General features: G+C 29.5%; 4 protein-coding genes and 1 pseudogene across 5 annotated transcripts in view; 2 read left to right on the top strand and 3 right to left on the bottom strand.

The window, feature by feature from the left end:
• Positions 1-9,432, top strand: part of LOC111276782 (electron transporter, putative (DUF179)) — a 9,793-nt gene extending 361 nt beyond the window's left edge. The window contains exons 2-4 of one of the 2 annotated variants that reach the window (XM_022862607.2): positions 1-233; positions 7,011-7,162; positions 8,636-9,432. The exon at positions 1-233 is cut by the window's left edge and continues 78 nt beyond it. In XM_022862607.2, coding sequence (XP_022718342.1) covers positions 1-233; positions 7,011-7,162; positions 8,636-9,313 — 1,063 coding nt within the window. In that variant the 3' untranslated portion in view covers positions 9,314-9,432. Of the gene's footprint in view, positions 234-7,010; positions 7,163-8,632 lie in introns of both variants that reach the window. The other variant, XM_022862606.2, reaches the window with a different exon arrangement.
• Positions 9,433-11,791: 2,359 nt separating this feature from the next.
• LOC111276783 (Protein kinase superfamily protein) lies at positions 11,792-17,474 on the bottom strand. The gene is made up of 7 exons (XM_089764330.1): positions 16,941-17,474; positions 15,645-15,929; positions 14,911-15,228; positions 13,919-14,146; positions 13,638-13,738; positions 13,072-13,435; positions 11,792-12,376 (listed from the first exon to the last, which is right to left on the bottom strand). Exons 1-7 carry the CDS (start codon positions 17,472-17,474, stop codon positions 12,242-12,244), a joined length of 1,965 nt encoding a protein of 654 aa, XP_089620456.1. The 3' UTR covers positions 11,792-12,241.
• A 5,589-nt stretch (positions 17,475-23,063) lies between these two features.
• On the top strand, positions 23,064-26,845 carry HSD5 (hydroxysteroid dehydrogenase 5). Its single transcript, XM_089764339.1, is given in 7 exon segments — positions 23,064-23,254; positions 23,420-23,612; positions 24,087-24,172; positions 24,405-24,536; positions 25,008-25,134; positions 25,137-25,171; positions 26,516-26,845. Coding segments are annotated over 7 exon segments (1,071 nt in total). The 5' UTR covers positions 23,064-23,086.
• Positions 26,846-28,657: 1,812 nt separating this feature from the next.
• Positions 28,658-29,465, bottom strand: LOC111277676 (ethylene-responsive transcription factor ERF020 pseudogene; annotated as a pseudogene).
• Positions 29,466-66,807: 37,342 nt separating this feature from the next.
• On the bottom strand, positions 66,808-69,714 carry LOC111277675 (Rieske (2Fe-2S) domain-containing protein). The gene is made up of 3 exons (XM_022864073.2): positions 69,151-69,714; positions 67,325-67,585; positions 66,808-67,220 (listed from the first exon to the last, which is right to left on the bottom strand). The coding sequence occupies exons 1-3, from the start codon at positions 69,547-69,549 to the stop codon at positions 67,032-67,034; spliced, it is 849 nt and encodes a 282-aa protein (XP_022719808.2). The 5' UTR covers positions 69,550-69,714; the 3' UTR covers positions 66,808-67,031.
• Positions 69,715-72,089: the final 2,375 nt, after the last annotated feature.

Raw genomic sequence — 72,089 nt, 5'->3', positions numbered from 1 at the left:
GAGCGCAACTGCTCGGAACCCTCCTCCTGCTGGTGTTGGTGGTGGTGGGGCTTTGTTGTTGAAGAGGAATTCGATTACTGAAAGACCCAAGTCCTGGATGATTGGAAAACTCGGAGTCTTCGAGATCAGGGTTTCAAGGCGATGCCTTTCTTCATCTGTCCATCGTTCTTTCTCCATTAAAGCTATGGCTAAGAAGAATAATCACGATAATTCCTCTTCCTCTTCTTCTTCTGGTATGCCTTTTTTTTTTTGGATAAAGAAGCAGCTTTTGGCCATTTTCAGTCATAAGTTTTATATGTAATTGTTGAAGCTGACTTGTGTTTAAGCATGATTGGTTCAATTATGAGGGATCTTGAACATCAAGGGATAGTGACTGACCATTTAATTGAAAAGCAAGGGTAATGATAGTTTTGAAAGGTTGAATTAGTAATTTGATGTACTAGTCTTAACTGTGAAATTGGTTTTGTTCATTGGGATTTCAGTTTGTACTAGTTGGCTTATATATGAAGTTATTAAGTCCTAAATGTTGGAGTCTTTTTCTTATTGGAGCTTGAATTGTAGTTTTGGTACTGAGTCATGCTCTATAGCTTGTTTTGGTTCAGTTATCAGTGATAGTTAAGACCCTTAGTTATCCTGGCATTATAGTTCATTTCAACTGTTGCTTGGATTGTTTGTTGTTTCACTTTGTAAAGAAAAGCAAGTGGTTAGCGATCTGGGACAGCATCTGCTTTTGTTCTTAGTGTTTGGGTTTCATTATCCATGATGTAGCATTTCACTGCATACTGTCTTACTAAGGGTTAGTTTAACATTGAGGTAGAAAGTGGCTTTTGCGTTAAAAAACTGTTTTTTTACCCAACCTAAATGCTAAGCAACACAAAAAAAATGTGGTTTTTCAGTTTAAAATCTGGTTTGTAAACCCAAACCAAAAAGTTAATAAAGAGGTGCTTTAGTTTTCAACCATAATTTCTGTGGGTAAAATTCCTCATATCTCTAAACTTTTATTATTTTATGCATATCTTTTTGGACATTTTATTTCAACACAATACTTTTTCATAGTAATGCCAAACAGTTAAACTTCTTAAATCATATTTTTCTCACCACACTTTTAAATACACTTTTACCAACCCAAATTTTTTCCAAACAACAGTTACACTAAACTAGGCCTAAGACTTTGGGTAGGATGAATATTTTAACTAAGTTTATTTTTGGTTTGGTCTAAAAGAGGAGACATTTGATGGATTCTTGTCTTGAAATCTAGCATGGCTTCTATTCTCATGCATATGGAAAATATATTTCCTTAATTTACGTCTTGAATTATTATTATTATTATTATTTCAAAATTCTTTTTTCTTTCTTCTTTCATTTTTCTATCACACAGTGGAATTTGATGAAATAATTTTCTTACAAAGGAAACCTTGGATAGTGACCAAGGACTTCTAAAATTTATTTTATTTGTTTGTGTGATCTTTGCAAATTAAAGGGTGCCATCATCTTGGATCTCTCTATCCCTCTGCTTTGTTGATTGTGATGAGATTGACACCTCAGAGGAAAAATACTAGGGAAGCTCCTTTTTTTGTTTTTGAACCAAATGCTACATTTTGCTTGTGTTTCAACATCAAGGTTGATCTTGTCCACAGGACTGTCATAATATTAAATGCTTTCTTTGATATTATTTTATGTGAAAATAGACACTGGAGATTTGCTTTTCTTGATGAATCTAAAGTCCCCATCTCTTTATTGAATCATGTAGGAAGTTAGTGTATCTATTCTTTGGCTTTTTTGTTCTTTCTCCATTTCTTCCAAAATAAGCAAAAGTTCATGAAAATTGTAAAAGAGAAAATGTTAGTGGGAAGAGTATTAATGCAGTAAATGAAAATGCGATAATAACCCACAACCAACCTGATAAAATTCATTTGGATTTGGTAGATGCTCTTATAGCACCTTACTTTTGGTCCTCAAAACTTTTTCCTTGATTTCAGCCTTATATTTTTCCTTTGGTCCCTCTCAGTTTCTCTCTCTCTCTCTTGTTTCCTTAATTCATCCAATTATAACTGTTAGTGTATGCGAGTGAGTTGGAATATTATGAGAATATTCCATGGGGGAGAGTTTAGAAGGGATTAATTGAGAGCATTAATGTGTAATTTGTAATTGATTCTTTTTCCTTAATATTGTCTATATAATGAAAGGTTAATCCAAGGGATTAGTAAGTTGTTCTCTAAAGTCTTAATTCTAACATGGTATTAGAGCTAGCAATGCAACCCTAGCCGTTGTTGCTCCCTTTCTATCTTTCCCCAAACCCCTCTGCGATAGCCCCTACGTCACCCCCCAAGCCATCGCTACTACAAACTTTAATCTCACAGTCCTAAAGCTGTGTACTTAAAGCCTTTCCTTCCTCTTCAACAGTCCCTCATTAGTTGAAATGGGGTCGCCCCCTTATTCTCAAAGGTGGCAAGAAGAAAGGGTTGTGACCTTTTCGTGAATGATAGATTAAAGGAGATAGGTTCTTCCTAGTGTAGAGCGTGGCTGTAGAACTAGGGATGGAGTTCCTGGTTGCTAATTAAGGTCCCTGATTGAAAGATTACCAGTTGTGTTTTGGAGGAAGAAGGTTCTATTGCCATGGCCAGGGAAAAGGCAATCGCATCAAAGGTGATGACTCAAGAGATTATCACTAGCTCACGGTTGTCGAATAAGGAACTTGATGACTCAATTACTTGTCATGGAGCAAGATTGTGTTGGTGAACTTGCAAGGTCTTGGAAAGGCTCGATTTCTAACAAATGAGCCGCTAGCAAAGGAAAGCTCGGAGTATGTAGCGTGGGAGCAAGACAATCGGATACTTGGACAATTGTTCAACTCAATGGAACGACAAGTCAAGGTGATGTTCAATATACCTCATAAGGAACTTTGGGATGCTTTAAAAATTGTTTATGCAAATTCTGAGAATTGGTAGGATCTCAGATGTTATTAGAGCATGGACTAAAATGGAGTAGTTTCGATAAAGGCTTGAGGGAATATTTTGCTATGTTCAAGGAGGTAAATGACGAGTTTAATGAACTCATGCCTTTGTCTACCGATCTAAGGACAAATCAAGAGCAACAAGAGGCTTTAGTTGTAGTGTTTTTCTTAGCAGGGTTGAGAAAGGAGTACTCTAGTGCTAGTACTCAAATGTTAGTAGCTAGAGATCCACTTTCTTTATTGGATGCTTATAAGTGCTTGGGTAGTGTTACCTAGCATGATCCTCCACAAGGAGACAGGGTAGTATTTGTGGCCCTACGGCTTGAAGGGCTAGCAACACGTGGAGGACACGGTGGACGAGGTAGAGGACGTGGAGGTGGTAGAGGAGAGCCACGGTCTTGTTATCATTGTGGATAGCAGGGACACTTACAAAATGTTTTTTTGCATCTTTGGGGCAATTCTGGCCCACCAATGCCATATGTGATTGATGCTGCAGTTCAACCCTAGCAGCAAGAGAAGAAGGGAGTTTAGTTATTCTAGGATGAGTATGATAGGCTTATTTAGATGCTTCAAAATCAAACTTCAATCTCTTTTCTAACAGTAGCTTTTATACAAGGTAAATCTATTGCATGCCTGGCTACCCCTTTAAGGACTTGGGTGATTGATTCAGGAGTTTCGGATCACATGATGGGTACTACAATTACTCTTTATTCATAGACTCTTATAACGGGAAACATTTTGTTTTGGTTGCTGATGGAAACTCTATAGATATTGTGGGAAGTGACAAGGCTTGACCTATATCCATGTTACCTTTACATTTTGTGCCGCATGTCCCTTCTTCTCCTTTTAACCTACTTTTAGTTTGTCAGATTACTAGGAATTTTAATTGTAGTGTCTCCTTCTTTCCTATTTATTGTGTTTTCAGGATCTGTTGACGAAGTAGAGTATTGGTAGGGGAAAGATCGAAGGAGGTCTTTATGTGCTTGATGACATACAGAAGATATAGTTTGGACTAATGGCATACTTAGGAGAATTGTTATTAGCTTATGAGTTTCATTATTGTTTTGGTTATCCATCCATGTCAACTTTACGAGCTATATGTCCCCATTTATCATCTTTTAGTTCTGATTGCGAATCATGCAACTTTGCCAAACTGCACAGAGTGTCCTATCGACCTCGATCTAATAAATGAGAAAAGTTTTCTTTTGCTGTGATTCATTCTGATGTATGGGGCCCTTGCCCTATTATATCGAAATATGGTTATAGATACTTTGTGACATTTGTTGATGATTATTTACGAGTTTGTTGGTTGTACTTGTTGCGGAGCGGTTCCGAATTATTCTTTGTCTTCACTACTTTTGATGTAGCAATAGAGAATCGATTTGTTAAGTCTATCAAAATTTTATGGAGTGATAATGGGGGAGAGTATTTTTCTACAAAGTTTGTTCAATTCCTAAATGCAAAGGTATTGTTCATCGGTCCTTGTGTACAAATACCCTGCAATAAAATGGGGTTACTGAAAGGAAGAATTGCCATTTGTTGGAAGTGGTTAGATCTCTTGTTTCAAATGAAGGTCCCTAAAGTGTTCTAGAGTGAAGCTATCCTCATAGCATGCTATCTTATAAGTCTTTTGCTGTCTTTAGTCCTTGAAGGAAAAGTTCCTCTTCAAGTGTTGTGTCCTGATCATCCCTTATTTTCAATCTCCCTTAAAGTGTTTAGGTGTACATGTTTTGTTCATGACGCTCGTTTGGGTCGCACTAAATTAGACCCACGTTCCCTTAAGCATATCCTAGGTATTCACATGTCTAGAAAGGGTATCGATGCTACTCTCTAGACTTGGATCGCTTTATTATTTTGGCAGAGGTTGCGTTTGATGAGTTGGTTCCTTTTCCTTCAATACTACAGTCTCATCTATCACCTATCATATCAGAAGAAGATTTTCTCATCTATCAAATACATTGTACATTGATCAATGCATCTCTTTCTGAGGCATGCCCTGATGCTCGATTTAGTTGTATGTATACTAGAAGGACCTACGTAGATTTGCTTGTGGAAATTTCCTTTGTCAAGGTAATCTCTTCGTTGATGGATCCACCTTGAGACACTATAGCTGAGGATGTATCAATTGCTCTAAGGTATGCGAACTTGCAGAAAATTTCCTTTATATATGCCCTTGTACAAAGGACTTTTTGCCCAACTTCAAACTTATATTGCCACAATTGATGCTATTACTGTGCCGTGTACTCTTCGTGATTCTTTTGTAGATTCAGGATGGCATAAGGCTATGGAGGATGAGATGATGGCCTTAGAGGCCAACCATACATGGGACTTGGCTTCCTTGCCAGAAGGGAAGCAAGCTATTAGGTGTAAGTGGGTATACACCACAAAATTGAATCTTGATGGTTCATTGGCTAGATTGAAGGCAAGGCTAGCAGCGAAGGGATATGTGCAAATATATGGAGTAGATTATTTTGATACCTTTTCACCAGTGGCAAAGATGACATTTATTCATTTATTTCTCAATTTTGCTGCTACACATAGACGGACATTACATTAGTTGGATGTGAAGAATGCTTTTCTACATAGTGACTTGGTTGAGAAAGCATATATGGAGCAACCATTGGGGTTTGTTGCACAGGGGGAGTCTGGGAAGGTGTGTCGTTTGCGTAGATCTTTGTATGGCTTGAAGCAATCTCCGTGTGTGTGGTTTTGGCAAATTTAGTGCAACTCTTGTTTAGTATGGCATGCGGCAGAGTGAGAAGGATCATTTAATATTTTATATATCTACAAGTGCTAGCCTTATATTGTTTGGAGTGTATGTAGATGATATTATCATCACTGGTAGTGATAGTGTAGGGATTGACAGAGTTAAGATGTATCTTAAATCCTAGTTTGAGACCAAGGATCTTGATCAATTGAAATATTTTTTGGGTATTGAAGTGGCAAGGTGTAAAAAGGGAATCTTTGTATCTTAGAGGAGGTATGTGCTAGATAATTTGAGAGATGTAGGTTTGTTCCATGCCAAGCCAAGTGACCCACCGTTTGATCCAGGTATCAAGCTTTCTCCAAAAGATGGCGCTTTAGTTGATGATCCCACACGTTATAGGAGACTAGTTGGAAAATTGAATTACCTAACCATGACAATACCTAGTATATCTTTTCTAGTGAGTGTAGTTAGTCAGTTCATGGCAGCTCCCAGAGATACTCATTGGAAAGTAGCTATGTGTATCTTTCGATATTTGTTGAGAAATCCTAGAATGGGGATACTCTATAGTTCTACTAGTGATAGGGGTATTTAAGCCTATGCAGATGCAGATTGGGTAGGCTCTCCCATAGATAGGAAGTTTATGGCTGGTTATGCTATCTTCCTTGGGAGTAATATGGTGTCTTGGAAAAGCAAGAAGTAGCAAGTAGTTGCTAGGTCTAACTCAGAAGTTGAGTACGGAGGCATAGCTTTGGCTACAATAGAGGTATAATGGATGGTTCAATTCTTAGATGAAATTGGGCTTTCGGGTCAGACCCCTACTGTGTTATGGTGTGATAATTAGGCGGCAATTCATATTACTTCCAATCCAGTATTTCATGAAAGAACCAAGCATATAGAAGTTGATTGTCATTTCATCAAGGAAAGTTGCAGAGTGGAACAATATTATTGAAGTACATGTGCACAAGGGAACAACTAGCTGATATTCTCACGAAATCACTTTCAGGAGTTCGAGTTAACTATATATGTAACCAGCTGAGCATGACTGATATATATACTCTAACTCTAACTTGAGGGGGAGTGTTAGTGTTTGCGAGTGAGTTGGAATATTATGGGAATATTTCATGTGAGAGTTTAGGAGGGATTAATTGGGAGCATTAATATGTAATTTATAATTGATTCTCTTTCTTTAGTATTGTCTATATAATGAAAGGCTAATCTAAGGGATTAGTAATTTATTCTCTAAAGTCTTAATTCTAACAATAACTTGGTGTAAGATATTGATGCTTAAATTTGCATTTGAGAGTTTTTGAATTTAACATTGTTTTGGAATGTTTTTGATAATGAATCCAGGAAATGGTGATCAATCTATTCCTAATGGAGACAGTTCAAGAAGAAATAATTCTTCAGACAGCAATAAATCTGATGACTCTGCTTCCCAGAAGTCCTACAATGCAAACACCGACTGGAGAGAGTTCAGAGCAATGTTATACTATAATTATCAGGTGATATTTTTTATTACCTGAATTATGTACCTGCTTGTTCTCCAGTAATTGAGAGTTAAAATTATTTAGATAGTTATCTTTTCTCCCTTCTAATCAGTTTATTATAATTTTTGTCTAGTTTGGATCACAAGATCCCTAGAAGGTCCAATGTCAATAACTTCCATTTTATGGCTCTTCTCAGTTGATGGACATGAATAAAGAATCTACATGAAGTTTCATGAAGTAAATCTGTAGATATTCAACAGCCCAATGGGGACCTTGGAAGCTTTTGGGGCAAATTAAAGTAGAATTTTGGCTTCTCAGATATATATATATACTTTTAAATCTTAACAAAGTTACCACCCTCATTGTTTCTAACATACAAATGGAGTCTAGCTTAACCTACAGTACCCCTCCATTAGGAAATTGGCAATATTGGGGAAAAAGGAAGTAGAATCCTGAATATCCAAAAAAGGCAAAAAATTCTCTTAGTGTCTCTATGATACAGATTAGTATGGTCAAGGTGTGCGCATGTGTACTAAGGTGCAGCACAAGTCAAATAAAATGCCTTGTTCCCCCTCAGACGAGGTGCCATTGATCAGTTGCATGCCCTTTGTGCCTAGGCTTGCTATTTTTTTTTTTTAAAGGCAAAAAGTGCACCTGACTTGAGTGTCTTTTGGTTTCTTTAATTTTTAATTTCTTTGATCAGGTTTTTTTTTTTTTCAATTGTCAAAGTAAAAAAAAGAAAAGAAAGATAATGTTATCTCCATTTACAAGGATAAAATATATTGTCCATGCACAATCTTTTATTGAAGATTGAAGTGAAGGAAATTGCACCTTCTTTGCCCACTTTACTTGATTATGATAATTGTTGATCTTTGGAACACATTAAACAATGTAAGATGTAATTATTTAATGTCTTACGAACAAAATCATATTATTAGTACTGTACATAAAATTTTTTTGTCTTATATATGTTATTTATCTTTTAAAAATCAGTTCTTATTTTACTTGGCAGCTGCTCTTTTTGTGCCTTATGGCTGGGGCCATGTAAACCTAGTTTTGTGCCTTTCACTACATTGATACAGATGTAGTCTATTTCTTAAACCTAAAGTTGAATCTGGTCATATTGGTAAACCCCTTTGTTGCTTTTTATCACTTTCTGCTTTGGATATTCTGCATTTGGAAGCAAAATCTGTATACTTAATTTTATCGTTATTATTATTATTTTTTTAATTTTTAATATATTTTTTGCAAGAATTGCCATCTATCTTGACTGGTATTTATGTCCAATAACTTTCTACGTTGCTCCTGCAGAAACATAAGAAAATTATTTAGAGCAAAAAAAAGGGTTAATTTTTCCTTTGCTGAGATGTTGGCTATACTCTCCTTTCCTCAATGTCAGTTGGGTTTAGGGGAACATAACAAGCGTTACAAGCAATGTATAGAAAAATTTGGAATTCTTGCTCTAAACTTTTGCATAACTTTTAGCAGGTAGAGAAGTCGGAGTCAGATGCTCATGAACAAGGTGGGATGCCTCATGTGTCGAAACCTCTTGGTCCAAAATGGGCCCACCCTCTTTCAGTGCCTGAGACCGGCTGCGTTCTTGTTGCCACAGAGAAGCTTGATAGAATTAGCACTTTTGAACGATCGGTGGTTCTCCTTTTGACATCTGGAACCAGACATACACGAGAGGGGCCATTCGGAGTTATTATCAGTCGCCCACTTCACAAGAAGATCAAAAACACGAAACCCACTGTTAATGAATTAGCTACTACGTTTCCTGATTGTTCTCTGCACTTTGGGGGGCCTCTTGAAGCGAGTATGTTTCTTTTAAGAGTGGGAAAAAATTCCAAGTTTCCTGGGTTCGAAGAGGTGATTCCTGGCCTCTGTTTTGGTACTCGAAATAGTTTGGATGAAGCTGCAGAGCTGGTGAAGAGAGGAGTGCTCAAGTCTCAGGATTTCAAGTTCTTTGACGGTTATGCTGGATGGCAGCTGGTTCAGCTGAGAGAGGAAATTGAATCAGGTTGTTGGTATATGGCTGCATGTAGCACGAATCTTATTTTTGGAGATTCATCTGATTCTTCGTCAGAAAGTTTGTGGAAGGAGATTTTGCAGGAAATGGGTGGTCACTACTCAGAATTGAGCCGGAAGCCTAAGCAAGATATTTAGGTACCTACATGTTATCTGTGATTAGAGAATTAAGAAATTAATCTGGAAGTTGACTCTTGATGTGTAGGTGTTTATGAAACCAAATGTACATATAATTTAAATGGCTTTTTTACTCGGTAGATCCTCATTCTTCTTTTCTTCACTTCTCTTTCTATCTCTCTCTGTTTTTTTTACCTTTTTCTCCTTGATAAACTTTACTGCTAGTAATATTTGTATTTAATAGTATGTATACCTTTAAATTAATTGGCATGCATAGTGTAATCAAAGACCTGTTTCCAGTATCGTCAACAAGTTTGATTTGGTTGAGTTAATAAGGGTTCAATATTTCTTTTATAAAATTTAAAATTCAATTTCTGTTGTCATTTTTTTATTTTTATTTTCGTGATACGTAAGTCCAATATAAGTTATTTTTAGGTAATGTTAGATATAGGATGGTCATTTAAAAAATCAAGGTAATTTATGTAGGATGATCAAATCTTCGTGTTTGATAATTATTTAATAATTTTACATGATAATAATTTTGAATTATCGAGTGTGATTAAATCATTATTTTAAAAAATAATATAATTTTTATTCGTAGGGATAAAATTTTTATAATTGAATTGAAGTAATATATAAAATTAATAATAATCAATTTATATATTTAATATGTGTATTAAAAATTTATTTTTTAAAATTAATTGTTATTATTTTATATTATAATTTTCAAATTTTTAAACTAATATTTATGTAAAAAATTCAAAAATATTTTGTGGGAACTTTTAATCTTTAAATTATTTATAATATAAACTTTTGATTTTAATATATTAATTTTATTTTTTAATTCAAATATTTTTTTACATAATTTATACTACAAAAATTAATTTATTATCAATAAATATATTTTTAATTTAATAATTTAATTATATTTATTATGAAGTAAATATAATATTACTAATATTTTATATCCAAATTATTATTTTTAAATAATATTGAAATTATTAACTTGTATACCTATTATTATATGTATAGTAATTTTGATATTTTTAAATAAAATAATATTTAATTTTTAATAATATCAAATACAAAAATCTTTAATTACTAAGAACTAATGATTTTTAATCAAATTAAGTGATTCAAGATCATAAATAATAAGATTATTTTAGTAATAAGATTATATCTATGATTAAATTATCATGATCATTTTGAAAATGATACCAAACATTAAAAAAATCCTCTCACCTCCTGTGCCAAAAAGGAAAAAAAAAAAAAAAAGACCCCCCTGCCTTCATTATTTTGCAATGTAAAGATCACTTCCTTTTCAAACCAGCCTACGTAAAGATCGTTTGTTCTAAAATCAATGATATTAAAAGCACACTCACAAAATTTGTCATTTACAATAATAGCATACCTTCTGAAATAATCTAATTTTACTATTATTTAGTATAGCTATAAAATTCAATAAAATTGAAGTACATTAACTATTGAATCAAAAGTTATAATATAGTTACAAATTTCATTTTAATCTCCAAAACTATTATTGCCTATGTTGTTTGATCTCCCTTTTTTTTTTTTTTTACATTTCTGTTTTCTTGAAAATTATTCTCTTCATCAGGGATGCCTAGTGTGTGGAACTATATGTGCCTCAAAAGGATCGTTTCTTATCTGTTGATGCAACCCACATCAGGTAAATAATACTCAACAGTAGGCTGCTAAATATGATAATTTTATGTACTTGTATTGTATCAAATAGATATAAAATATAAAAATTATCATACCCAATGTATAATATAATTTTTTATTTTTTATCAAATTCATATATAATTTTTATTAAAATTTTAAATAATATTATTTTCGTGTTTTTTTCGTATTATTTTCATGTGATGTCATTTACGTGTTTAAAATTATCATTTACAATTATGATGTTTTCAAGGTTCTTAAAACTGAAATATTAGTTCCTGCTTGAGACTTCCGTTTAAGATGTTGAATCAATTTCAAGACTTTGGATGCTAGATCTTCAGTTCACATAAATTTAACTTAAACGTGTAATCGAGTCAAATCAAATTGATATTATAAGAAGCTCAAATTCGATTTAAAATTCGTTACTTAAAATTCGATTTAAATTTGATCAATTTTTAATTTTTAAATTTAAGCTTTACTTGAAATAAAAGTCAAATTACTCAAATTTACTTGATTTTAAATTTGATTATTTGTATTCGAATTCAAATTTAAATTGATATATAAAAACAAAATAATAAAAATATATATTAAAATAAAAAAATTTAATTAAATTCGTGAATTATTTGAATTAGATATTATAATGCTCAAACTTAACTTGTTTGATAAATCGAGCAACTTAAACTCAAATTCAGTTTGATAATAATTAAATTGAATTCGAATTTTATCAAAGTTAAACTCAAATTGCTGGTGTATCATTTATATATACACCACTATTTGAACCATGTTAGCTGTTCCTTCCGGGCTGCGTTGATTCAGCTCCTCGTAGTATAGGATAACATCTTCAGCAAAGGCATTAAAAAACAAAAGAGATGCCAAAAACATGATATCTTTTAGATACAGCGAATCTCGGGAAGAAAAATTTACATGGAAGGTTAATGTTAGCTTCCAATCACAACAACCCAATCCAACTATACAAACCAAATTCCTGCCCGTTACATGACATGCAAGTACATGAACAAATCCCCCACAACATTGCACACCAACTTTGAACAATTTCATGAAATGTAGAGTCTCGCGACCCCAATTTCAGTATAACATCTGAATCTCAGTGTGTTGTGGCTATGAACGAATAAGTTTACGAGGGTTGCAACTTGCATTTGCCGGTGAAAGCAGTCGGAGAACCTCGGAGCAAGCGTGTTTAAGAATCATTCTCCATTTGTTCCTATAATGTTGAAGCTGAGTATATACATTTTAATTTTTATTGGTTCCTCACTTCTCAAGACGTGCTTTACGTACGGCCTGCTGGATTTGTCTCTCGTGCTCTTTCAGTATATCATCAATGTTTCCCCCAGGAGGCATCAGTGGTCCAGAGCAGTGGATCCTGTTTTTCCTTTGTACATAACCCTGCAATAACACAGCCAAAGAATATATGGCTTGAGAAAATCCATCAGTAAATGAGGAAAGAAAGCAAGAAAATCAGAAGGATAATCATATCAGATGGGAAAAATACACTAGATAAAACTTTACTCGTTTATGCAAGGGGCACACTTTAAACAGCTTTGTCAACTGAGAAAAACAAAAACATAAAAATAGATAATCTGCAATCTGTTTCGCAATCTCAGCTATTGTCAGAATAAGATGTATTGAGTTTTACCGATTAAAATTGCATATATATATATATATATGTATATTGTACAAGTGATGCTAAGTCACTTGCAGATAGCAAAGACGTGATAGTCTCTGAGTTGGCTAGGAAGATTTATGTTAAAACCAATATTTGTTAGATATTTCTATCAGAAAATCAACGTTTGACACACCTAATGTTAAATAAACTCATCTAACATGTCAGATACTTGCACAGACAACGATAAAAAGAATTTCACTTCATGAGCTCGGACATTTCCAAATTACGACAGCACATATTGTTGGTGGTTACCATTATTATAGCCTATGAATTCATGTATGGGGTTCCATATCTCATTCGATGTATGTAATGATGATTATGATGATCTGACCAAAAAACGATGATGGTGATGACAATAATGATAACAATAATAGTTACAAGAAGGAAATGTAAGCAGAAACAGTTGGTTATTTACCGATGCTGGATCTTTGTTTGATGCTCTATCATCTTTCATATAGGTAGTGTTAGCTGCCTGTGGCTTCCGTGTATTACGTGTTCCTAACTCGCCACTATTTCTTATAGAACCTGCCTTATTCCATGGTCCTGCTGCAGTAGGGTGGATCATTGAAGAGGAATGAGATAAACCAGTCTGCGAAGTCACCTTGTGTGGATCAATTAAGAAGCCAGAGGCACCTTCCTCAAGATGGTCATATTTATAACTGGTGCTTGTTTTGGACTGTCCCTGAGAAATGAATTCTGGTGTTGGCACTCCCTTAAATTCTCTTGAACCTCTTCTAACAGATTCAGGTCCTCGTCCCTTCACAGCCTCTGCTCTTTTCCTGAAGTTACAAGAGAGAAAACATGTTTAGAAAGAGGGGTCCAAAAATTTTCCAAAGATGAAAAAGAGAAAAAGTATGGAAGATCATGTCTTTCACTCTTAGGCATCCATCAACATGGGATATATGCATCATAAGACTATATAGTTAAGCCAATGGAATTGAAAAGTGCAACAAGAAATATTAAAGGCCCCAAAAAACATACCTTCTTGCTTCCTCGTCACGATGCTTGGCATCTAGTTCTTTGCTTGGAGGATATTTTGGCAAATTTGATGGATCACAAGGGAAAGGCTCAGTTCTGAAGAACTGAAAAGGCAAAAAAAAACAAAAAGTAAAAAATGTATTTTAAATTCCAATTGATAATTCAAACAATCAACAGTGTAGCAGAAGAAGGTTAAAATTCACATCAAGCTGGAAATTTATATTTCAAGAAGAGGAGAAAATACTAAACAACCATAAAATGCATATAGATGGTTGTCCAAATACCTCACTTCTAAGTACTGAACCAACTGATCCTCGATCCTCCGGTTCCGTTGCGAGTAGTTTATCAACAAGAGCCAAGGCAGAATGAGGGAAGTTTCTGAAAGTCTCAGAAATACAGCGCTTGTAAGGTTGTTGGGGTTTGAAACTAGTTGCATGTGGAAGTTTTGTTTTCTGCCAGTACTCCTCAGAGGGTGAACCGCAGAGTTTAAAGATCTTATGCATTTGCTCCACCTGGAAATTATCAGACAAAGAAGAAGGAAAAAAAAAAGTGATCACCAAAGTAAAATGGAAAATTATGGATGGATATGTGAATCTTTTACAATGCAGCCCTACTCAACGCCTTAATCTCAAACTAGCTATTATGGTTGGCTACAAAATTCTTTTCTCTCCATACAGCTCAAACTAAGCTACATTTCTTGACAGAACTAAGATCCTTGTTTACTCCAACCATTAGAATCTTTTTCCTACCTCTACCTTTCTTCATTTCTTCTCCTTACATCACATCGTCTTATCTATTGGAGGCTCTCTAAGTTAAGTTCATTGCTAATTGGCATAACATGTTTTAGCAGATAAAGGGCGGTACAGGACCTAAATAAACAGATTCTTCTGAAATCAGCATAGATGATGGTGCTGAACAATGTGCATTAGTGCTATATGTACTCACTAACCTTGTCTACGACAAAGTTGTAGGACAAAATTCAGACAGAAAGGAATGAACATAAGTACTAAAGAAAAACATGGAAACTAAAAGAAAAGAAGAAAGAAGAAGGAAAAGAAAATCTTTGAGAACTTGACTGTCGGGATTTTCTTGAACCTGACTTTTTCGTAACTTTTTGTTTGGGTTTGTTCTCTTTTGATTTATTTTCTTTGTTTTAACTCTTTCAATCTGTTAGCATTCTTCTTCAGAAGAGACATAAAGCAAAATGAAAGTGCATTTGCAACAATATGCAGAATCAGTTTTGTAATCATATTCCAACACATAAAAAATTGGCTACCTCTGTTCTTCCGGGCATAATAGGCTTCCCAGCGAATAATTCAGCAAGGATGCAACCAGAACTCCACAAATCTATAGCAACTCCATATTCAGTGGCCCCAAGCAAAAGCTCAGGTGCCCTGTACCAAAGAGTTACGACACGACTTGTTAGTGGCTGCTTTTGATCAGCCCGAAAAAATGTAGCCAAACCAAAATCTGCAATCTTAAGAACTCCATTGTTGTCAATTAGAAGATTTGAGCCCTTGATGTCTCTGTGCAGGACACCACGGCTATGGCAGTGTTCAAGGCCATGAAACAGTTGTTGCATGTAACATTTAATCTACAGAAAAGTCACATATGCCTCTTAGAAGACCAACAGCAGATATAACATGAATAAGATGTTTTATTATCATTGCAAATAATAATAATAAGAGAAGAAAATATGCCGTAATGAGAATTAGCAGATTACTACTTATATAAAGTGCAGGGATCATAAGGCATGTTTAGCAAAAGCATATTGAAGTCTCCATCAAATTAACACTGTCCTGCCATTGCTAGATTGGTAGATTAACTCACATAATTATGTTGCCTCCTCAAAGTGAATTTAATTTAAAGAAAAATAAGGAGCGGAAGCAAAGACAAAGTAGGAAAATATTTAGATTTCATAAGCACAAAACGGTTGAGGTTAAGGATAAACCCAATCAAACATTGAGTTATTCTATAACTGAAATAAGTAATAAATAGAGAAGCCAGTACCTGTGGTTCAGTGAACTTGATGCCAGGAGTTGCTGCTAGCCCAGCAAGGTCATGCTCCATGTACTCAAAAACAAGATACAAGCTGCATGACATCTTTGAAGTGACTAGACCCTCAAGCTTCATAACATTTGGATGGTCAAGCTTCCGTAAAATAATAATTTCTCGAGCCATAAAACGGACACTTTCTGGATCCATATTAACAAACCGAACCTTCTTCATGGCAACAATTTTGCCAGTTTCTAGGTCTCGGGCCTTATATACACTGCTGTAAGTTCCTTGTCCTATCTGCATACACAACTTAGTATGTCAGTATGGGCAACAAAAAACATGTAAATCCCCAGATAATTTAACATATTCAGATGATAAAATTTTGTAGCAAACAAGAGAATCCAAGATAATCGACAATTTGCAGAGACAAAGATGATTTGAAACATATATATATATATATATATATATATATATATACAATAGCAAAAATTCTAAAAACTGATGTTATTCCAATATCAACCTGCATCAAACGCTATGCTCTACCAACAATTAGTGCAATTCATCCATAGTATTCATCAGCAAGAATGAACCCCTTGTAATATGTCAATTGTTGCTCTTATAATGGAATGGACATAATTATAAAACAAAAGGATAGAAGATTAAATTTGAATTGATAGTACACTTGCCTAGTAATTGAAAAATGAATATCATTTCAAAATGTATCCACACGTCTGTATCAATGATTGTATAGATCTGTATATAGAATCGTGTGATGAATTTTAGGATCGCAAGGTTCCAGTAGATTGACATGGGTTTTCTTTTCCATGATATTTAGCTAACATGAACTAATGCATAATCTATAAGTGATCAGTACCAATAATTTACTGGCAATGTCTACCTCTTCAACATATTAAGCACTTTTAAAGAGAAACGATAATTCAATTATTCATGCCTGCTCCATTTTAAAACTTTTCCTGTATTATCAAACTAGTATTCACGAAGTCGAATGTCATTGCTCCATAATGTCTTTCAGATTAATGAACATGCAAGTTATTGGAAGAATGAAATAAATGCCTTCATATATATAACTACGATTTTTATGTATGCAACAGCAAAGGTACATCAAATGCCAAGAAGAAAACTACTATCCAAGTTTGAAGATAATTGATCAACATCCTTCAATGATAACTACAATGCTCAAGATAGTTGATCCAATATTTCTAGATAAGAACCAAATTGAATTGAAGAAAAAGCAAAAGTTGAACTGATTATAGAAAGGCCTGGAAAAGAAGCAGCAGGAGTACTTACTTTGTCTAACTTCTCAAAAGATTCCATCCGCCGAGGCAGCCATCCTTTAACAGCTTCTCCTGCAACTGAAGCTAACCATGATGGCCATCCAGCAGCAACTAGTTCTCCTTCAGGCCCATGAGGGGTGCTACGTATGCTACCCATCTGCGGGAACACCCCTGCCACCATATCCACTTTTAGCAACGTTTGATGACTTTTCCTGGGCATTTCTGATATCAAGGATTTCTTGTCCCCTTCATTGACTGAAACAAGAGCAGACCCCAAACTGGGTTTGGATGCAGGACGTACGGATCCATCGTTGCCACCTCTAGCAATTAAAAGTTCGTTTTTCTGCGTGGGTGTAGGAGCAACCAATTGCACTGATGCCTTGTCGTTGCTGTTGTTGAAATCTTTCTCATTTTCATTGTCGTTAATATCCTCATCTTGGGCTCCTTTTGAGCAAATGCAGCCCATAATCTCTCCTAAGCAATCCCTTGTTTTTGAATAGCTATGCCGCAAATATGCACAAAAGACAACGATGTTTTTACCATGCATTAAACAAAAGGGAAACCCTGAATAAATCTTGGGATTCCCAGGTCCACCATCGTTTCAAATTCCAACCTCACAACATTATTTCTCCATTTTCAGTCGCACCAAGCATTTAAACCGTTTCTTGAGAAACAAGTTTTTCTTTACATTTTCTATATGAAACACCCAAGATATAAAAGAATCTCAACAATGAACCAATCAAAATCTGAGGAATTGGAGAATGATCAGAAGGAATAAACTAATAATAAAAAACAATATTTTCTATCTAATGTTGGAAGAGAAATGAGAAAATGGGTGGTAGAGAAAAACTACAAATCCAAATGCCTAAGGGAAAGGAATGAAAACCCAGACCAAAAATCCCAAGAATGAACACAAAAACAATCTAAAAGAAAAAAAGAAAAAGGTTCCTTATTGCTGGAATGGAAAAAATAATGCTTTTTGTTTATCGTGGGACAGAAAGAATAGAAAATGGAAGGACAGGGAGGACATTATTGGAAGAAAAAAAAAGAGAAACTGGGTGAGAAACGAAATGCAGGCGGTTTTGTGAGATTGACTCCTAAAATTGCGAGAAACCAAAGATTTTTGGGATATGACAGAGACAGACAGACAGTAGTGTGGTCTTTCGTTTTTGTTTCTCTTTACTGTTTCTGATTTCACTCTGTTTTTGTTTTTCAGACAATTGCTGACTTGGTTTTTTACTCCGCTTGGATTGATCATCTATGGAGGGAAAACTGAAAAAAAATTCTTCAACTCAATTGTTTGAGCAAAGTCCAGACGTGCTGTGCAGTATCGTGTGGTGGTGGGTCCATGTTATGTCACATACCAAAGAATCACACGTGGAGTTTTAGTTATGGATATCCACATCCCCCTTCTCCTACGAAATAATTGCCGCCAAATTCTTCAATATATACTGTATCTGTGGTTGGTGATACGATCGAGTCTTATATTATAATGAAAATTTTAATATGGTGTTTAAATTTTAAAATTTTTTAATATAATATTTAAATTATAAATTTATTAATTAATTTGATATTTATTTTTATGTGATTAATTTTAAATTAAGATATATGATAGATAAATAATTTTTTAAATGCTTCGTTAATAAGAATATCAATCTTACTCATATGTAATGAAAAACTTGATTTTTTATTTGAATAGAGATAATGATGGGTATTATATTATGAGAATGAAAATAAAAATGGGTAAAATTTTAAAATTTTATTTGGTATGGGATAGAGACGCATAATATAGTATCCGTCTCATACCTATACCCTTATATATATTTTAATATATTTAGTAAATAAATCTTTTTATTAAATAATATAAAGTATTATTTTAGATTAATTAGAATTAATATATTTTTATTGAAGAAATATATATTAATATATATTTATAAAAAATTTACCTAAATATAGAATACCAAAATAAAAAAAATTTAAAAAATAAATTTTATTTTTTATTTTTTTAAAATTATGGGTATGAGTAATACCCAATATATTAAATACATGCTATGATAGAAATAAAGATAAATTTAAAATATTCATTGGGTATAGGGACAGAAATGAGAATAATATAAAAATCTAAAGATAAAGATGAAAAATACTCTTACTTATACTTTACCTAGTAACATCCCTATTTATTAATATAAATTCGTTATTCAAATATTATGTTAAAAATTTTTAAAATTTAAATATCATATTAAATAATTTATTATAATTTAAAAATTATTCATAATATTAATACTTTTATATGTATATATATATATATATATATATATTGCGTTCACTTTTTGACTCTTGAACAAGATTTTATTGGAACTAAAAATAAATAATATTTTGTTGAAGCTATCTTCAATCATATCAAATTAATAGAACTTGTTGGTTAATTTTAGACTTCAAATTAACAAAGTTCTGAAGTGCAATTTTGATGAGCTTAATCATTTGAAGTGAATTAGCTGAGTGAAATAAGATCAAAAGGCACCAATTTGCAAATCATCAAATAATTTTCATCAATAAGTGATTGGTTCAATCAATTAAGTTCGTTCTTCTTGACGAAGAGGTTTTGGGTTTGAATCTTATCGGTAGTTATTTGTTGGAGTCATCTCGAATGCACAATCTGTAACCACCTGTTTTAAGCTTTTAGGTACGATAGTTATGACTTGGGAGACTAAGCAGCTTATTTACCTTTGAATTTTTTCTTATAAAAAAAAATTTTTTTTTTTCATTCAAGCAAGATGATCGATATTTCCTTTTGCCAATAAAATTTCGCTGTTAAGTACAGCATATCTTGCTATGACTTGAAAGATTGAGCAGTCTATCTATCTTTGAATTTTTTCTTACCAAAAAAATATTTTTTTTTCATTCAAGCAAGATGATCGGTATTTCCCTCCGCCAATAAAATTTCACCTTTCTCATGTTCCTCCAACCAATTCCACTCACTCTCCTAATTTTTCGCTAAACAGTAATCAAATTTCAATAAATGGGACTTTAGATCTCATTTCAATATAGTTGAAACTCTATCAAATTCTCCTCAAACATTCATAACCTAAAGAGGAATCAATGGTTGAACTTATTAATAGTTTCAATTTGGTAATCTTTAAACGTTCGTGTGACTTAATATATTCATGAAACATTGATCACCATGAAGACTTAGATACACATGATGGCTTGCATGAATTTAATATTTAATAAGCGATATTATTTATTTCTAAATTTCTATCTTGTAGAATCTTATATTAAGGTTTATTTATATCCATTGTTATTTTATTTAAGAATGTCATATAGTATTATGATTAGGGTTAAGCATATTTAAATGCATCAAGTGAGCTAGGGTACATCTTTTACTTTTATTTTATGTTTTATTTACTATCCAAGTTATTTGCTTTAATTATTGTTTGCATCATCATTAATGATGGACAAATCACCTATCTCTTTTTAATGCATGTGTGATAGCATAGAACATTTAATTATACAATTCTTTATTTACATGAAGTGAGTGATGAGATGTACTCTATGATTTTAAGCTGAAGTAAAAAAGTAATAAGCTGGATTATCCAAAGTAGGAGGTAGAATAATTGATTCCTTCTATACTTAATTTGTACCCTAATCTTCAAATCAAGTTCTTTGTAAAAACGAGACTAATGACCTTGTTGCTTATGTAACTGGTTTTCGATTTTATTCGTACGTAAACCCAATGATGACTTGTAAAATCAAAGTTACACCTAAACAAAAGCAATAAGGTACCTAATGAGGTCAAATCCAGTTAATAAACTAAAATATTTGACATGAAGGGAAATTACTAGAGTTTAATTTCAGGGGAAAATGGGTTGTGGCATTGATATGAATAGCATCAGCCTTGAATTGCTTGCGTTAGAGGAAACTGAGTTGATGGAAGATAGTGGATCTTTTTGCTGTTAAGCGAGTTAAACTCTGATATACTGATATCAATACCATAATGTAGTAAAACATTTTTATGTGGATTGAAGGAATACTATTATTAATGAGGAAAGATCAATTTAAACTAATGTAAAATTTTTTAATTTTACATTTTTTTAATATTAATTTTAATAAATTTAAGAGGTAAAAAAAACAAGTAAAAAAAGAAAAAATGGTTTAATCTTATTGTTTAGATATATTAAAATCAATAATTAAAAATATGTGTAAATCTAAAAAATTTTACATTGATACAAGTTGAACTCTCCCTATTATTAATATATGTAGCATTACATATACACGCGAATTATTATTATTATTATTATTATTATTATTATTATTTTGCTGTTAACCAAAATGTACTTTAAGTATTAGGGCAATTGTCTTCGTTCATATGTTCGTCGTAAAAGAAATTGAGTTGCGGATTTGATGGCAACAAAAAGCAAATCTTCAACTTTGTCCTTTTAATTGGATTTCTTTTCTTCTGTCGGATCTTCAAAGCCTCATGCATTTGGATTTTGAATTTTACTTGTTAGATGATGTTAAATGAAACGTAGCTATATGATATACTGCAGTTGTGGAGGCAAGAGAAATTATAGTTTTTTTTTTTTTTTAAACCAAAATGGGCTTTAGGCTTTTGAGGTTTTAACAAAAGAGAGCAAAATAATTTGTTGAGCAATTATGATTCTATATCTTTTTTGTACATATAAAACTAGCTTTTAGTTTTTTTATTGGATTTCATGTGCTGTTTTTTTTTTCTTTTCCTTTTTGAATTTTATTCTTAAATATTTTTTTAACAAAATTTATTTTTTTTCATTTTTCAAAAATATTATTAAGTATACATAATAGTTCTATCGATTAATATCTTTAAAATGAAATTAAAAAAAATTTGGATGTTTTGAAACAAAAGCACCCTAAGAAAGAAAAGAAGAACTATTAAAAAAAAGAAAAGAAAAATTTTAAATAAAACAAATGTTGTTATTAGATATACAATTCTACATACTAATTCTATATATGATTTTATCTCTTTAAAATAAGATGGGAAAAAAATAAAAAATAAGCGACTTAAAAAGATGGAGAAATATAAGAAAAAAATTTTAAATAAATATTATTCCAAGTATTTTTAATTTAGAATAATTTTTTTAAAAAATTATTAAATATAAAAGTTTATTGATTTATACTTTTTGTTTTTAATTTCTAATTACTCTAAAACTTTCCTATTTTACTATATACTTAGTTGAAGAGAACATTATACGTTTAAATTTTTTCGAGCCTATAACTTTTAAATACTAACTCTAATGATAAATCAACTGATCAAAGGAATAGTTGACTTATTTATTTATACTTTAAATATGAAAAACATTAGTAACTCTCACAACCAAATTTAGATAGATATTAGTTGTATATTAGATTATGACACACCCATTACATGAGTGAAAAAGAACAAATAAATGAAAAAAAATTAAAATAAAGTAGAAAATATAGAAGAAAAGGAAATTATTGCATAATTTTAGTATTTCTCAATTGATTGAAAAAAACTTATTTATATGTTATTTTCTTTTCTATTTTTATTGGTTTGTTGGTTATTAAATTTAAATAAATTAATATCATTTAATTCGTAACATCAAACTCAATCAAATATTTTATATATAATAATTAAAGTACATGATTGAAATAATATTAACATTGTATAAGATGAAGATATTTAACGGTAAGAAATTTTTAAATTTTATCCTGTGTTTTCTTTTTTTTTTTTTTAAATTGATCCAAACAAATTTATTTTTGTCATATATAACAAATTTATAAAAATTATTTTTTCATATTTTTTTAATCGATACGAATCTAAACAATAGAAAAACACATTCTTGAGCCCACCTCAATTAATTTATCCTTTTTACTTTCAATATATAAGAAAGAATCCTAGCAAAAAAAAAAAAAAAGATGTAATACACCCTTCCAATTGTCGCAACAATAGCTAGTCAGCTAAGTCACACCCAAAATTTGTTGCCCTTTTCCTAACGCTCACTGCATGTAATACCAGATGTAGTTTGTTCCTCTTATCACTCATTACTTTCCAAATTTTCTTCTGCTTCTCATTACCAAATCTTTCTTAATTTCTGCCTATATATATATATATATATATATATTCAGATATCAACTTACAAACATTGATAGTGGTAATGATCGATGGATTTGCTAAACTCATTTCTGAATCTGGTGGTGCTTCCTGCAAGCATGATGATGCTGGCCTTTGCATGGCCAGTCTTGTGCTTTATCCATACATGTGAATGGCTTTACAATGCATTGTACACTACTGAGACTATGGATGACAAAATGGTTATAACAGTTAGTATTGTACAGTAACAGTGATTCAGCTTTGTTTTCCTACTGATCAAGACATTCTAGATATTGCATGGAGAGTGTTTCATGCCATAGGTATGCCAACTTCATCCATATCATTAATCCATTAGACCAAAATCATGAAGTATTTTCTTGTTACAAAATGGTTTATGACTGCAGCAAATTGCATATGAATATGTAAGGAGGAGGGCTAACCTTGTGTTGGTTGCAAGGAGAGAACATCGACTTCTAGCAATTAGTGAGCAAGCAAGACAACTTGGTGCAAAGAATGTCACCGTAATTGCTGCAGATGTTGTTAAGGAAGATGATTGTAGGAGATTTGTTAATGAAACCATAAACCTCTATGGGCGTGGTAAGTTCCATTTTCATTGAGTTTGATGCATGGTTGGCCAAATTTGATATAGCACTTAACTAAAATAATCATAGATGTGCTCATGTATATTATATGTTGTTATCCACGGCCTTAGCACAAAAAGACATTTATTTGAACCATTTGAGTAAAGAAATTTTAATTAATTCTGCAAATTCATATAAATTTCTGTATCTTCTCTTTGAATTTAGCAAATAACTGCTAGCAAGTTAAATGCCATATTCTTATTTTTGTGCCTAGCTATAAGCCTTATGTTGAACAATAGCCTATCTTTTTTTGTAGCCGACCTTGAATTTTGTGATATAAAATCAGGATGTTCAGAACAAAAGTAATAGCAACTGTTAAGACCCTATATGCTCATAGTAATGCTATTCAGAAGTTTCCTTAACTACATCGAACTCAAATAATTTTCTTATTTGCTCCATTTTGTTTTTGACTCTTCACGCAATATCACAGTGGATCGTCTGGTGAACGCAGCGAGTTTGGGACGTACATTCTACTTTGAGGAACTTACAGACACCTCAGTGTTTCCCCTTTTGTTGGTAAGGCATTTCAAATTCACAAGTAAATAGACATCCAACAAATCCATGAATTTGAGAATAATGTACTATTTATTTGCGTTGTATCACATAATTTTTACTAAATTTGAAATCCAAGTCCCTTCTCTTAAATCCATGCTCCCAAGTGCAACCTTATGGATTTGTTGGTTTTGTTAAATTGCTCGGCATTTGTCAGTAATAAATATTTCTTGGTATTTGTTCTATTATTTCCCAGGACATAAACTTTTGGGGAAATGTTTATCCAACATTTGTTGCTCTTCGGCACCTACATCAAAGTAACGGTTGAGTTATCGTGAATGCATCAGTGGAGAATTGGTTACCATTGCCAAGAATGAGTTTGTATGCTGTGAGTGTATATAAATCCATCATCATCATCATCATCATCATCATCATCATCATAATAATCATTGATTTTGTTTTCCGTAACATTAAGATGCAAATACCAAGATTCTGGTCATTTTGTTAGGGTAACACATAAGATATCCATATTTATTATTGATAAGCACGACATGAGCATCCGATTTGATCATATATAGTTCATACAAGATCATAAAAATTGGAATTCAAATTCTTTAGCATTAGTCTTTGATACACAGAATGCTCTGGATACAATGCAATGTAAGGCACAAACATTTCATTGAATTCGAATGCCAGTCCAATTTTCATGAACTATTAATGCATTAGTACTTTCGACTCTATCTTAATCCTTAGTTTTCCTGATTGTAACACAGGAATAATTATTTTCGTAATATTAAAAATAAAATATTTGTTTCTGTTTATGTACGTATCACCCTAACCCGTTTTTCCCATGTGTTAGGCTGCAAAAGCTGCTCTTGTAAATTTCTATGAGACTCTAAGATTTGAAGTAAATGATGAGGTTGGAATAACAATCGCAACACATGGTTGGATTGGCAGTGAAATGACGAGAGGAAAGTTTATGCTCGAAGAGGAGTAGAGATGCAATGGAAGGAAGAACGAGAGGTAAGCAGTAATAATTAATTAGCTGCAATATGATCTTCGTTAGAATACGTGGGGCCAGCTACATATAATTGGTTTTGGCTAATTAAAAGGTCTTAAAAGTCATTTTTGTCTTTGACCGAAGAGAACCCTACGTAATAAAAGATGAGAGGGTTGGTTTTGGCATGAAAAAAAAAAAAAAAAGGTGGTCCTGCAAGCCGAAAAGGGTAAAAAGAAAAAAAAGATAGAAAGAAAAGGGAGAAGGAAGTGTTGGTTTAATAGAAATTGATTTATAATTTGATTGAGTTAAAATTTTATTAATAAATTTATAATTTAAAATTTTATATTTTGAACAGTAAAGATTAAATTTGAAATTCTTAAAAATAAATTTAGAGTGTATTTATTGAATTGTAAATTTTTTCAATTATCTTTATAGTTGTTAATTAATTATAATTTTAGATAAAAAAATTTTGTATATCTATTATTTGATAGTAAAATTTTTTTTTATGATTCGTGACTTTTTTCTTCTACATTGAAATATTTTTTACGTAAATTTTACGTATTTTATTTTTTTTGTGTTATTGATTATTGATTGTTGTTTATTATTGTGAATTTATTTTGATATATTGCTTTTTTATTATTGTATTTATTACTTTAAACTCAACAATCTTAAGAATAGTACTGTCATTCTCAAGATTGAATTATTTGTTCAATACACATCCATGGTCTTCAACATGAACTTTAGTGTATTGAAATTTCAAATGGATATTAGCCGTTAATAGCTTGCCTCATCGAATTTAGTACTGGTACAAAGGCAGTGGGAAGTGTAGCATTGCTCAGTTATAAAAAGAAAGGTGGGGATGTAGTGTAGTGTAGTGTAGTGTACGTTGGGGAAGAAAAGAGAAAGAGTGGTTGTGTAATTTACATATGAAAGTCTTGCAATAATGAAATGTAATTCCATTTGACCAGGAGTTCTTTTGAGACTAGTGAACCAGCTTCTAGAATCATTCTGGAATCAATTAGTTGCCACTCTTGAATCTACTGCCTTGGGTGCTGAACATGTTTTAATAAGAAATCATCAGGTTAATTATGTGTTTTTTTTTTATTGAGATTTAAATTTTAAATTTGATGAATGTCCGATTACATCACTACATGTATCAATTGAGCTAAACTCTTAATTCAATAATTAGTTCAATAATTATGTGGTGTTATTATAATAAAACTGACCGCAACTATCATGGATATACAAATATATATTGATTTGGAGAAGGGAGAATTCAAGCAGGAATCATGCCATGTGAGTATAGGTGTAAGGCAATTTTGAAATTGGCCAAAAATCTAATTAGTAAATATATATAATTGTTGCAGGTACGAGTGAGCGGTGGGCCTCTGGAAGAGTTTGCGAGGCTGATTGTTTCAGGGGCTTGCCGGGGGAATGCATATGTGAAGTACCCGAGTTGGCACGACACATTCCTCCTCTATAGAGTTTTTGCACCCAATATACTTAACTGGAATTTCCGACTTCTCCTTTCAGCTCATGGTACCAGAAGAATTTCCAAGGTGGGTGTTGGGAAACCGCCATCTCATCAAGGCACTGCAGCCAGATATCATGCATCGGATTCGGAGGGCACCTCTTCTTGGATGCTTCCTACTGGTCCCATTACCTTCTCCCAGTTGCAGCAGCAGAAGATGGAGTAGCTGCATGCATAGCATTTGCATGGCATCCTTTTAAACTTAAGTTTTACTCTTAATTTGTTCATTACTTTTGGATTTCAATTATAGAATAAATGTGTTCTGTTCAGAAATTATTGGCACCTAATTGTTGGAATCCAAATTTGGACAGATTTCTTCTAATCAAGGAAGTGGGAATAAGAATATTGAAAACAAGAATAATTTAATCTTAAATCCATCAATAAAATAACTCTAAAATATTTTTAAAAAATATTTAAAAAAAATATTTATATTATATAAAAAATAATACATTTATAATAAAACTCTAAAATCTTTTTAAAAAATCATCAATAAAAAGACTTTTAATAAAATATTAATTATGAGAATGCCTTGAAATCTTTAATTTTTAAGTTCTTAAGTTTAACTTTCATTCTCCTTTGATAATTAATATCATCATTTATAATGGTTTTTATACATATATTTTCATAAAAAAGAAACAAAAAAGTTTTACTAGCTTATAATGTAGTATTAGCAATGTTTTATATACAAGCATGATTTCCTGGTTTGTGACCGTGTGGAAAGGCCGATATCGGAAGTACAGGCAACTGAGTCAGGAAGCTTCTCACTTGTCACTGGGCCCATAACCTCTTATTGAGTAACCCAATAAAGCCTTGCGCATATATGCTTTAAGCGGTCATATATTCATTCTTTCTGGCCTTTTTAGTTATTTGTTCATGGATTTTGGATTACTTTTTTGGGATAAAAGTTGAGATTTGCAACTTGCTTAGTAAGCAGATAAACTTTGGCTTTGGTTGCTTCTACGTCAAATATACTATGAACCCATTCCCTTAATTGTTTGTTTGGTTTCACCTTAATTACTTGTTGTCCACTTGCTCCTTTTTAATAGATTTAAAATAAAAATGTGATATGATATGATACGATTTAAAAAATAATATAAATTTTTAAAATTTTAATAAAAATTATATATAAATTATATTTAATAATAATAAAAAATATATTTTATATTTTTTTATCGATATAAATTAAGATATATAATTTTTATATAAAATATTATATAAATATAAAAATTATCAATATTTTATAAAATATAAATATATTAATTGTTAAGTCTATTTTTTAATTGTTTTAAGTATCTTTGTTAATTTTATATATGATATGAGAATAATACAAAAAAATAAAAATGACATAATTTAATATTTTTACAAAAAAATATATAGATTTAGTAAAATTAAAAAATATATTTTATATTTGATGTATCGATAAAAATTATAATATAATAATTTTTATTTTTATAAATTTTTATACAAAATAAATATAATACATGTACATAAATTACTTAATTTATTTTTAAGGTTATAGAAAATTTTTTTTTAAAAAGGTAAAAAAATAATTATTAATAACAGCACAAGCTAGAATTAAATAACTATTCCACGCTACTGAAAATTTTGAATCAATTAACATAACAATAAGAATTATCATGTAGGACCTCATGTAAGCAGCGAAGCTACCGCCCACCGGTATTCGTCTTTTGGTAAAAGTCTGTCGGCCAAGTGGGGAGCTGCTAAATTTACCGAGTCCATTTGATTTTTAGTCAAAAGCTTAAAAGAGTCAACTCTTGAATTGGATTTGAATTCCAAAGGTTTCATATTGTTTGACCAATCATTCAATGCCCGATCACCCACTTCACGTGCTGTAATCTGGGTTTTGTAATCTATTTCTTCCAAATTCATTGTTCAATGTCATCCGAATTATAGATATGGTGAATGTTAATTTTTTTCATTGTTAATATTAAAATTCAAACATTAAATCTATTAAATGTCACAGAAAATTTAAATTCGATGTATATATCATATAGGATTGCATGAACTAGTTGCTAAAACTAGGTTCAAAATAAGAGAAAATTTCTGAACTAACAACAGCTGGCACATAACAACAACTAGCTAGGTGCCTGTGCTTTCTCGTTCTGATTTTTATGTACAAAATAATCTGCATGTAATATTAATGGCATTTTATTTAGACTTAGAGATGGATTAAGCTGTTTCTGATATCTGTCTAGAGGTAATCTTCAACGGAAATGCTCAAAGCCTCAAATTCTTTTCCCATGCTTCCTTCCCATGATCCATTGCTGCTATCGTTTTCCCAGGACTCTGTCTCCATTCCAATAATTCCACTGTTTTCATTTCCTTTGATTTCATTGTTGATGGGCCTGCTAACGATCATCTGAGCATCGACCGCCATGCCAGCATCCGATGCTGCTTTCTGGATAGACTTGGGAGACATGTTTGCATTGACATTCGGGGGTAACATGGATGGAAAGTTGAGAGCATTTAAAGAAGATGGTCGACGCAGACAAAAGAAAGCAATGTCATGAGAAATGGCAGCAGCTTCCGGGGTGGAATAAGAGCCTAACCAAAGTCGTTCTTGCGTGCCTGGAACTCGGATTTCAGACACCCATTTACCCCATCTTCGACGACGCACTCCCTTGTATTTCCTTTCAGGGTTGCTTCCATTTCCAAAGCTTTCTTCAACAGGACCACTCATCTTTCCAAAACGATGGTGTGATTAACCAAGATTTAAGACAAGAAATAGGCAGTGAGAATTGAGTAAAGGATGTGGAAATAAGAGCTTATATAGGTTGAAGAAGCAGAAAGTCAGAGGCATTGAAAATAAAAGTGTATTATTTTATTGTAGGTCTAGACCACGAATAAGGCAGAGGGAGTCAAAGATAAAAGAAGGTCAAAGTAAGAAAACAGGAGGGGAGGAGAGGTGGACGGTGCCTTGAGTAGGCATAATCAAGTTGAGAGAGGCTACCCAAAAAAAGGTGGTCACACTTGGGTTGCGATTAGACTTGTCCAGGAATTTAATTAAAACCACACTTATTCCTGTGGGATGGAATCAGCCGTTAGATCAAATTTAAAACCATTTTAGGCAAAGCTGCATAATGCATGACATCACCAATAATTTTTCACCGCTAAATAAATAAATAAATAAATCATATGGTCATCCTACTCTACTCTACTCTAGTTAGACTTAATCATTTTCAAGATGATATAATGTCATGGGCCCCTCATCCTCATCCTCTCGTTGTTAGAATTGTTCGTGGCTTAGATTGGGCCATTAACATGGAATCTTAAGCTTCGGTTTAAATTTGACTGATTGATTGAATTATTATTTAAATATTTTAAAAAAATTATTATATTAATATTTTAATTTTGTTAATATAATTTAAAATTTATAAATATTATTTAATATTATAATAATATAACTAGGGTAAGTGGGGTTGAACTTAAAAATTATGTTCAGAATCCGATAAAAATCGAGCAAGTTTGGGGGACAGGTATAGTCTTAATTCAAGTAATATAAATTTTATTAATATTTTCAATTTGAAATTGTGAACTGGACGAGATTGAATGAGTTTTACTTTTATCATTCCTATTTAGCATTGGGTTTTATTTAGGGTATTTTGAGTAGAGGTAAGTTAGAAGATAAGCTAGATGGTGAACTGGAAGTAATTTGGATTTGCAGTAAAAAAAGCATGGTCAAGAAGCATCGAAGTTGATTTTCGTAACGTGATTCGATCCTCAAGTCCATTCATATAAAGTTAGAATTTAGAATGAAGAAAGTAAGTTGGAGAGAGTATGAAGGAAGATTAAGGATGAAAGGTTTACATCAGTGTATTTGAATATCTTTTTACTTTATATAAGAGATATAAGACGACGATATGATACGAATATATAATAATTGATATTAAATTTAAGTGAAATTAAAAAAAAATTATGTAAGTTAAAGTAAGTTACATCTAATAATTTTAAATAAATTTATTATTTTAAAATGATCTATTTATAAAATGTTAATAAAAATAGTTGGTGAGGTATCTCATTAAATAAAAAGATTCAAGTACGCTAACAATTCTCGGAGGTAAGCTTGTGTGATAGTGAGGAGTTTGAGTATCGAACCTTTTTTATGGTGACATAACAGTCGAGAGTGACCTTGTTAACTAAGTAATTAGGCATAATAATTGCCCTCCAAATCTGAAAGGGTTAAAAGTGATCATCCTTATACCTTTGTTGGGGAGTTTTTAGCGAGGCAAACTATAACGGAGTGCCTTGTTAATGACATGAGACGAGCCTGGTTGATGACATGTCACCTTTGTCAAGGCAACCCATTTCAGCAAGCCCGTTTGGCTACGTGTTATGGTGAACTAAGGGGGTAGTAGGTGAGGACTTAAAATTTTTTTCTTATTTTAGGTGTTGTGAACCCGTTCGTGACATGGTAATTAGAGTGTGTTAGTGGCTGCATAGAGGGGAATGCAATCGTTAGTTTGTCTGTGCCACTGTATTATGAACGTAACATAAAGGGCCAGGACTATAACGACGATAATTACTGCACCTTTAATTCAAACCGTTTTATGTGGGATAAAGGATTAATTCTAAATTTAAAAAATTGAGTCATTTCTAATGAACCCTTTCAAAAAATTGGATCTTTCAGCTTTTTTTGGTTTGTTAAGGTAAGGATTAGGTTGGTTTGTGGGGACGGTTCATACACTTTAAATAGTGGAGAGAAGGCATCCGAAAATCTATTTACTAATTTGAAACGAGGAGTTTTAAGTCTATTAGTTTACAAGGCTACTTTGTGAATACTCTGTTGTGTGAAATTCATCATTTGGATAAGTTATGTTGTTCTTTTTCTGAGATTCCATTAGTGTTTTAGGAAAAGCGACATGGCGTCCAAGAGAATTAGGAAGATTACTGTGTTTGATTCTAAGAGAAAGCAAGAGAATGTAATTGTCTCATTGGCTGAAAGCACTGGGGAAGAGGGAAAGCTATGAAGGGCTAATAATAGGTATAATAACACCGGGATTGTGATGCGTAAGGGAGTGTTTCAAGGTCCAATGGTGGTGCCGGTGTTGGCAAAGGCAAAAAGAAGGGAAGGAGGTGGTATTGGGGAGCCTAAATTGAAGGAGTGGATCGCGAATAATTATCCTTGCATTGTGACATCCTTCATGACGGACGTCGCACTGGAAAAGGTGGCATTCGATACGCAGAATGGCCAATACTTGGCATCACTCCTACTCACTAGGTTCACCATTAGTTGTGTGAGGTCCTATGTTGGCGTTGCAGTGTTTTACCTGTATCTTTTCAAGGCAGGGTTTCATTTGCCATTACACCCTTTCTTTCACACGATGGTGGCAATGTTTAATTTAGCACCATATCAACTAACACCGAATGGTTGGGGGATCATGATGATCTACTTTGTTCCCTTTAAGGTCAACAGCTAGGTTCCTTCGATAAATGTCCTAATAGCGTTGTTTACCCTGTTAAGGCAAAACAAGTGGTTGTACATTCTGCAAGCATGAGGGAAATCGTATGTCACTGGCCTCCCTCCAACAATCATCCTAGCAATAATAGATTAATTATTTCTAAAGTGGTTGTGGTGGGTGTGTCTTTTTCTTTCAAGGTGAGGTGGTCAGATGGGAATAGGGTGAGAAAACAATCTAGAAATTCAAAAATCAATTCAAAACTATAATATTTGATTTAGTTTAGATTAATTTTTTTTTATTCGATTCAAATTAAATTTAGATATTAAATATATATAATAGATTTAGATTGAATTTTGGATTGAGAGGTAAAAAATCGAAAAAAATTGAATCGAATCGAATTATATATATATTTTAAATTTTATATATATTTTAAATTTTTATAAAATAAAAATAATAATTTTATATCAAAATTTACTTAAATATATTAAAATTTTATATTAAAATAATATATAAAAAATTAAAAATTAAAAATCGATAAATCAAATCGAACTAAATTAAACTGATAAAATTTAATTCAAATTAAATAAAAATTTAATTTAATTTCAGATTAAATTTAAAATTTTTAAAATATTTTACAATATCCAAAAAAATCAAATCAAATATGATTTGAACTTTTGAATGTGCCTACTTGAAGTCATTCGAGAAATGAAGTTTTGGATGTGCCTACCTAAATCCCCGTTGAGATCTTGATTTTTTTAGGTTTATTGAAAAAACGATATCAAAAATTTTGAAATTTTAAAATTTTGCCTCCACTAAAATTATTGTTATCAAATTTACCCCTACTAAATTAAGGTTCATACAACAAAATATTTTATTATTTATCTAGTAATTGAATATTGATTCTTTGAGTGCTAAACAATTTCGTTATAATATCTTTATAAGTTTGTAAAAAAAAATGTAAATTACTTTTAGATAGTTTGAAATTATTAAATTTCAAATTGATCATAATAACATATTTAGATTGATATGAAGTGATCTTATAAAAATAACGAAACCTAGAGCTTATATTATAATGGTTTTAACCACTTATTTAACAAGAAAGAATTACCATATAAAATGTGAAGTAATAAAAATTAAAAATCATTTAGACTTATATCTTCATTTTTTTTTCATTGTATGTAAGAAAAAAGATATTTTTATTCTTTAAATTATAATGAATAAGAAATAAAAAATGTTCGTTTATTTGAAGTAAATGAAAAAATTAGACATATTAAAAGTGAATAATAAAACTAGATATGTTAATTCTTATATTATTCTTTCACATATTATATCTATCTTTAAAAATTTTATAAGCGAGATTTTATTAAATTAATATATGTGTTTTTATATTGAAAGTTGATTTATCCAAATAATATTTCGGCTATATTTATTAAGAAACATATAATTAATTTTAACTATTTTTCATGTACAAAAAATATGTTATACAACGTAATTTTATTTGTAATTTTTTATATTAATTTGTATTTCAATAAAAAAATTTTAAGTTAATTTAAAATATTTGCCTCCCCCACTAATCATAAATCATGGATCTATCCCTGAGGTGAATAGACTAAAACGGTGAATAATTGTGGATCTAATGTAATAAGTATTCAAAAATCAAATATAATATTAAAAATTTTTAAAATTCAAATAACAAATATAATATTTTCTTATGTTGAACCTATTTTCATGGATGTTTATGAGACTTCTTCAATGCAAATGTCAATTAAAGTAGGCGAAATCCAAATGTTAATAAATGTAATTACTCTGCCAGCCGAGAAAGAAAAAATAATCTATTGAAAAGGTCCATTCTAAATGTTGATTTTTATTCTTTATCAAAAGAAAATATTTCTAATAAAAAATATATCAACCCAATTAAGACGCTCCCAAATGAAATTATCATTTTTTTTTTTTTTAAACAAAGTGGTAGGGTAATGTAAGAGAGAGATGCCAAGTTCAATAATTTTCTTTTGACTTCAAGTACCAAAAAAATTCAAAATTTTACTGTAACATTATTTTTTTTCTTTAGGATTGGGTAATCGCAAAGGTAGGTGTTTTTTTTTTTTTTTTTTGAATGGTTAAGAAAAAAAATAAAAAATTGTTGGATTATTTACTATTTCGAGTTTTAACTATATTATTTAAGGCTTTATTTTATATTGTCAAATCTATTAATAATGTAAATTTTTTTAAGTTACAATAATAATTAAGTATTATATCAAATAATTGATTGAATAATTAATTATTATATCATAATTAAATTATAATTATTAACTAATAATCAATTAACAAATTATAATATAATTAAACAAGTAAACTCACACAATAAGACTTGAATCTATAATCTCAAGATTTTAAAGTTACTAAGACCTCATTAATGATAGTGTATTTGTTTAATATCATAAACAAAGATTAAAAAAAAAAATTCTCATGTTTTATTTTTTATTAGTTTTTTATTTTTTTAACAAGTTAGTATTTTATATTTGAAGATATAAATTTTATCTGTAAAACCTAAAAAATTCAGATATTAATTTTATTTGTAAAATCCAAAAAATCCTATTATAATATATAGTATATGAGATAATTTCTTGTAAATTCTAACTTTAAAATTAGAATTCATTTTCAACTTTTGACTATAAAAATATGAAGAATAAGTCGGAAGTAGCTAGGCTGACTAGGTTGACTAAGTTGACTTATCAAGGATGTGTGAAAACATGAATGAGTAAAAAAAAATTATATAAGTACATAAATTATCAAATCTATTTTTTTTTATGTGTTATAGATGAAACGCAAAGCTCTTCATTTTCACTCCTAACAAGTCACTCCCCCAACCAAAAAAAAAAAAAAATTAGAGCACCATGAAAGGTAAATGTGGTACAAAGTTGGAGTTTCTCACCATAAAATATCATAATGAGAACAAAAAATATATACAAAGACTATACTTGTTTTTGGGCGTTTAGACTTATCAAGCTAATAAATTTGATTGGATTCAAATCAAATTTTAAATAAAAATTTTCAAATTTAAGCATGATGATGGATATTATTTAATTAATAAAATATTTTTGTTTTAAATTAAATTTATTAATAATATTTTGAATAATAATAAAATTATTCAAATTCGATCAAAATGAATTAAGTCAAAGTTTGAATAAAATTTTCAAAAGATTAATGGAATTTTGACTTTGTCCAACTTGTCATGGACATTTCTAATAAAAATGAAGGCAAAAAAAAATAAAAAATCATCGGCTCATAATCAATCCCAAGGTTTGTTCTTAATATGAAAGTATTTTCCAATATATGGTTAGAATTAGTTGGGGCTTCCATTTTTGAAAATTTTGAGCTATTTTATATTATAGGTGTTGCATAAAATCATTTGTACATAAAATAAAAATGAAAGAGAACTTAGATTTTATCTAATTGTTATTTTTGTTATGATTTACTTCTAAAATTAAAGAATAAGAATAAAAAATAAAAAATAAAAAAGACATGAATTTATCTGCCTTTAATACTAATACGAATAACAATGCTACTTGTCGCCTCATGCATTGAGTTGTGTGGCAATGCTACATCATCAAAAAGAATTCGACAAAATTTTTTATAGTTTAAATTTTAATTTGAGATAATCATCGTATTTTCAAATTTAATTAATGAAGTAGATAAATTATTTATTAATTAAAAAATTAAAAGATCTAAGAGAACAAATCCAATTAAAAGTTGAATATAAAAAATTATAAAAAATCAGAAAATAAATATTAATTCTACCAAATTAAGTTATTAGAATAAAATATTAAATCATAAAAAATTGGAAAAAAGATGAAGATAAAATTTTGAATTTTTTAAGTCAGTAATGCCACGTCAAGTGGGATTGGGCAAGCAGGGTAATAAATGGCGGGCTGACCGGCCGGTAGTATTTTTCTTTATTTCTTCCTACAATTTTGTTTTATATCTTATAGTTCACCGTCTGTTTATACTGTTGTATATATCCCTAATAATGAGTGATTCTTTTTAAATGTGTACAATTGCATAAGTGTTTAAGTCATTTAAAGCGTTAAGAATATATGTTTTTCTTTTGGATATTTTACAAGTGGTGAAACGATTAATCTTGAAACTTATGGGCCATTTGGATCCCTTATAGCTCTAGTGCATTGTGGTTACAATTCTCAATCGCATTGATATATCGTTAGGATCTCCTAGCTGAGGCATATTGGAACTACTTCAATCGTGCTGCAACCCTGAATTGTTATCGGAGCTTGAAGCTCCGATGAAAATTTTGAGTCTTCACCGGAATTCCTCTTCCTATTAGACCATGCTTTTCAATTTTTTTTTTTTTTTTTACTTTTACAGCTATAGTATAAAGACAAAAATGGCCATACCACTTAAACTTTTTTTTTTATTTTTTATTTAACAATTTTCAAATAAATTCTTTAATATAGTATAACAAATAATTTTTATAATTATAAAATAAAATAATTAATAAATAACTAGAAATTGGATAAATATATAAATAAATAATAAATTTTATAATGAAATAAATTATTAATAAATGAATAAAAATAAATATCCTTGTAATTGATATGAATTAACTAAAATAGATAACTAAATAAATAATAAATAATTTAAAAAATTTTATTATATACAAACGTTAGCTTAATGTCTTTAATATTTATTTTCTTTTCTCATTACATTGCATTTCATTGCTAGTGCTATATTTGCATTTAAACACATATTTTGTCACAAATTTTAATGCATTACTGCATCTCATAATGTATAGATCCGTGGATCTACCACTAAACATGGATTAGAAAGAATCGCCACCAATTTTTTTTTGTTTAAATGTGATTAGCTACTTGAAATATATTCTAGTATGCGAAAATAGATGTTAGGTTCAAAAGTCAGTTACATATGAAAAATGTTGTAGCACCCCAACAATACCTATCCAAAGGATGGTACTAATTTAAATATATTAAAATTTTATATTAAAGTAATATATAAAAATTTAAAAAATTAAAAATTAAAAATCGATAAATCAAACCGAACTAAACTGAACTGATAAAATTTAATTCGGATCGAATGAAAATTCAATTTAATTTCAAATTAAATTTTAAAATTTTAAAATATTTTACAATATCCAAAAAAATCAAATCAAATCTGATTTGAACCATTATCACCCAATGTAGTTTTGAATGTGCCTACATGTCATTCAAGAAATGAAGTTTTGGATGTGCCTACCTAAATCCCCGTTGAGTTCTTGAATTTTTTAGGTTTATTGAAAAAATGATCTCAAAAGTTTTGAAATTTTAAAATTTTACCTCGTTATCAAATTTACCCCTACTAAATTAATGATCTCAAACGTTAGCTTAATGTCTTTAATGTTTATTTTCTTTTCTCATTACATTGCATTTCACTGCCAGTGCTATATTGGCATCTAAACACATATGTCGTCACAAATTTTAATGCATTACTATATGTCATAACGTATAGATCTATGGATCTACCACTAAACATGGATTAGAAAAAATCGCCACCAATTTTTTTTATTTTATTGTGATTTGCTACCTGATATATATATTTCAGTCTACGAAAATAGATGTTAGGTTCAAAAACCAATTACGCATGGGAAATGTTGTAATACCCCCACAATACCTATCCAAAGGATGGTATTAATTTGATTTCAAATTATCTAAGCCTTGATCATTTTTATGGTTTACCAAATAGTTTAATATTGAAAATTAATCTTAAAGTTGTCCTAATAGTTTGGTAGCAATTTAAAATAATTTTTTCATCTCAAAAATATTCATAGAAACTAGTGTCCCATTTTGAAGAGACTCCATCGTCGAATCTATTAATTTATTTTATCCTAGAAAAATTAATAAAACCTCTTAATAGTTTGGTAGTGCTTACTTCAAAATAATTCTCTAATAGTTTAAAGGATAAAATTTATTATTATTTATTTAAAAATATTTTTTTGTATTGAAGGGATTTTTTTTTATTTTTTTATTTTGAAAACTTTATTTCAAAAGATATTTTTTATTTGAAAAGATATTTTTTTTATAAAAATATATTTTTCACTTTCAAAAATGAAATGGTAGAAATAATATCCTTTTTTTTAAATAAAGCCAGAAAAATAATATATAAAAAATTAATAACAAAAAATAAAATGGGTTAAAAAATAAAATAAAAAAAAAAACCTACGATCGGGTCAAGTAAAAGCGGGAGTCAACACGCGGGCCACTGAGTCTGCACGCGGATCCTGGTTTATCCAAAATGGTGTCATTTTGGGTTGCTATATAAGCCACCTCTAATACTTTTGCTTCAAAATCCCCTATGTTCCTTTTCTCTCTAAACCGATAAGCTTTGCCTTCTCCTAAAATTCTTTAAGCAATCCATTGAAAACTTCAATTGAAAACTGAGAATTTCACTGGTTTCTAAAAAAGTCATCGAAAAATTCAACTAAAAACTGGAAACCCATCGGTTTCTAGAAAGTTGACCGAAAAAATTTCGCTGAAAAATTTAAAGTTCTTCCTAAACCCAAAAAAATCCAAAAAAATTAAAAAAAAAATTCAAGAAAAATCCAAAAAACTTCATCGATAGCTCCAAATCCTTTCCAAAACCTTCTACAACCTCAAATTTACCTCCAAAAGCCTTGAATCACACTCAAAACTACGAATAAAACCCAAAATTTTAGAATTAAACTCCCAAAACCCTTTCTACCCCAAAAATTTCCAAACCTTTTTTTTAATAATTTTTTATATGTTCGTTCTCTATAGAATCAATACAATTTATAAACAGCCTTAAGAATAATTTTAGAAAACAGACAAAATCAATTACGGGCTTAAATCTTGGGATTACATTTTATATAGTGTGATCTTTAGGTCATAAATTTCAGTTGATCAAATTTATACGATTTTATGTTTGACTAAGAAATTCTGATCCTGATTCCTCTTTTTCATCCACGTGCAAATTGGAACAAAAAATGAAAAAAGAAAAGAAAAAAAATGAATGAAAAAAAAATAATAAATAGTATTAATAATAGTATACTATATTGTAATATACACTATAATGACAAAATATAAAAGAGACCGGCCCAATTAGACCCAGACACAAATGGGCTAAATTAGGCTTGGACACAAATGTGTGTCTACACTACGGTACTTAATCTCATCACTACAATAATTAATTTCATTGCAACCATTGTTTACCAAAACTAATCTCACCGCCTATTCAAATTGACTCTTAATCGATTGAGTAGCATTTCATAATCATGTTAGTTTCAATGATCAACTTAAAAGTGTTTGTGGGTTGAGTTGAATCAGATTTAGATATGATATCAATACATTATATTCTTGCTTAAGCCTCATTCAATAACTTAGGCTTCAAATTCTACTCAAACTTGCTGGAATAATTTATTTTTTCCTAAAAAGAGTATATGATATTTTTATTTAACCTTTAGAGGGCATTTAGTTCATATATTCTTAGATAGTTAGATTTTAAAAGGAAATTTGATTTCAAGAGAAAGTGATATTAAAGGAGAATGTGTGATTCTTGAATCTTATTAACATAGGAAATGTAAAATTTTTATGTTTGGTTAGTAGAATGTAAGAATAACTAATAAAATTTTTTATTATATTGTCCTTGATGACACATAACTAACACTTAAAATTCATAATACATGACATGTAAATCACACATGAATAACATGATAATAACAAGTAGCATTCATAACACATGACATGTAAATAACATGTTGTTTTTGTTGATATTAAAAAATCTAAAATTTTTTTTTTCATATTTGCAACAAAGAAAGGATTTTTATCTAAGAAATATTTTCATTATTCAATTTTGAAAAATAATTTTTTTAATATTTTCAACAAAAGACCACATTTTATCATAAAAAATTGTCTTTGTTAAATTCTGAAAAATATTTTTTTATATTTTCAATAAAAACTGCATTTTTATCTTAGAAATTTTGTTTTTGTTGAATTCTAAAAAATAATTTTTTCCTATTTTAAACAAAGATCACATTTTATATCTTAAAAACACTATCTTTGTTCAATTCTAAAAAATAATTTTTTATATTTTTAACAAAAATTACATTTTCTTATCTAGAAATGTTGTTTTTGTTGAATCCTAAAAATAATCTTTTTCATATTTTCTACATAGATTGCTTTTTAATATTTAAAACGTCATTATTGTCAAAACTATAAAATGCAAAATATAAAATTACTACGTTTTAAAGGTAAATAACGTTATCTAAGTAGTCTAAAAATGTGATTAAGTGAGGGTAAATGAAAAAAATTTTCACTTTCCCTTTAGAATCTAAAAGAACTGCAGGGAGAGTAAAGTTTTGATTTGCATTACTTCCCTCTTCTTAATATTGTTGAAAATTTTAAAAAATATTAAAAATCACATTTTATGAATCAAACTAAGGAATCAAATTATGAAAAATAAGATTCTGACCAGGAATCTCACTTTCTTTTAAACCAAATGCCTTCTTAGTATTTTTATCTTTTTTTTATTAAGTTTAAAAAATGGATAACTTAACATATTTTCTAATGTTTACACTACAATATTATAAATATTTGTCCTTTATATAATATAAATTACATATTATATAACTATAAAATAGGTAGAATCAGGTTCAATCTTTGAATATTGAGCCAAGACTTAGCTAGTTTGATAAACGGACCTCATTTTTGTTTTCAATGTCATTTAATGAATTTAATATTTTTGCCTAAGCTCTTGAACATATCTAGTTCAATTAAGTTGATTGAGCTAAGAACTAAACCAACTCAATTGTGTATAAAAAAGCTTGAATCGATTGAGTGAAAAACTAAACCAATTAAGTGTTAAGAAAAACTTGACTTTGCTCTCAAGAAACAAAATAAGCTAATCAACCTATAAAATAACTCAACTGATTGAAAATTCCAAAAAAAAAAAATCTATTAAACTTATTGCTTCGCTTCAAGTGATGATTCTTCATTAAATGATTTTAACCCTAATCCTAGTTCGTTTCTTTCTTGGGACTACTCGACATTGGTTGAACTATTATTGTGCTTTCCAATCCTAGCCTTCATGATTGTAACATAACACTACCTTACCATGGATTAGTCTTTTTCGGACCTTCCATACTTTGTTAGGAGTGAAAAATTTGATCTTGAGATAAGGAGCTTGGTTAATAATTCTCATAATAGACTGACTACGTCAGCCCAATATTATGTTATATGCTAAAAGGATATCTACCATCATAAACTCTATAACTGAGGTGTGTTTCTTGCCTCAATGCCTAATGAGATCAGTAACCTAATTGTTTCCTTTACTATCACTTATTCGTTTTCAAATCTGATTAGAGTTGTGGTGAATGACTTTAGCATCTCTTATGTTATCCTTATCATTGGCATTGTGTAATAGTATAAGACATCGATTAAGTTCCCATTGTCAAATAGCATCCTTCTTACCATATGGTTGTACATAATGGCCTGAATGACAATGGCATTATCATTTGAGAACTCGATCCCTTTCAAAATTTTCAAGCTAAAAGGATTGACTTGTCTTTCCAACTTTTTTATTTCTTAGTCGAGGATCCGATGGCCATTACTATCCTTTGATCGAATTTATTTTTAACTGACATCAAAGTCCTTTTAGTGATCACATTGATTATTTTGGCAATGGGCCTGTTGACACATTGTTTCCTTCATTTTTCTCTTGTTTAGTCTTCTGATTACCACCACCTTGGTTCTTTTCTCTTCTTCTATTTTTTCGATCCCTTCTTACTTTTTTTCCTCGATATCTCCTTTTAGAATTCACTTTTCTTTGTCTTTACCTTTTTTGGTCCACAAATCTACTTAGCCAACCTTTTCTAATCATATTTTTAATTTCATTCATCAAGTCAATGCAATATTTAGTGTTGTGCTCGTAATCTTTGTGAAAGGTGTATTTTTTTGTCTGATCTTTTTTGTTATTTTGCTTAGTGGCTTAGGCCATTTAAACTTAGAATCTCTTTTAATTTGTATTAGAATCCTCTTTCAAAAAGTATTCAGTATAGTGTAGTCACGATGTCTTTGGCTTAGGCTTTTAGCCTTAGGGTACCCTCTTTTTTTCTCTCTTAGGGGATTATAGATTTTTTTTCCTTTTCGTGAGCTAAGGAAGAGAGATAAGTCTCTCTCACCTCAGTTGCTTTTCGTTATAACCTCATCATTAATGTATTTCTTGGTAATGAGCTTTGATAGCTTCAAAGAATCGAGGAGCTGCTTGTGGTATTCTCGATCACTTGACCCTTTATCAGGGTGGCCATTATAGCAACCTACTTTAAGTTTCTAACCTGAAGAGAGTGTTAAAACACATGATGTACTCTTTCAAGGATTCATATCTACCTTAGTAGATCAACATCAAGCTAAATGTTTTTTCTTTGTTTGTTAGGTGTTGACTAGAGGTGTAAATGATACATTAGTACTTGCAAGCTACTCGTGTTCAATTCGAATAAAACTCAAATTTAGTTCGATTATTATCAAGTCGAGCTCGAGCTTGAGTAGCTTGATTTATCAATCGAGTCGAGTTCGAGTATTTTTATACCCAACTTGAGTAGTTCGCAAGCCTAATTGAGCTTTTATATTTGATTTTTTTATTATTTTAATTAATAAAATATCTCGAATTCGAGTTTTTGTTCGAGTTCGAGCACAAATAATCGAGCTCTTGTCGAGTATAAAAATTGAGCTTATTTTAACATATTAATTGAGCTTAATCAAACGAATTCGAGTAGTTTGATTTTGATCACGAATCGAGCTCGAGCTAAGAAAATAAAACTCGATTGAGTTCAAGCTGAATATCGAGCCTAGCTTAAGCTCGAGCTTCTCATTGTATCAGCTCAAATCGGTTCGATTACACCCCTACATAAAAGATAGGAAATTGGGGAAAATTTAAAAACATAAAACAATTTGTGCTTTGCCAGTTGTCTTTTTAGGTATTTGATGTTGGAAAGTACTTACTTTTCTAAGATTTCTTTAAAGATAATCATGAGATAATTTTAATAATTAAAGAATAATTAATTATTAATTTAAAAAATAAATCTATATTCAATTATAATCAATTGTAATCTTTAATATTTCTCGTACATTATCTACATCATTTATATAAATAGAGGTTTTATATATTCTTTCAAATTAATAAAAATATTAACAACGTATCTTTTTGAATCTTTCTCTCATGGATATAGGTTATTATGGTTAAACTACATTTTTTTTTTTTTTTAATTTTTTATTCGTTATTTGAAATGATATGTATAAGTGGTTTTCTCCATTTACATTGGCCACTAGCCAATATGGTACCCACTATAACCCAATTACTTTATGAAATCACAAAAAGCAAAATTTGAAACTAAACAAGTATACATGTAGGTGTGATAATGATTTTGATCGAATCGGATTTAGTTTAATTTTTTTGAATAATATATAAATTTATGAATTTTTAAAATTTGATTCGAATTCGAATCAAATTTTTATATGATATGAACTGAACTGAATCAAAATTTATTAATTTGATTTGATGGTTTTTTAAATTTATTTTTTATATATTGTTTTAATATAATTTTTAATGTATTTAAATAGATTTATGTATAAAATAATTATTTTTATTTTATAAAAATTTAAAAATATAAAAAGTTAATAAAAATATATAATTCAATTTAGTTTCAATTTTTTTTTCACTTTTTAATTTAAAATTCGATTTAAACTTAATATATTATTTAATATCCGAACTTAATTTGAATCGAATAAAAAAACCAATCTAAACTAAATCAAATACAATAATTTTGTATCAATTTTAAGTTTTTTAATTTTTTTTCACCCATATATACGGAACATTATATTCTAACCCAATAACTTTATGAAAAACTTTAGAAATTAAACTTTTAATGATATCCAATTAGTTTATTACGAGGTCATGTGAAAACATGATTCACGATGACTTGTCTGTTGTTTTAATTTGGTGGACAAAATTTGAAAAGGTGAGGAAAAGATTTTCAATTCGCAACTTTCCGTTTTTAAGAATTAAGCATCCGGTCCAAAATCATTAATGTGCATAAATAAACAAATAAATAAAATATATATGAAAAGAAATTAACTAGGCATTTGCATTTGGAAATAACTTAAATAAGAGGTTGATTTCAAGTTAATTTGTCCGGTTTTTTTTTTTATTATTAAAAATGATTGAGTAAAATAAAAAATAATAAATTGAGTTTCGTGTTTTTATTTTAATTTTTAACCAATTTTGATGAAAAATCTAATGAACTTGATTAAAATCAAATATTTCCCTTGATAATGAAATAAAAATAGAACGTGAATTCCGCATATGAACAAAGTCTTAATAATTTTTAAGCAAACTAACATGACGAATAGGTATTCATATTGAGCATGTTTGCTAACTGTCTGGATTTGGTTTCGAACAAATTTTATAATCCAACAAAAAATTGTACAGATTCGTCAATCAATGTCTGGTATTATTAATGTGTAGGAACTCTAAATAGAAAGGGACAACACTTCGTTGCCGGTTGGGTTTCTACTTTTACATGCTCAGTTACAACTTACATGGCATAGAGTTAATGAGAAAGCGTTATATGAAAGGTATACTTCATATTGCATCGGCATTTGTCATTTTTATTTAAATTATTAAATATAATTGTATTATTAAAAAATAATTATTTATTATAATAACCATTAATGAATTTATTTAGATAGATATTTATCATTTAATTATAATATTTAATATGTAATAAATAATTAAAATTTTTTAAAAATATAATTATATGATATGATTTAAATTAAGGGTATAAATGATACATTAGTACTCGCAAGCTACTCAGGTTTGATTCGAATAAAACTCGAATTCGGTTCGATTATTATTGAGTCAAGTTCGAGCTCGAGTAGTTCGACTTATCGATCGAGCCGAGTTCGAATATTCTTATACCTGGCTCGAGTAGCTTGCGAGCCTAATCGAGCTTTTATATTTAAATTTTTTTATTGCTTTAATTAATAAAATATCTCGAAATCGAGTTTGAGCACAAATAATTGAGCTATTGTCGAGTGTAAGAATCGAACTTATTTTAATATATTAATCCAGCTTAATCGAGCGAGTTTGATTTGCTCGATTTCGATCACGAATCAAGCTCAAGCTAAAAAAATGAAACTCGATCGAGTTCGAGCCGAGTATCGAGCCTCGAGTTGGGAGTTAAGCTCGAGCTCGAGCTTCTCACTATATCGGCTCGACTCAACTCGATTACACCCCTAGTGTTGACAAATCTATTTAAATGTAGTAATAGACCTTGACTCGAGACTATTTGAATGAAGTAATAAACCTTAGCTTGAGATTGTTATACGAAGATTGAGTTACCCTATTTAATGTTGTGGCGAGCCCTTTGCACATGAAGGTCTCATCAGCTTCATGCATTATTATATTAGTGCGATAAAACTCAAGGTGATTGAAAGAGTTAGATGTACCTTTAGGTCTTTAAGGTCAACATTTTGAAGCTTTTAGGTGGTATTGCTCGGTCTATTTCCTCAGTGAAGTGGGAGGTTTCTAAGAACTTTACCTCGTTATCAAATATGAAGGCTTTGTTCTTTAGCTCTCTCTTTATGGACTTTATTTGAGCTTTTAAATCTTTGTTCAGCTATGGTTCCAAGGTGGTTTGTTTAGACTTTTGAGTCGTGGCTTATGTCAAAATGTGCGTGGGGTAGTGGGTTATTAGTGTTCCATCCTCATCTAACGTTGATGAAGCTACTATGTTATATGGTAGGGTCAAGTTGTGCGTAATTTTTTTGAGGGATTAGAGTTGTTAGGTAATGGCTTTAAATTGTTCCATGGTAGGGACTACTATGGTAGGTCGATCTAGCTTTGGCTACCTAATCTAGGTTTTTGTCCCAACAACAGTTTCTCTTTCCTTTACTACTTTATTTCTTGGAGGCATTTTAGCTCGATTAGATGGACTTTCCCTTACTTTGCGCACCAAATGTTGGTGTCAAACTATTTGAGGAAGGTAAAACTCTAAAAACACTGGAAAGAGAAAAAGAGTGATTAACAATAAAAACTGGGGGTGGTTTCAACATTTGTGTCTAATACTTAAGTCAAAAGTCGATCTAACCGAGGAAAGGAGAAAGGAATGGAATAAAAGCGTAAAATTCAAGATGGATTAAAAATACCTTGATAGGGTTATTCACACTTGTGTGATGGGGAGCTTTGGGCCTAGGCTGCCCGAGGTTAATTTAAGAGATTAAGGTTGATCTTGTAGGCCCGAGTTGAGCTAGAAATTAATTGTCAATTTAAAGCACAATAAAGTTAGTATTTTAGGGCATTAGCTAGTGGATTGCGAAGGTAACCAAGCTAACATAGGCCTTCGAGGTTTTTAGATTGACTTGACATATCAGATTGATCAAAATTATCAAAATACTCTCGCTTGTCAACTGACTTATACTATAGAGAAAAAAATTTATTTTCTTTGGACACTAAAAAGTCCGTAACAAGATTGTTATGTAAAAGTAACAACCTTTAAAAAATACAAATATAGATTACCTTTTAAAAACAATAAATTTGTTAAGATTAACTATGTAAGTCTTAATTTTAAATGTCTTAATTATTTAATTAATTTGATTAAATATATTTAATTGGAATTTGAATACTAGATATTTAGATAATGTGGACATAACTTCTAAGAAAATGTTAAAAGGAAAACTATTCAAGTCTAATTGCTTTTGAAATTAATTTTAAATTTTAACCATTTTGATTTTGCATATGGTTCCTAGCTAATTTTTTTTCATAATATTATTTACTTATTTATTTATTTTTTATAATTTACGTATTTATGTTTTATATAGAACATCAAGTTCATTTTTTTATTGTGTTTCTATATATAATTATTATATAAATTCAAAAATTGTCTAAAAAAAAAAAGTAAACAACAAGAACCTTTTCATAGTAAAAAAGATTAAAATAATTACAATTTCCTTATCAATAATTATTAAATTTATTATTTCTTTCCTACTAAATAGTTAATTCTGTGGTGGCAAAGTCAAAATGTTTTCAAGCCCCTATACTTTTTGTGTACATATACATGCGACCTCTGACCATCTCGGCAAAATGCTAGATCTAATGGTTTGTAATTGTCTCAACATTTTCGAATGGCCATGAAATCACATCGTAAGAAAATATCACTGTAGTTGCCACCAAATTGTATGGCTCATATTCCTCAAGCCGCTTTTCAACTGTTAAACGTCAAAACCGTAATATATTCAACACTTTAATAGTTGGCATCTCATAAAAAAATTTAAAATTTTTTATTTAAAATTATTTAAAATTTTAATTTTAATTATTAAAATTAAAAAACTCAATCTAAAGATATAATTATGCGTGCACTCCTTTCATTTAACTCTTCAAACTTTGAAATAGCCTATAACACTTATTTTAATTTAGGTCACATACCCTTTTTTTTTTTTAAGGGTAAATGACGTAATGATGACCCTCAAGATGGATTTGTAATTGGAAGTGTTAAATTTGACCCGATACATAAATATTCGTTCAATCTATTGGATCTCAATCCAACTTAATTTAAATGAAAAAACTCAAGCCAAGTCAAATTCAAAAACAATTCAAATTTAAAATTATGTAAATATGAAATAATTTAACTCAAAATTATTTAGATCCGAAATGATTTAAATTTGAATTTATTCAAACTTAAATTAAATATAATTTTATTTTAAAAAATATTAATTTAATAAATATAATAAATATAATACTTATTATTAATTTATTTTAATGTTGTAAGTTTAAATTATCCTTTATAATCTTTTTTCTTTACTATAACAATTTTATATAATTTTGAATGGTAACCTTCTTAATTATGATTTAAAAAGAAAAAAAAAGTGATTTTATTATTATTATTGAACGTAATTTTTATGTTTATCAGTATACATTATAAATAAAGTCAAGTATATCACATATTACTATCAAAAATAAGGAAAATATCGATGAAATTTTACTAATGAATTTTCTTTGTCGAAAATTGTCAACGGATTCCCGACCATTTACCAATGAAAAAAAATTAGAAACTCTTTATCGAAGAAATCTTGACCATTTATTGATGAAATTTATTGATGAATTTTTTTCATTTGTATTCGTAGGTGAATCAACCATGGGGAAATATGCAATTGGCTCATTTTTTAGCGACAAAATAATCCATCGCTAAACTATTACTAAAACTATTACCAACGGATTTTTTCTGTTAGTAGAAAATTTTATGTTTTAAAAAAAGGCTTTTTAATTCAAAAGATAGGGTAAAAAATTTATGTTTAAGAAAACTATTTTTTTTGAATTAAAAAGATAAGGAAATTTGTTATTCGTTAATCCGTAGCTAATAATTAAAAAAAAAATTAAAATAACGATGGAAAATCCATCAATAAAAGTCATTAACATTCATTGATGAAGGTCTATTATATTTGCAATTTTCCTTGTCCTTTTCCCTTCTTCTTTTATTTCAATCCCTAGCACACTCTCTCCCCCTTTTATATGTCTTTCCCTCTCTCCAATGCTGTGCCATCTTCTCCTTCGCGCCTTACTGTGTTATGCTATGATTGCTTGAGCCCGTGATGCATCAGCCTTTAACCCATGACTGTCAGCCAACTTGTGATCGCCGCTCACTCCTCCTCGTGACCACCATCTGCTCCTCTCATTTCTCCACTCATTTTCTCTACCAAGGTATATTTTTAATTCTTGGCTTGTTGATTTTGTGAAAGACAGTATTTTTGCAATATTAAGAAAGAGATTACTTCGTATTTTTGCAATATTGAGAAAAAAATTACTTGCTATTTTTGCAATATTAAGAAAGAGATTACTTGCTATTTTTGCAATATTAAGAAAAAATATTACTTGCTATTTTTGAATATTGAGACAAAAAATTACTTATTATTTATTAGATATGCTATTTTTTAAGAGATACGTGAATAGGACATGGATATCACATAAGATTTGCAAAAAATTAATAAAAAATTTATTATTCTTACTCATTTGTTGATAGTATTTTGCAAGAAACCCTAAACCATACCAATAGAGCAATAAAGTTAAGCCTAAGTTATACTCATTTGTTAAAATACATAATATGTTATGTGTTTTAAAATTCAAAAACTTTATGAAAAGTAAAAACCGATGAGTAACTTACTTTATGATTCTGGTTGTATGTTGTGATTATTAATAAAGTAGATGGTGTAGTAATTGAAAGACTAAACATTACAGGATAAATTATATTAAACTAAATAGTGTTTTGTGCTTATTGAGATGAAATGATTTTATGAAGGTGAACTATTGTGTAACTTACTTTCTAATTCTAATTGTATATTGTAATTATTGATAAATTAGATAGTGTAGTAATTGAAAAACTAAAAATTACAGGACAAATGGTATTGAACTATATAGTATTTTATGTTTATTAAGATGCAATGACTTTATGAAGGTGAAAACTATTGCATAACTTGCTTTGTTATTTTGGTTAATTTTAAATGTTGATGAAGTTGATAGTGTAGTAATTGAAGGACTAAACATTGTAAGGTAATTGATATTGAACTATATAGTATTTTGTGCTTATTGAGATGAAATGACTTTGTGAAGGTGAAAACTATTACGTATTTTGTTTTGTGATTCTGGTTGTATATTGTGATTGTTGATGAAGTAGATAGTATAGTAATTGAAAAACTAAATATTGCAAGATGATTGATATTGAACTATATAGTATTTTATGCTTATTAAGATGAAATCATTTTGTGAAGGTAAAAACAATTGCTTATTTTGCTTTGTGATTCTAGTTGTGTATTATGATTATTGATGAAATAGATAATGTAATAATTGAACTCCTAAACATTGTAGGACAAATGGTATTGAATAGTGTTGTTGGAATGATAGTGTACTTGTGTTAGAATTAAAATTGTTTTAAACTTTTTATAGGGAAACTATGTTGCTACATAATCTCAAAAATATAGTGAAGACTCTTTCAATCATCTAAAATTTGATCAACAGGCATGGACTGAAGCTATTGAAGGGGTTGAAGCTATATGCACTCATGTATATGGCTTACGATTTGCGAATAGACCTAAAGACCTATTTTACTCAGTTAGTCCATTGCTGCAGTAACAATAACCCATTTTATTTGTGGTCTTTCATTAGTACTTCCTCAAACTCCCCAACCTCTTTAGTCTTAGATACAAGAATAGATTGATGATTTGAGTACTCAATTGAGGTCTTTCATGGATCAGTTGATGCCAATGATAAGGTTAGGACAATTTTTATGAACATAATTTATCTAGACCCAATGATGAAGACACCAATTCTGGGTTAAGAGATATAAGAGATGCAATAGCACAGTGAATTCTTATTGAGGACTTTTGTCTATGTTATGGATATTTTTATGTTAGTTATGAATATTTTTTATAGATGATATTTTGTGAATGTTAGAGATGTTATGAATGTTAACTTTATAATTTAGATTTATTTAATGGTTATTATGTGGATTTGATATATAGATTTTTAATTTTTATTAATAATAATATATAATAAGTTTTAAAATAATTACATATGTTTTTAATTTTAATTTACAAGTTTCTTAAATAATTTTAAATGGAATTAATCAAATTATAGATGAAATTACCATTTTATTGATAGTTTACCGACAAAAAAATCATCATTTAGTGATCATTTTTAGTTAATTAGCGATGGAAATACCAATAGATTTTATTGACAAAATTTTCGGTTGGACTAACTTTTATTGATAGAAGACCTTTATCGACTTACTCAATAGCAATGAAAAATTTTTTTATATAAAATTATTATCAACGAAAAATAGACCTTTATCGATAAAAAAATTCACCAATAAAAGTCATATCTTTGATAATGTATATAGATACGACCATATAGGCATTTAATATATTGCATATGTAGTCCATAATTAATGGTAATCTACTAAGAGTAATATTAGATTCCTTGAGAAAAATGACAACCCATTAAAAGTTTGAAATTGAACTATATTTGGTTTAGAAATTGAAAATTGTGATGCTTTTAATGGATTTGATTAAAAATGAACCAATAAATATAATGTAACATTAAGTAAAAACATTTTAGTTTAATAATAAAGTAAAATCACTCATATTTTTTATTTAAATAAAAAATAACTATAACTTAAAACATAAAATTATAACGTTTATATTAAAATATATTTTTTAACCTTTTATGTTTCAGTAAAAATTTAATAAAATTTAATTTGATCAAATAATAAATTTAAATTTAATTTACTTTGAATTTAAAACTTAATAAATTGAATATAAAATAATATAAATTCAAATAATTTTAGGGAGAGGATCCTTTTCACTGAAAAAAAAAAATCAGTGAACATCTCCACTCCATTTTTTTTTTCACCAAAATTATGCATTTCACTTTACTAACACATTCATCATTTCCTAACCCGAAGTCATCCAAAAGCAAGTCTAAAAATCTGCTATTCAAATCAAATTGTTACCAATTTCAGCGGAAAAAAAAAATACTGCCAACTTGCTTTATAGTTAGAATCAAGTAGCTTTGCACACAGCCATTTGGGCAAACTGCAGCAAGTTAATGAAAGAATATTCCTTTGTATGAATTCACACGTAAATAACAATCAAGAGGCAAATCTAGTTTCCAAAATAAAGGAAATTATCTTAGAATTTTCAAAAAAAGAATGTTGCTGTCTAGAATAACAGAGCTTTCAATCTACTCCTCTTTGCAAATTATTGTTTTTGGATAATCAACTCCTCCGCTGAAATACACTTGATAACTTGTCTGTCTCTACCCTTTTGGAATTAATATTATCAAGAGAAAATGTTGATACATATGGATTACTCATCACCAGAAGGATATTATCATATTTTAGCCAGTGGGCATCAACCATTAACAAGTAAGGAACAAATGAAAATCAATCCAACTCGCAGATTGAATCAAAATTTGTGGGGAGTCTGTTATAGAAACAAAGAGAAAGCACCAATACCTTAGATTTGGAGAAGAAATAAAAAGAAAAAAAACCATTGTAAATGAGAGATAATACGGAAGAGGAAGGATTTTGTGGCCTGACATGTCTTTCTTGCTCAATTTTACCAATGGCGTGGAAATAAAGCAAAAGAAAAAAAAAAAAAACCCACTGTTATGGGAAAAGATGGTTCGAAAGCGAAGAAACACATAATTTTAGTAAAAAAAAAAAAAATGGAGTTAATTTAAATTTTTTTAAGACTGATCGACCGACATCATATAACTCATCCAATTTATAAATTTAATTGCAAGTGATACGTGCACAACTCTATTTGGACGGTGGCTTAATTGTATGTAACTTTGGTTTCCAGAACAAGATTTATAGCTTATGACGACATGTCATGGGAGGCACCGAAGGAATTAATTAATATCACATGTGGTTGAAGACTTGATTTGGGTACTTGAGATTTTTGACAAAATCTTTGACCGGTTGACCGAGCCTTCATCTGGTCCGGTCAAGTCGGTGTAGAGATTCCAGAAGGAGGAAATAATGGGCTTTGTGACATTATATTACAAAGAAGAGCGTAGACTTAAATTAATCTGCCACTTCCTCTAAAGCTGGACGTTTGTAAGATCTACGGATCGGAAGTGAAAAATGTGGAACCATTGTTCTCTAATCTTGAATAGTGCAGGGATGGATTTATTTAAAAAAATAAATTCAACATATATATAATATCAAAGAATCGTTTCATTTATGACGCATTAACAGATTTGATAGTGTTATGTTTGTGTTGTAACCATTTTGCATTAAATATAAAAATTATCATATCATAATTCGTATCAATACATTAAAAATAAAATATATTTTTTAATTTTATTAAATTAATATAAAATTTTTATTAAAATTTTAAATCATATTATTTTATTATTTTATATTTCATTATTGTATTATATTTAAAATTGTTAAATTTATCCGTATGAAAGGTTTATAATCTCAATGCGAAAGAGATGAATTATCTTTTCTTCTAAATCAAAATTTGATAATTATAAAAAGTACTTTGAAAATAAAATTTTAAATATATCAATTTGATATAAAAAAATACTTTTAAGATTATCAAGGAAAATTTTGAAGATATTTTCAATCATATTATTAAAAAAATAATTTTTTTTCTATAATTGATGAAAGAAAGAGGCTAAAAGAAGCATTGTCCGAACAAGTCCACATTGCTGTAATTTGATGCAATTCCAAAAATGATTTACTTGTATGTTTGGCAACATATATATATATATATATATTGGTTTTTTTTTTGGTCCGATAAATGTAGCATTATGCAAAATATATAAACGAATCATATAGATTTTATTAACATCAATATAAGACATTTGTTGTAGTTCATATTGTTGATGCTAATAATTGTAAATCTGTTACCAACAATGGGATACTTTGATTTGATTGCCAACTATCATAACCGTTACTAGAAACCTATAGTTATTAAGAGTGTTAAAGGCAATTGACTTTCGGGGATGGAAAACAACTATTTTTGTCGAACGCCATTAGTTAAAACCACGAGAATTTTAGTAAGTATGGAATTTTATATAACTAATATTAGAAAAAAAATAAATAAGAGAAAAAATAATAGAAAATAAATTTGATTTTGAGACATAAAAATATATTTTTTAAAAGGTAATTTTATATTTATAATATAATAAAATCTAAAAATTCTCCAAACAGAAATAATAAAAATGATTATACTAAAAAATCTATTTATAATGACTGAACATACGTAAACTTTATTTAAATAGTCATGACTTTTTGTATAATCATAATATTTATGAATAATAATATAGTTTATTCAAATAATTATAATTATTTATCGTATGATAATTATTTCTGTTTAAATATAATTTTTTAAAATATGAACTAAATTAATAAAAAAATTAATTTTATTCATCAATAATTAAAATTTTCTATCTAATGTGGGATGCGTCACATTTTAAACTACCAACAATGACCTTATACTTTGAAATGTTGATGCTTAATTTTTAACTTTTCACATAAATAAATATTATGAATATAAAAAATATTTCTCGATTTAAACCTTCAATTAGCATATATATCTTAGAATTCTAACAAAGTTGATGTTATTTGCAGATTAAACTTCAAGTCTTAGTGTTAGAATTGAAGAAATAACATACATAATACTTATTTATTTTTTTATCAAAGGTTTATAATTGCTTTAGCACTATTATAACCTTGTGCTTATTTTATTCATAAATATTTACAAGAGCGACCTTAATTCTTTTTGTTGAAGCGCCACCACTTCTATATTTATATAGTTTAAGTTTCTATTATATCTCCATTATTTTAGACATTTAAATAATAAACTCCATTAAAAGTATAAAAACTCATCTTTCTCATGTAGTGGATCACACTAGTTTCTAAAATTTGAATGAATTTTACTAGTACTTAACAGACACATAACAATATTTTGTTTTTACCCATGAAACTTTGTAATCAGAGGTTACTAATTCAAAGTTGGGTTTAGTGTCTAATAATAAGGGTTTAAATCCATTCTACTTGTAGAATAAAATGTCTTGGAATTCAATTTGCTTTTATGGTAATTACCTCTATTTGAGAGTGAATCTCTAATATAATCACTTCAGGCTAATATGTCTAAATTTTTCATTTTGCATATCATTTATATGCTCTAATTATTGTTACCTCGTTCTTATCATTTTAAGAAATAGATGGTATTGATTGTAGCTATAACTCTATATACATTAATATAAAATTTAAGCCATTCTATTTCTACGCTTTTATCTATTTTAATAGAATTATTTTTCTAGTACAATTAGATAAACTTAATGAATAAACCAAGTCATTTTAAGATATTTAAAGACCTTTTATGATGTTACTTTAATAAGTTGTATTAAACTTATTAGTTTGTATAATTTGCTCATAAAATTATACTAAAATATTACAACACTATAATGGTAATTTTTATTTCTTTTTATTCTCATCACTCCCACCATGTGCAAATTTGCATTCTTTTATTAAAGAATGTTCCATTCAATTATCAAGATATTATACATACTTAATCAAATTATCATTTATTTAATGGATGCGCAAGTGCTAAAATGAGCTTAAGGAGCTCAAGCCAAGGGATCTAGTTCAACAGCTTTTAGACAAACCCAGACGCAGGTGCAGGAGTAAGCCTAAATGCAAGCAAAACCAAACTAGATGCGGGTCTAGAGAGGGGCTTTGCATGAGCACTACTGATAAAGGAGTCCAACTTGGTTCAAACTCCTTTTCTGATAGAGTCCATGTAAAATTAGAACTGTTAATTGTAATCCTATTGTAATCTCCTATATATATTAGACTCTTTGTGAGCCCTAGGATAGAGACTATATCAACCATTAATTTAAAAGGGCCTTAGTTATAAACATGAAGTACCCCTACCCTCATTGTACACACACCACAACTTGAGTAATACAAGTTTACTTTTGCCTATATCTATGGTTCTCTTTAGTTTTCCATCAAATAGTTTATGTGTAACCTTGTCTAATAGAAGCTTAGTGAAGCTGGCCTTAGAGTTTTGAGTGTCTGTGCATCAGTCTGATTGAAGGCTAATCTGAGATGCCAAATGAGTCCATTCCTAGGTCTTAAAATTACATGAGTCGAAGCTTGAGTCTTGGCCCATGACAAACGGTATTAGAGTAGGTTCAAAGTTGGTCTAGAGTTGGCACAAGCTGGTCTAGAGGAGGTGATCAGTGCTGGGTGCTACTAGATTTAGTGTTAACCTTAAAGAAGGTTTTAGACATGTTGGTGCAAGCATTCGATTATGTGGTATGGGCATCCTAAGTTGTTTCTATGCTCATGTGCTAGTGATATACCCCATGGTACATAAGGTACATATGTACAGGAGTGCAAACCAGGTGTTCAATTGAATGTTGCTATAGTGTTGTAAGAGTGTTGGGCGTGTATTGCAAATGTACAAACTAGTGCCTGATCGATAGTCCAAGGCATATTGAGCCAATGTGAAAATTATGCCTGGTAGTGTGTGTGTGTGTGTGCTAGTGTGCTATGTCGACAAATAGGTGTGTTGGTTTATCAATAGCAAGATCGGATCATTGAAGTGTATAATAAGTTGAAGTAATTTTTTGGTTTTGTGCATTCGTGACTAACACTGTATTGTGAGGTTATGGCATGGCTAGGGAAAATTAGATTGAAAGCCAGATCGAGGGCTTTGATGAGTGCCTACCTATAGATGAAGAAAATAAGGCTAGATCAAAAGATAAGATGATATCCCTAGACATTCGATTACAGAAGTGCGAAGTGACCATTGTTAATTTGAGAGATAGGTTCGAAGATAGGGAATGATCATTGAATAAGGCATTGAAGGTGCTCATGCAGTGATGAGGCATTAGAGGCCACGATGTCAACCTGACAAGCAGAGCTAACGAGGTTCAAGGTTGATCACATTGCATTACGAGCTACTATAATTGCTGGTGTCGACTTAAAACCCAAAGTGGTGGTGCCTAAGTGTTTCTTAAATAGTTAAAACTCAAAATTAAAGACCGTGTTACAACAAAATGATATGCATAAGTCAAGTCAGGCCAATGTTACTACAGAATTTAAGACTTAGGTTGAGTGCACCAAGTCTCCAAGGCTTAGGAAAAATGGCCAAAGTGGGGGAAACACCGATGTTTATTCCTTAGAAGAGGAAAGGGCTACGAAAAAGTCTAGATTTTGTAAAATCGACAGTGCCACTAATAAGGGCAAGGAAAAGAAGCCTTTGAGTTACTTTTTATGTAACAGTTAACATAGTGTCAAGAATTGCCCAAGGTGTGTAAGGCTTTCAACCATCAATCGGGCGAATGAGCTATCCTTAAACAAAAGTAGTAGTGGTGATGAACACCAGAAGGAGCCCAATGCGATGTGGCTCGATACTATACGATTTTATCGAAAGAGTGGAACCTCTCTAGGATATGAGGGTAAAGTCATAATGGAGTGCCATAGCATGAGTCCCAAGGTGCAGCCAGATCCCTTTAAAAAGAGTGTGCAACGAGCCACTAAAAAGAAATAGATGAAACATTAGATGTGCAAGTGAAAAAGACTAATACATCATGAGGTTGATGATACTCGAAAGAACAACTAGCAGAGTACTTATTCAGGTATAGGACTGACACATGAGAAATCTGGTTCGAGGGGCAGAAGACGAAGCTGACGTGTACAGAAAAGTGCACTCCAAGCATAGCATCCCTCTAGCAACTAGGGCATTGCTAGAATGACTAGGAAAAAATATCACGATCTACTAGAAGGACTAAGCTCAAAGGTTTTCATCGAGATAAAAAGTGGTTCTAAGGCTACCAGGATTAAATTAAGATGTAAGAGAGACCAGGCTCAGAGGTATAATGGCAGTTTTGGATGCATGACCATGATCCAAAATAGGTGTGCAAGTGCTGAAACGAGCTCCAGGAACTTAGGCCAAGGGATCCAATTCATTAGCTTTTAGATAGACCTAGGCGCGGGTGCGAGAGTAATTTCAGGTGATGGCAGAATTGAATCAAGCACGGGCCCAGAGAGGGGCCTCGCATGGGCACTATTGATGAATGAGTCTAACCTGGCTCAAACTCTTTTCCTAGTAAAGTCCATGTCCCATTCAATTATCAAGATATCATATATACTTAATTAAATTATCATTTTATTTATCTTTTCACTATTTGGTGATTGTTTTTGTTGAAGTATGAGGCTTCCAAATACACCCTTAGTGAAAGATAGTTAGTACATATTTTATATCTTAATAGATCATTTTCATAAAAGTTTCAAACTTTTATTTCAACTTAATATGAGAATATATATCAATAAATATGATACCAAATACAATCACACTCAAAACTAGTAAACTCATGCTTTCTATAGTCTTATTTTGAGACTTTTATTCCAATTCTTGGATACTTAAAAATTATTTGATCATGGACACTAAAGCCATATCCACCATGATTCATGTCATTAAAAACAATCAAATTTCATGTATAATCACACAATATTAAAAATTTTATGTCCAAATTATAAAATACAAAAAAAAATTTTTACCCAACAAATATAAAGCATTTTAACTAGTTACAAATAATTATATAATTTCTTCAATTAAATTGAAGTTATCATAGATAATATATTTATTTCTTGCCAAAATAATATTATATAAACAAAATAATATGAATCATGCATTATTCTCTTGTCAATAAAATGCAATCATGGAATATGGACCATAAAATATGATTTTATGATAAGAACATATATACTTGCTTCTTTTTTGAAAAGATTTATAAATTCACAATTTCTTTTATGCCTTAAAATAATTCTTGAGAATTTTATCATTTTAAACTGATAACCATGATCTTACCAAAAAATAAAAAGGCTATAAAAGATTTATAACCAAAGCTAGCCAATACTCCATGTCCATTTCATGCTCATAACCATTCAATGCCATAATCAAGAAAATCCACATATAACACATATCATAAAATCATGAATCACAAATTAAATAATTTAATTTAAAATAAAAGAATTAAAAGAATAGTCAATAAAGAATGTAAAATTCGATGAGATTCAATATCTCTTATGAATTATTAATCATCAATTCTTTTAGTATAATATAAAAACTAGAAATATAATAATAAGAAACTTATCTTTTATTTAGTATTTATTTCACCAAAAAACTATTTGGATAATTGAAGCTTTCCATACTTGTTTCAAAAGTCGATTTTGCCAACTTTGCCAATTTCTTTTCTTTGTATCTTCCTCATGCAAAATATGAATTTCATAATTGCCTTTAAATTATTAGAAAAATAAATAAGAGAATAGAATTAGTAGAAAATAATTTTGGCTTTAAGGTGTGAAAAACACTTTCTTAAAGGTAATTATATCTCGAAGATATAACAAAGCTTCAAAACTCTCCAAGCAAAAGTAATGAAAATTGTTATATTGAAATATCTATTTATAATGAATGAACAGACATAAACTTCTATTTAAATGGTTATGACCTTTTGTACGATCATGACCTTTTATGAATAATAATATATTTATATTCAAATAGTTATGATCATATATAATATGATAATTATTGTTATTCAAACATAATTGTTTAAAATATGAATAAAATTAATACAAACATTAATTTTATTTATCAATAATTAAATATTTCTATCTAATGTGGGATATACCACATTCTAAACTACCAAAAACTAATATATACTCACCTTATTGTTGATTAATATTTCAATATCTATATATCTACATATTTATCTATAATTTATAATTATATATCTATACTTACTATAAAAGTTATCCCCAATATATATTGAAGGGATAGCCAAGCAATGTAAAAAAAAAAAAAGAAATTAAGGGTTAATTTTAGCATGTGGGGCAATCTCGCCAACAGTATCTCTTTTAATGAATGGATTAAAGGGTGATCTTGATGGCTTGAGATAATGGCACACTGATTATCCTTCACTTCTAGGCTTACTGGTGTGAGGCTTTCTAAGCATATTGACCACGTCTTTTCCCATCTCTTTTTCGATTTCCCTAATTCCTAATTCCCACTTCTTTAGGGTTCTTCTTCTCTTCCCCTTAAACATTCAAATTTCTTTTCTAGAGATTAAATTTTTTTTTTATTTTTGATTGGTTTTTTATTTTTTAATTAAAAAATTATTATTTGAATGTGATTGGGTAACAATTATTTTACAGATTATAAAAAAATTAAGCATGCAACTATTGATTATTTAGAGTTTTGTTCAAATCTTTAAGCTGCTTTTGTTGTTGTTTATTTTCAATCTAATATATTGGATTTAATTTTTGAAAATAATTTTTTAAAGATGAAAATGTGTTCATTTTTTTAAATGAACGCATATGTTATAATTCAGAGATCAGAAGAGCTAGCTTTGTTTGTTTGTTATATAAAATTCTTTTTTAATTCGTAGAAAGTTTTTACTATTTATATGGTAAGATAAAAGTTGAAACTATGTTTTGTATTTTTTCTATTTTCCAAAAGTTGAAACTACCATAGAATCGGTTTCTATGAAATCTTTGCTATTTAAAGAATAAGATAAAAGCTGAAATTATTTATCACATGTGAAAGATAAAAGTTGTCTTAGTTTTTTTAAATCTTTCATATAAAAGAAGATGGGTGATTTATTTATTTATACCAACAGATGCATTTTGAAATATCATTGTAGCCTATAAATTAGGTCCTAAATGCAAATAAAATTTAAGTGCATCATTTTTTGCAATATAATTTCTTTTTGTGAAACTTAGTGTAACTAAATATTTGTCACCTTTAGTGAGGTTTAACATGTAACAGTTTTGGTTTCTTTCTATAAAACTTCTAAAATGCTCCAATACTTCTTGTTGCATGACTAAATTAAATCTAGGTAGTTTGTTGCTTATACCAATTTGGATGTATGGCTCATCTTAGACATAATTTATTCCTATTGTGGTTGCATTATAGCTTCAACCTTCTGATAACTTATAGTCTAAGCTAATGAAATCATAAAGAAACATTGATACAATTTCTTTTATTATACATTTTTTAATATTTAAACTAATACACAACTATATTTTACTCCTACAAGAGCAATTAAGGTCTAATTGAGTGATTATTGGGTCTTTTTAATTTTTTTTTCTTCTTAGTTGCTTTATTCCTAAAAAAAACTAGAAAAATGAAATAAAAAGTAAAACTTAAGAATTGTTTTCAAACAATTAATTTCCCTTAAAAAATAGGCAAACATATAAACCAAACAAATCTAAATTTTTTTCATATTTGAAATTTTTTATAATTCGAGTTTTTTTAAATCATGACTTTTATAAAGACACAATGTTAAAATCAAAATTAAAAAAAAGAAAAAAAAAACACAAACATGATTTAAAAAGCCTTGTCAACAATCATTATACAATAAATATAAAAATTCATAAAAAAATTACAAAACTAAAGCAATGACATTACCTTTATGGAAGGGAAATAACGCAAAAGGCTTTAAGGTTTTGTCTTTCTTAGGTTTGTGTTTAGAGATTTTTAGGTGGAGTTTGAGAAATTCGAATGATAAAAGCATAGTTAATATAATTTATTTCTTTAATTTTTAATTAATATAGTTTTTCATTACAATAATTGTGTTTATTTTATTATTAGTATAATGTATAATATTGTTTCATTTAATATTATTTTACTTTTTTAAAATAAAGGTGACCTTACGTGAAACTAAGCACTTCATTATAGTTTATACACTATATATTAAAGGAATCCTTAAAGGTTTAAGGAGTTAGAAAGCTATTTTAGCTTATGAGTTTTGTAGGCTTTGAGGAATTAGAGTCAGGTTTTACGTTTGATTGCTTTTTTTTTTTTGGTGTGGTAGGCTTTAGAGTTTGTGGTATCTTATTTATTATTTATTGGGTTTATCTGGATAGAATTTATTTTGAGTTTTGTTTGAAAGGTCTAACTCAATATTATCAATACTAGCATTCAAGTTATAATCACTTAAATTGGTGTTATACCAAACTTTTTTCAGGAAATGGGAAAGGGAAGCCAATTATTAACCTCAAAGGCAATTTTTCTTTCTTTCAAACTGTCTAAAGACTTTTTTATGTTGAAATTAGAAAAGTTATAAGAAAAGTGGTAATGTACCAATCCCATGAGATAAAAAAAATTCCATGTAAAGCATATAATATAATCCATTAAAGTAATATTTGGTATATAAGATTATGATAGAATAAGATAAGAAGATATTATGATAGGATTAGATTAAATAATACCATTCTATCTTATGTTTAATGTGTGTAAGGATTAGAATAAGATAATTTATTTATTGGTCAAAATTATCCTTCCTCAATGTTTATACAATTTAAATTATTGATGTAATTTTTAAGAGTATAATAGGATATATAAGTTCAAATCCACGAATTAAAAATAATTCTCTTCACTTTGGAAGGATTGAATCACCCTATACCAAAAGGATGATCAGTCCTTCTTGCAATCCCATTCCTTTTTTTAGATACAAATCAATCATAATATAATATAATTAACATCCTATCCTATCCATCATCCTATACACTAAACATGACCTCAAAGTATTTGATTTTCAATTATGAATTTTAACTATGGTTATACTAATATATGAAATAATGAAAATTTTTTTAATAAATTAAATAATCCCTTTCATATCTTTAGAAAGACATGTGTTGAATGTGTAAAGAGTATATAGTTGATTTTATATAATGGTTATTGTTATTAAAAAAAACAAATAATAAAATTTAAAAAGTTTATATCCTATCATATAATTCATAACATAAATCTCTTTTTTTAATTTTAAAATATAATATTCAAATTGGTGTACAAAACTATATAAATTGGTGTATATGATTTACACCTACATTATTGGTGTAAATATTTCCTAAACCTACATTGACTTTTAAATAAGGCAAAGCAATTGGTTGATTCAGTTAAATCAATTGTAAAAACTCAAAAACCGATTTAAATCAACTTCATTTGTCAAGAAAACCAAATTGACCAATTAATAGTGTGAAAATTGAAATTAACCAATCTGACTTAAATCAATTGGTTTCGTCAATTTTATTGGTCTTTTAGTTTCCAACAAGTATGGTCAAAAATTATTTCTTATAATTAATAGCTGTATTATCCTCTTGAATTTAACCATTTTTATCCTATGATTCTCTAAACTAATCCATATATGGATAATTAAGTTCTTAACACCAAGCCCTTTCTTAAAATCCCACTTCAAGAGTTTATCTTCAAAGTTAATCTAAGTTTGCTTTATAGATTTGTAGTTTGATTTTTGTTCAAGTCATTTGTAGAAAATTTTAGCAAAATCTAAAACTGACTTTCAGACTTAAATTTCAAAAGGGTAACGAATATATAATAAATTTTTTATTCAAGTCAAATTTAAAAATAAGATGACTTTCCCCCAGAATTTTAAAATACCACAGAAAAAAGTAGATTTTTTATTCCAAAACTTTGGATACTATTGAAAATTTGATTTTTTTTCTCATAATCAGATTACTTTGAACCAAACGTAAGAAGTAAATGCCACCATCAAAACTCTGAGAAAATTTTATGAATTTCGTCGAATCAAACGCATTATAAAAGATTCAATCCTCGACAATCCAAAGCTATTCACATTACATTATAAATAAATACTTAATAGAATCAAAATACACTTAAAAAAAAGGTAAGAAACAAAGACTTTCTACCAACATTAAATAAATAAAAAAATTACACCATTTATGTTGAGCTCAAACATTCAAATCCTAAAACAACTACAAATAATCATCATAGCAAATTTTAGTACTTAAATCACCACCACAACATCCAATACCTAAATCCAAATTTTCTAAAAAAAACCTAATAAATACAATCTTCCAATAGAAAGAAAACAATTAAAAAACAATAGCATTCAACTCAAAATATAAAGAAAAAACCATAATAAAATTAATGGAAATGGTGTGAAGTGATGATAGGCTGGGTAAATGGAAAGTTTGGTGAGAGAGAGGACTCTGAAAAATCTCAATTTGAGAAAAGAAAAGAGGGAAAAGGATTTTGAATGCAAGAGAAAAATACAAAAAAGAAAGAGGGAGAAAAAAAAAAGAGTTGAGGAGATTCAATAAAAAAAAAAAAACATTGTTTTCATAGTGATAATGGCAACCAACAAAGATGTGGAGCATATAAAAGTATAATAAAAAAATAAAAGAGATGGGAAAGGCAACTGAGGGTGAATAGAGAAAAAAAATTGTGAAATGGTTTTAGGGTTTTTGATATAAAAAAAAAGAAAAGTGAATGTTATAGTTAGCTCTAAATTTGACCCACTCACAATTTGTGTAAGTAAAGCCCAAATAAAAAATGTCCAATAAAATTTTTTCTAAAGCCCAATAGATACTAAATCAATTTTTTATGAATAAAAGAACGATAATTTCTACAATATTTTGCTTTTAATTTTATAATATTGAATAAATTGAAGTTCAATAGATATTAAGTTCATTTTTATATAAATATAAATTTAATAAATAAAAAGTGTAGAAAATAAATATTTTTAAAAATTTTCTAAATTCATTTTACTATAAATATTAAATCTTTTTTTTTTTCAATACAATTGATATGAGTAATTTTTTAGAAAAATTTTATTAAAATATTGGAAGATTTTTGACAATGTTTAATATATAAAAAAACCAAAAAGACAAAAAAATAAAATAAAATAAAGTGATGAGATGAAATTAAATATAAAAATAAGAAGATTGCAATGTCGAATAACATATGATTAATTAATATAATAGTTTTTTTAACATGCATCATTGGATGCTAATTGTTAATACCTTATTGAGTAGCTAAACTCTTAAATTTAAAAGTTGGGTTTTAAAAATTCTGGGATTGACGACACATCGTAGCATAATTAGCTATCATTTATCAATTCATTTAGCCTCAAAATCTTCTTTTTTTAATATAGTTTTTTAAATAAAAATATATTTTCAAAAGAAAATTAAAAAAAATAAGGAAAAGTGATTTTTTAAAATTTTGCTTCTTTTTATTTTTCTTTTCATTTTTAGATAAATATTTTTCATGAAAAATATTTTTTTTTAAAAAAAGAAAAACTAAAATAAGTTTAAACTAATTTTTTTTTATTTTTTATTTTCTCTATATATGACAAATAAAATACTCCTATTATTTAAATATTTTTTAACAATTATCATAATTATAAAAAATAATAATAACTGTTGAAAATTAAGGGCAAAGGAATGAAAGTAAAAGGAAAAGAATGAAAGAAATTTATGCAAAAAGATCAAAGAGGGTAAATTTTATGAAAGGTCACTCAATTTATACGCAAATTGCATTTGGCTTATTGAACTTTAATGTATCTCATCTAGATCACTGATCAAACTTGGTCACCCTAGCATATTCTATCCAAATTTTGACAGAAAATGACATGGCTATCACATCATCTCTTAGCCAACTAAACTTATATAATTTTATAAGAGGTCATTAAAGTTTAACCTGATTTCAAAATAGGCCACTAAAGTTTAATCCATTACTATGAGGTATCAACTTTGGTCATTCTAATAAATTTTATTCAAGATAAAAGTTAGATAAATTTTAAATATTGAACTCAACTAAATAACATTCAAATTTTCTATGTAACAAAAAATTCTCACATACCTAAAAAAAAAATCAAAAGAACGAAAGATTTCTCTGCTCTAGAAATATTATTAAAAATTTGTCTACTCTGAATTTACTTGCATTGAATTAGTTTAACATTATAATTATAGTCGGAAAAAATGCATTTAAAATTGTGACAAAAAGAAATATAATTTAAAATTTTAAATATTTGACATTATCACGAATAATTAAATTAATATTTATTTCGTCCCAATAAAAATATGACATTGATTTTTTTTTCAAAACTTTTAAACTTTAATCTATTATTATTTTATATTTATCACAAATAAAAATATAAAAAATATATTTTAAAAACTTTAAATGAAGTTGTTTCTAAATATAGATTTTTTAAAATTTAATTAATTAAAATATTTAAGATAATAGTAATCAAAGTTATAAAATTTTGACCCAAAAAAAGTCAAATTGACTATTTAACTAGGTGGAAGGAGTTAAAAATAATATATTTAGATGAAGTTTCATGAAGTTCGAATTTATTAAAATTGATAAATTAAAAAGTTTTATTACATAGATCAAATGTATAAGTTTTAAAAAAAATTTTAATAAATTTTTTAAGTATGCATTTTTAATAAAAAATTTGAAAAAATATTTAATTCAAGATTATAAACTGCATTTTTATTATTGATTTGTCTCATTAAATTTTATCAATCTATTGGTTAGATTTTTTATTAAAATTTTTATTAAATAATTTTAATAAAAATTGAACAAATTTTACTTAAAAATTTTCATCAAAATTCTTCCCAAAAATGTACTAAATAATAAATGCTCGGTGATACAAGAATAAAAATAAAATAAATTTAGCCGAAGAAGGTAGTTTAAGACCACAAAAGCAGAGGTTTTATGGTTCAAAAGTCAAACCTTTTAGGTTAGTTTGGATTCCAGCCCAGTGGTATCCAACCCTCTTTTTGGGTTAACTCTTTTTGCGTTAATTGTATTGGGGGTGCATTTGAGAGCAGTCCGCAATGCAATTGTCTTGGTTAGCAAACTGGAGGAAAAAATATCCAGTGAACAATTAGGACAGTCAAAAAATCTCACTGCCGTTGTTATATTTGCATCGAAATATATATATATATATATATATATCCATTATTAAATTTAATTTAACCGTTATATTATCTAAACTCACTCACCGAAACACACAATTGTTTTTAAACTCATCGAAACAAAACTCTTCGGCCATCTACACTTTTTTTTTTTTTGTTTCCTTGAGGTGAGGGTGAAACGGAATTTTTAGTACAAAAGCCCGGTCCCACCTCAGTGCCAAACCAGGCCTTAATGGGCTCAAATTATCGACAGCCAGCCTGAGTTCACCCTTTTATTGGTGTTGTCATCGGCAGACATGATTTGTAGTTTCAGAGACAATCCATTTACTAGCATACATGTAAGAAAAACTAGTTGGCAGATAATACAAGATGCAGTAAAACAAACAGCATAAAGGGTTGTTGGTTTCGTGAAATTGGTATTTTTGTTGTACATATTGAATAGGAATTATCAGGTTCAAAATACAAATAATCAATGCGGTCAAATTTTTAGACAAATATACAACTTTGGATGAAATATCCAGGGGATTCAAGAGTTTTTGACATGAAAAAATACTGAGAATAAAAAGACCAAGCAACCTCATGTGAATGAAATGGCAAATCTACTTGAAGGCATCTGAAGCAGCATATATAAAGTCCAAGAAGCCTGTTCCCTTTAAAAGACCTTTACCGGTCAAGAGCTCAAAATCCAGCAACAGCAGGAAACCGATGATAGCTGCCTTCCCATTTATAATTTCATTCTTCCCCGTGAAACCAAACCCCTCTGAGTCCTCATCAATTACCATTCTCACCTAAAGAACAGCATATGCAAAAAAAAAAATCAGACAAGTTAATTTCATGCTTCATGAGTCTGAATTATTATGCTTTATAAATGACAGCAGATGTAGTTAGTTACCTCATCCACATTGACATCAGTAGCTGTTACACCAGGTTGAGCTTTTCCACTGAACACAATCTCTGCAGCTGCATCAGATTTTACACTGCCTTTCATGCTGATATAAATATTTTGGCCGTCTGTTTTTACAGGGTAAATGAAAAGTGTCCTCAAAGCAGGTGTAAGGGCTCGCAGCACTGGGTTTTTTGGATACCATTCCCTGATGGCTCCAGTCCGAAGATCAAATGTGCTATCAGTTGTTGGACAAACAATACAACCATCCTGTAAGTAAAACCAAAAACTATAACCAGACATTTTGCTTTTCATCATTATAGAAAGTTGTCACAAATGGAAGCATGCTGCGAATTTACAGTGAATGGTCAGCCTCATGTCCAAATTCACAAAAGTTTCTAAGAGTTCTTAGAAGGTAAAAATATCTGATTGGTATTTACAACAGCCAAACCCCTGTTCATGAAATGAAAAAATTTAAATAAATACCAGAATAGTTGACATAGATAAATAACTACAAGGTATTTAATTATTAGATAATTTTTGCACGTCAGATATTAAGTGACAGACCTTGGAAGTAAAATAATATAGGAATGGATTTCAGGGCTTGAGAACTCGCAGGTCCATATACAAGGTCCAAGTGGATAGAAATGCAGGTATTTATCAAATGACAACTGGTTCTGGTAAGACCTGGAAAGGGTCAAGGCTTCTCACTGTCAAGAAATCTTCAGTTGTATGAACACATGAACCAAGTACAACTTTTATAAAGTGAAGATGATAATCACCGTCAGATTGCTTTGGAAGTAGGGAAGATGGAAAAATCAGATCTAGGGAAGACATGAAGGTGGAAATGATAGAATAGAAAAAGGTTATAATTTTCTACTTGATCTTAGAAACAGTATAAATGAAGAGCTGCTTAACGTCTTTGTCATTATATAACTTCTCAAGTTGTCTCAATTTTCCTCTCGCTGATATCTCCAACTTGATTGTCCAAACAACAAATATCTCCAACTTGAAAGGATGGCAAACTGTATTAGCAAGCACAAGAGAAGCATCTTTCACAACTCCCTCTTATATCCTCTCAGGTTTCCCTCTAGACAATTTTGTTGCTTCTTTACCAGTGTCAATGATCACCAAAAGGAGACAAAATGAATGCACTTTGGATTGGCATTTTCCACCATGCCAATAATCAATTGCTCAGCCAGACAAGTGATTTTCTTTCAATACCAAAACATTGTTGGGTTTATTGTAAATTTCCTTTAACCGTAAGGATTTGGACAACATAGAAGACACATGGACATTGCATACCCGAGCATAAAACTGATAACACACAACTCTCTCAAAGACCCTTTTCACAAGAATGCAGCATTAAAGCTCTACATATAAAAGCTAGGAACAGCTTAAATTTTGTGATAACTTCCCTGTGGCGGATCTACCCTTTGAAGGACACCCAAAATTGGAAAACAAGAAAATGTGAAGGACAGTTTTCCCTTGGACACCGCAAAATTTTCCCATGGACGCCCAGAAATTGGAAAATAAGAAAATTTGAAGGAAAATTTTCCACACACAGAAAGTGGACAATCCTGGATCAGACACTGTAACTTGTTCCCTAACTATCTCCTTAAAACGAGTAGAAATCTGGTGTTGGAATCCCATGAATCTCAACCCATCTTTTTAAACTTTTCAACGCAATGTTCCTTTACACTTTGGATTCTATATGACTGAACTTAACACTCGAATTTTGCAAAATTTTAGGCTTTTCCACCGTGCAAATAGCAGAGCAAATGAAGATTACACAAGTAATGAGGAAACGAGAGGGACAAAAGGGAAAAAGAAACCTGGGTTAGTTTGGCGTTGAGCAAGCCCTCAGTGTAAGCGCCTTCAGCAGGCGAACGATTCTCAATAGCGAAAACCTCATCCTTATACCAAAGCAACAGTATGGTCTCCCCGTCTTGTATGATCACGCGCCGCTCTCCCTTCGGCAGCGCTGCCACCGGCACAACCGGCACCCAGTTCTCACCAGCACTGCCCGACGCCGCTGATTCTTCGCCCACAGAAGATATTTCTGTCGCTTTGCACGTGATTCTACTGCTGCTGCATTGCTTATCAGCGAAACGATAGGAACGGGAAAGAGGGTTGTTGGGGCGAAGGAGTATGGGAGGTGGTGACGGGGGATTGCGACGGCCGAAGATGGGAGTAGCGGTGAAATGGTAATTATGGTGGAAAGCAATAGCCATTGCAAGAGGAGAAAATTAGAGGCTAGGGAGAGAGACAGTTAAGGGGGCAGGGGACTGCATGGCCACAGAAAGTGAGTTGATAAACTAAGTTTGGGTTCGCAAGAGCAAAGAGAAAGAGAGTGAGTGTATGTCTTATGTCCACAATTTTTCTCTTCTCATCTTGTGATTGCAATTTTCCATTTTCGTCTTTTTCATATTTTTTATACACAACAATAGGTAGTAGGGTATCAACGTGTTAAACTAATTATGAGTTATTTGGTCTCAATATTTTAAAAAATTTCAGCTAGATTCATTCATTCACGCCGAATTCAAATTATCTATCTCAAATTACTCACAAATTTAATTAAATTTTTATTTTTAATATATGTGTGAATGAGCAAAATATAATTTATAATGTTAATATTTTTAATATTATTGAACTTAATCAAATTTATCAAATTAAGTTTGAACAATTTAATTAGATTACAAATCGAGTTTGAACATAAAAATTAAAATTCGATTGAACGTGATTCAAACTTCAAGTCTTAAGTTTTCAAGCTAAGCTAAACTGAGAACTAATAGTGTATGAATTTGATTTGACTCAATTATATACTTAATTGAAAATTTTAAATTTCACGATATGTACCATTGCATTTTATTATATTAAATTTTAAAGTTGATTAACTCTAAAATTTATTTAATTCATCCAAATTCGAAATTAATTCAATTTCATTTAATAAAAAAATTGACAACTCAAATCAATTCAATTTGGATTTAAAATTACTCAAATTTAAATTATATCAAATTCAAAATAATTTAAAATTAATTTAATTTAATTTTTAAATTTAATAATTTAAATTAAAATAATTCAAATTCAAAATATGTTAATTTTAAACAAATCTTTAAAATTTAAACCCAAAATTAAGTTAAAACATTTTTTTCAACTCATAGTGATTTAACATGCGTAATTACCACTTCAAGATATGTGATATTCCTCTAAAAACTCTATTAGTCACTACTTACATTATGCGTTCCTTTTTGTTCTAAATGCGACATTTGAGGCTATATATGTTTGGTTGAAAGGATAAAAATTGATAAAAATAAAAAAAATAATCTACTGATTAGGGATTTGACTTCTATCTAATTCATTACTAGATTTTTGCCCTCATTTTGCCGAGGGCTTTTTTTGCAACATTATTTTTCCTTGTAATGATTTCTTTTTCATTAGTAGAGAATAATGAAGAGAAGGCATCACATCACTTTGCTCTTTTTGTTGCTAGCTAGTTGTCACATTAAATTCATTTTCAAATGCTTTATTAACACTAGGCATGAATGGTGATAACTCAAAAAGGTTTTGAAATAACATGCTAAAAATAAATCAAATCAAAATTTATTTTCAAAGGAAAAAGAAAAAAATGCTCTCTAAACTTAAATTGAAGTGAATTCTTGATTGAATTAGAAAATATATATAAAAAAAAAGAACAACGTTTAGAAATATCTTAACATTTCACCACAAAAATGAAAAAAAAAGTTGCATGAAATCAATCAAAACTTTAAGCAATCAACGATTGTGGAACTTTCCCACAAAATTATGTGCAATGTCCTCTAACCATACATTAAACAGAAGCTCTGTATCATCCACAGCATGAAGATCCAAAAACTTAGCACCAAAAACCCTTGAACTCTTAAAAATACAACCCATAAGATGTAGTCAGGCCTCCTGAACTTTGGATAGTTGGTGTGTATGGTTCTGACCCAGATTCCCCATTAAAATTGAGATTCTTTAATTAATTTGAATAGCCTTTGCTTATTTTCTACAAATTGAGCTCCATAACCCTTCAATAGTATAATGATAATTTCTCATTATCTCAGAACATGTAAACTATAAACCCATTTAAATATATAAAATAACAACATGAAGTATTTAAAATACAAATAGCTTTTTTCAAAAGCAAAAAAAACTAATAAACTCATAGGAAAAATCATGCCCAATTAATGAAGATAATGTGAAGTTACTATATCAAGACATGATTTAAAGCATTTAAATTAATCAAAATTGACAACCTAAAGTAAATTTAAAGCAATTAAAAATATGACTAACCCAATCCAAATTGCATTCATCTGAATCGAGCAATGAAAAGGTAATAATTGAAAACAACAAAAAAATAAATAAATAATTATGAAAATTCAAAACCAAAGCGTTGTTTACTTACATGAGGAGATTAGGAATGAGGCATTGATCAATTCTTTTGAAGTGTTATTCTAAGTGAATCTTTTGGAAAATGCTTAGTATGGAATAATACATATCCAATAAAGATTTACATGTTGCCTATAGTTATTCTATATCATATTCACAAGCATGTAATTATTTACAGAAAGCATAAACAAAAATTTAGTTTATACATCAAACATCATGTGCAATCCAAAATGAAAAAAGAAATCTACCTTCTGTGTATCCTCTGCAGTAGTAAATTTAACATGTCCATACCCTTTAAAATTTCTTTAGCATCAATGGAAAAATGTATGTCCACAATCTCACTATCATCTTTAAAAAAATTCTT

The sequence above is a fragment of the Durio zibethinus genome, chromosome 7 (assembly GCF_047325235.1).
Source record: "Durio zibethinus cultivar Kanyao isolate XHJ-2024 chromosome 7, ASM4732523v1, whole genome shotgun sequence".
In the NCBI taxonomy this organism is placed as follows: Eukaryota; Viridiplantae; Streptophyta; class Magnoliopsida; order Malvales; family Malvaceae; genus Durio; species Durio zibethinus.
The sequence above is the reverse complement of the archived record's forward strand: the minus strand, read 5'-3'. Positions and strand labels throughout refer to the sequence as shown.

Bases quoted from the DNA above. Each gene is read 5' to 3' on its own strand.
- LOC111277675 (XM_022864073.2), bottom strand. From the start codon at position 69,549: ATGGCTATTGCTTTCCACCATAATTACCATTTCACCGCTACTCCCATC. The intron at 67,586-69,150 runs GTTTCTTTTTCC...TTTTACTTACAG, and splicing joins TCAACGCCAAACTAACCCAG to GATGGTTGTATTGTTTGTCC. The intron at 67,221-67,324 runs GTAACTAACTAC...GCTGTTCTTTAG, and splicing joins CTGATGTCAATGTGGATGAG to GTGAGAATGGTAATTGATGA.
- LOC111276783 (XM_089764330.1), bottom strand. From the start codon at position 17,474: ATGCATGGTAAAAACATCGTTGTCTTTTGTGCATATTTGCGGCATAGC. The intron at 14,147-14,910 runs GTAGCCAATTTT...GATAATTTCCAG, and splicing joins TTATGCCCGGAAGAACAGAG to GTGGAGCAAATGCATAAGAT. The intron at 13,739-13,918 runs GTATTTGGACAA...TTGCCTTTTCAG, and splicing joins GTTCAGTACTTAGAAGTGAG to TTCTTCAGAACTGAGCCTTT.